We start from the raw sequence: 72,089 nt of genomic DNA, 5'->3' as shown, positions 1-72,089 counted from the left end.
TTGTAGTGTTTTAAGCTTGAAGATAATTTCCAAGATCTTTAGGCAACATAAAACCTTGGACTTCTACTAAATTGAGTTAATTAATGAATATTCATTGGATACGTACATCATGTCTAAGGAAGATAGAGTACAACATTAATTGCTAATCATAATTTTAGGTTGATATACATTTGCCCCCTATTTTTATATGCTGCAAGGAAGCTATATATTTTGGGTCTGTTAATGAGCCTGTTCATTTTTTGCCATTTTGAGACACCAAACTATAAAGGATGTGGATGGTTGTAGGGAGTCATGAGCTTTGCTAATCTGCTGTAAAATGCTGGTGTTTGGACAGATTGTCCACAGTTATCAGCCTTCTAACTTCTTCTGTGGAATAGAAGTTACTGTGATTAAAAATTATAATCAATATATGCGAATGAGATGACAGAGGGGGACAATTTTGTGTGCAAGGTAGATAGGATGTGTTTTTGCTAATGACGAACAAGAGTAGTTTTGTCCTAAACTAAAATGATTGGTGGTTGCAGAACAAGAAAGAAGAAAGAGGACGACCAAATCTAAATGGATATAAAGTCTTTTAGAAGATTTGTGGAAAGGAACTTTTATTTGTTGTGGGCAAAGCTTGCTAAGGTTTGGTGGGCTTATTTATAAGATTACAAAAAAGACTTTAGTATCAGATATTATGCTGATGCAAAACTAGAATTTGTTTTTATCTCTGTTAAAATGAGAAATTTTTCTCAGATCATTGGTCTGCTCCTAATATGAGGTTTTAAAATGTGATGCTTTACTTTCTGTGTAATCTGCCTAGATTGCAAAAATTCTGTGTTTTTTTTCTTTGAAGTGTATTTATTTATTTTGAGAGGGACAGAGCGAAGTGGGTGAGGGGTGGGGGGGCGGGGGGGGGGGGAGAGAAAATTCCAAACAGGCTCCATGCTGCTGGCATAGAGCCTAATGCGGGGCTCAAATTCATGAAACCACGAGATCGTGACCTGAACCGAAACCAAGAGTCGAAGCTTAACTGACTGAGCCACCCAGGTGCCCCAAGATTCTGTATTTTAACAGAATAAACCTTCTATGTTTCTATGTTAGTTTTTATTATGTCCTTATTGGTTCAAGAAAACAAAAGCTTCTCACATAGGAAGGAACTAAGGTTCTTTACAATCATATTACCTTCTATGCTTATTTTTATGTATTTTATTATTGCTTCAAAGTGAGAAGCAAAATGTTGTGTCACAGGCATCCATGATCCAATTCCTATCTTAGATGTGCAGATCTCCTAACAGCTTTTGCTTTTTGTCTTTCCAAAATCCAATTTTAAGTGATATCTTTTGCACCTAAACCTTTGAGATTTCCTAGAGGGTCCTTGGAAAATCACAGAGGATTCATTCTTTCACTTTGTAAAAGGAGAGGTGCTAGGTGCTAGAAATACTGTTCATTTGCTATGTCATCACTGATGAATTGCAAGCAAAGAACTGTCAAATTAGAAGAGATGCTTGGCCTTCCCTAGGTTAAATTCATATGGGTAATGTTTTTAATACAAATATTACAGAATTGTATGTCATGTGGGAAGTCCCTAGAGATTTGTGCATGCCCTTCCTGTCTACAATACACTCCAATTTATCAGAGTCCTGGTAATGCTTTCCCTTATATTAGACAGCAGTGTAGCATTCGTCATATTTTCAGTATTTTTAAAAATGTTTTATTTATTTATTTTGAGAGAGAAAGAATGAGAGTGTGAGCAGGAGAGGGACAGAAAGAGGGAGAGAGAGGATCCCAGGCAGGCCCTGTGCTCTCAGCACAGAGCCCGACATGAGGCGGCTCAGTCTCACGAACCATATCATGACCTGAGCCAAAATCAAGAGTCGGTGCTTGACCGACTGAGCCACCCAGATGCTGTTTCAGTATTTCTTTTTAAATGTTACCTTGTTGCAACTTTATTTCTTTAATTTAAATCTAGCATCTTCTAGGGCTGTAGTTTTCAAGTGGAGTTTTATTATCTATGGAGTTTTAGATCATTACCCATGGAGTTTTATTAACCCCATACCTTGATAAAACTCCATGACATATTCTTGGTATTTCTACATATATGCTTGATATCTTTGTGGTATAATATGCCTTAGAATTATAACATGGTAACTATGATGTTTTCTCTTTGTAAACATTATGTTCATCCAGTTTTATAAACTATACATAATATCCACAAATTGAAAATCATTATATTCATAGATATTTTATCTTATTTTGCATAGAAACAAACTCCATTGTCACTTGTGTTATTCTTGCATGAACACTTGTCAAATCTTGTACTTTTGAAAATTGCAAGTAAATGGTAAATATTCAGACTTTCTATTACCTGGGTAGAGATTTAATTGGCTCCTACCCCCACACCTGGAAAAATCTACATGCCAAAAGTAGACTAAATCCTATTGCCTTGACCAAATTGTCAATCTTTACCAAAATTTTTAATTATTTTAGTTTTTTTTTTTTTTAATATCTGCCTATCGTTCTCCAAACAAACTTTTCCAATTTTTCTCCCTCCCACCTGACTCAGAGTCACTCAGAGCTAAAACCTGATTGCTCAGATCCCCATCAAGACTCTAGGGGCGTCTGGGTGGCTCAGTCGGTTGAGCATCTGACTTTGGCTCAAGTCATGATCTCACAGCTTGTGAGTTCCAGCCCCACATCGGGCTCTGTGCTGACAGCTCAGAGCCTGGAACCTGCTTCAGATTCTGTGCCTCCCTCTCTCTCTGCCCCAACCCACTCGCGTTCTGTCTCTGTCTCTCTCAAAAATAAATAAACATTAAAAAAAAAAAAAAGACTCTAGGCTGCCTTGCCACTGGCCCTTTCCTCTGGGGCCTGAAGAAGCCCTGCAAGTTGAAACCTAGAAGTTTGATATAAGCCTCCAAAGGCTCACCACTGCAGCTGACCTTTCATGGGCCAGAAGTCTCCTCAGACAAGCTACGTCTGCAGCACTAAGGGAGTCCAGCAAAATGTTGGGGTCATACATTCCCTTTCACAAGATATAACCAACATGGTGGACGACATCAGCAAGAACATCCATGTCAAAGTGGAGAGCTTCAAGAAACTCAGAGTAGTTCTGAATAACCAAGAACTTCCTCCACCGACCTGTTGCAATACATTGGACTGCTTATCTTTGGAATTCATCTTCTGAATGTGAGTGTTTCCCCTTTTCATTTTAGGCATCCTCTTTTAAGATGCCTGGTTTCCAGAACCCCCAAACAACCGATCGTTGCCACCACTTCTCACCATGTCGTTCAGCTGGTTTTATAGGAATGACACTAACAAGTGTCCTCATGAGACTTTCTTAGACCCTATGTCACCTTCTCAGGAGGAGTTGAGTTGTTGAGAAATGAATGCTGTTTCTCTTGAACAAATGAGGGGAGTTGACAATGTGGGGCTATTTCTGAGCCTTTTGCTCCCAGGAAGTTGGGAAAGTTAAGAAACCCACCACCCTTTTGTGTCCCAGGAGCAGCTGACCCCAAGGACATGCTACCCTTGCATATTCCAAGAGCCATCTCCATCCTGCCTCATGGATCCTGTAAGTCTCCCAGATGTCTCTCTTCTTTCTCTGCTTCTATAAACCCTAGGCCCCCTTCCCTTTCTTTGAGTTGTTCCTCATTAATAAACATTATCCTGATTGTAATAGTCTGAATAAAATCATATCCTTAATTGTCTGCTACATTTTGCCTTTCATGCTTTTCTTTCCTGTCCTTGCTGTGGTTGAGTTCTATCAATTTCTTTACCTCTCTGAGCCTCAATTTCCTCATCTATCAAAGACTATGACTTCCACCTCTGAGAGGTGGAAGGATTAAATGAGACAAGGCATGGGAAAGAACCAAGCCAAGCCAATAGTAAGTGCTCAATAAATATCAGTCCTTTTCCTTGGAGGAAAACAATCCCAAAGCAATAGGTGACTGGAGTGAGAACTGTTTAAAGACAGGGGATCAGTCGATGTAACTATGTCTCTACAAATGGGAAAACAATTCAGAGCAGGTGCCCTGACATTGAAGTAATCAGCACAGGGCAGGAGCACCATTTCATATGGGGCAGAAAGTATAGCACTCATATATCTTAGAAGCGTCTTCCTCCCCCGTAGGAGGCAGAGACCCTGTTCCATTGGATTTGCAATGCGTGTGTGTGGTGAGGGGGGAGGGGTCTTGCATATTAATGCTGAGATCATCAGAAAAGCGATTTACCCTTACAACCCGGTGACAAGGACTAGCTCTCAAATGGTAGAGCTCCTCCCACCTGGGAGCGGCTGGGTGGCTGGGTGCCTGCATTGTGGGTTTACTGAATATTTCCAGGGAGGTCCCGGCGCCTCTGTCTGGCAGGTGCACATGCCAGGTGTGTTGCTTGTATTCACATCTCGGGCCCGGAGAACACAGTTCTAGAAGCAGGGGAAGAGTGAAGTTTCTGACAGCGCTACATGAGTTTTTCCATAATTCCCCCCGTTCTCTGTGGAGCCCTTCTCCGGTCTGCTGGCAGGGAATGACAGCTTCCAAACAGACTTCAAGATTGCTGGAAAGGAGAAACACCGAAGAAACAAAGCACAGGACTTGGAGGTCTGCACGTTAGAGAACAAAGTCACCACTTGACGATTCAACTGGGAACTCAAATTGCAGCAGTTAGCATTCACGGGATACCGGTTTTAGATCCACGAATGCAAAGTAATCAGAAAAACATTTGCTCCTAAAAAGTGATCACTGTGGTGCTTTGCATTAAACTGTAATCAGCCTGACTGTGAAATGAGCAAATTCTCAAGACCTGGAGACTTTAACCTCTGAAAAGCTGTATTTGGGGACCTTGACAAAATATGGTTCACTTACCTGCTGTCTCGTTTCACCACTCTGTGGTCCTCAGTGATGTTTATTTCTTTTCACATTTCTGATTCTTCCTTCCCCACCAGCACCTTTTAATTTAATTCTTACCCCATCAGGGTCGAATTACCCAGTAAGTACAGGCAGGCCCAGCACCTATGTCCCACAAAACTGTTCTCATGTCTTTTAAAACCAGGGGAGGGGGCGCCTGGGTGGCTCAGTCGGTTGGGTATCCGACTTTGGCTCAGGTCACGATTTCACGGTTCGTGAGTTCGAGCCCCGCATCAGGCTCTGTGCTGGCAGCTTGGAGCCTGGGGCCCGCTTCAGGTTCTGTGTGTGTGTCTCTCTCTCTGCCCCTCCCCCATTCACGCTGTCTCTTTCACTCTCAAAAATAAATGAACATAAAGAAATTTTTTTTAATAAAATAAAATCAGGGGAAAAAAGAAGTCTCAGGTCAAAGAAAATATTTCAAGATACGATATTAATGTACTCATCTTTATACCAATGCTTAGGATATAATTTAAGATGATACTTTATGGAGAAAGTGGCAGTGAAGACAAGTGTGCCTAGGGCCCACGAAAGTCACAGCGCTGCTCTGAGCAGTTGGGTTTAAAAGTGCTGCTAAGTAATTTAGAAGTGCTGCTAAATCCTTAGGGACACAGAAACTAAAGGATGACACTTGCTATGTCCTACAGTAAAGCTAGCAAGACCCAAGTCCAATTCTGCAGGCCACCAGCCTCTGGAGTGGGGACACTTGTCATTTGCAGGGAGCATCTGGCACCTGCAGGCTTCAGAGGGCATCAGCAGCCACACTCCAAGGCTTTTGGAAGCCAGCAACATGCTGGTGGCAGAGACCGTCAGAAATTCAGATTTGGCAGGTGCCTGGGTGGCTCAGTCGGTTAAGCATCTGACTTTGGCTCAGGTCATAATCTCACAGCTTGTGAGTTCGAGCCCTGCTTTGGATTCTGTGAGTTCGGAGCCCTGCTCTGTGCGGACAGCTCGGAGCCTGGAGCCTGCTTGGGATTCTGTGTCTCCCCCTCTCTCTCTCTGCCCCTCCCCTGCTCATGCTCTATCTCTCTCTCAAAAATGGACAAACATTAAAAAAATTTAGAAACTCAGATTTGGTTATTATGGAGAAACCAGAGTTATGACCACACTGACCACTGTTCACAGCAAAAATCAAGTTACGTAATCAGGCATCAGCTCTTTCTTCCTCATGTGCACGAATAAAAATTTTAATAGTACGTAAAGCAAACCCTAAATGACAGTCATATAATTACTAATGACCTTTAAGACGATCATAAAATGAGGTGAAAATAAATACCCAAACCAGCAAGCAGAGGCTATTTAGTAATCCCTTAATCCAGTATTTGAATATTAGTTCCCTATGTGGCCCCGACGGTCCAGGCCCCTGGGCACATACTAGGCTTTCTTCCCATGGTGAACAGTGCCAGGCAGCCTATGGAGAGTCTGGTTTCTCTTCCTTATCTTTTTCCCAGGGGTGGTTAACCTGACATAACAGTGGTGACCACCACCAGCTTCTGCTAGGTGTCGTATGCCTTCCATAAATTACATCCGGATAATACAAAATGCTGCCAAGTAGAGATTAACATTTCTGTTTTAAAGACCAGAAAAGGGGCACCTGGCTGGCTCAGTTGGTGGAGCGCGTGACTCTTGATCTTGGGGTTGTAGGTTCGAGCCCCACGCTGGGGGTAGAGATTACTTGAAAATAAAATCTTTTAAACGATTAAAAAATAAAGACCAGAGAAGAACTGGGTAACATGTCAAGAGCACAGAGCCGGAAGTGTTGTAGGAAACTGATTCTTCTCGGTCTGCCTGGAAAGATCTTGGGTTCCAGATACTTACTAATGGCTGCAAAGCACTGGGACATTCAGAATTGGAAGTGGAAATGAGTTTTGCAGGTAGATGAGGTGCAGGGATCGCAACCGGGGGCTCCCATGATGGCTTCTCACAGAGGAGACCTCTCAAAGCCCTCTCCAGGACAAACTGTCCTAGACCCTCTTCAACTTTCCTCCTAGGTCAGGTGCTTCCCAGCTTCAAAAGGTTGGCTCACATGGCTTGCTTGACACAAGCACCCTACCCAGGCCTCCCTTTTTAGCTTCTGGGTTCAGCTCAAACCCCCACCCCTTCCTAGACGGTCTCCCACAAAGACCCAGCCCACCCTGGCTTTCTCTTCGCTACAGCCCTGCTTTGTCTTCAGAAGTGGGGAATCTTATGCTTTGTGTCATGCAGGTAGAAAGATCAAATTCACGTCCTTGTAAATTTCAGTTCTCAGAAATCCAAGTGGGGAGGGTGAAGGAAAGTGTAGACCATGCCAGACCATCCTGTTCCCCATTTGGAACACCCTGATCTGAAATCAACCCCCCACACACACACCCCGCTCAGGGGGCAGGTGGGTACTGGGTACTTACTAGCTGACAGCCGGCACACTGAGAAACAATCCACCACTCCCAGAGGTCTTAGTTTTCCCCTTTTCTCTCTGGGCTTCAAGGGAACATGAGCCCTTTTTGGAAACAATGTTGCAGCCTGGCTGAAGAAGGTCATGCATTTGAAACATCCCCGTGGAGCCAAACTTCTCCCAGAGATTCTTCCAGCACAGTCCCAACACTGGGAAACCTGTCAGCCTCTGAATGTGGACTTGTGAAGTCAATGAAGAATCGAGTGCAAACTCATATCCTCTCTGGTTCTTTTCACGCGCGTTCTTTATCTTACCAATTAGACTGTAAATCTGGGTGGGCAGTGATGAGCGTTACTTATTTTGTGCCAGAGGCTTCCTCTCTGGCGCTCGGTGTGTATTTAGTAAGTATTTTATACAGTGGAGGAGAGGATGAACTTATCTTACATTTTCTGCAACACCAGCTCAGATCCTTGGATCTGAGGAACAGGCAAACAAAACACAGTTTCTATGAGAAAACCCATTCCTAGGCAATCTAGTTGCTCTAATCCCGAGATTAGAAGCCGGTGGAGGGTTTGCAACTCCAGCCCCCTTGAACTGTTCTCTCCCTGTGCCTGCAAGTTTCGCTGCTCTGTGGAAATCATGTTCTCTTTATTGGAGCTGAAGGCAGCTCTGAAAGGAAAAAAAAAAAAAAAAGGCTTAACAGTCCTGAGGTTTAAATTCCATCAAAAAAGAAGCATTGGGTGCTAATAACGTGAGGAAAAAAAAAAAAAAGCAGAGAACATTTTAAGAAATGTTGCTGCCTGTTCCCAACCAGGGTGTCTGTTTTCATACACATTAAGCTTGCTCCTTCCTTAAGATTGACGGATCTCCTGTTTGGACCTGCGTGGAGATTCTGCTACCTTGCACTAATTTGTGTTCCATCGAGCCCCAAATAAGCTCAGGGGATATGGTAAATTGGATTTCGGGAGACAACGGATCTTGGAACGGGCAAGACTCAAATAAATGATGTTTACTGCCCTAGAGAAGGGACGTGGCTTTAGTTCTCGCGTGTGGACTTGCTTCCTTCCGTCTGTTGAAGGGTGGCTTATCTCAGCGGGAGGGGTGAGGAGTGGGGGGGGCATACCCTTCTCCTGCCAGGGTGGGGCAGCCTGCTGAGCAGTCTCTCAAGATCACAGTGAGTTGGTGGTCTGTCTGCCGGCCCTCAGACCTCCACATCCCCTGCTCAGCTCCTCAGTTATGCCTCCTTATTTCCATAGGTCCTTGGTGTTGACAGGGTGGGTCATACCCTACTAGCCTCAGAGCCGATGGGGCTTAAGTTAAATACCCACAGAGCTGAGCAATTGGCATATCCCAAAGCTACACAAGACTGATTATTTTTTTTAAGGGAGAGAGCGCACACAAGAGTGGGCGAGAGGGGGCAGAGGAAGAAAGAGAGGGAATCTTAAGCAGGCTTCGCTTTCAGCGTGGAGCCCGACGTGGGGCTCAATCCCAAAACCCTGGGATCATGACCTGAGTGGAAATCAAAAGTGTGAAGTTCAACGGACTGAGCCACCCAGGCTCCCCAAGGACTGACTCATAAATCCTCAAGAGTCAGAGCAATGGCTGATCACCCGAAGCAGTGGGGGCGGGAGGGATGGGGCAGGGGGGAGCACTGGTAAATCATTTGAAGCATCTTGTTTAAGAGTCAGATCCCATTGCCAGCACTCCTATCGGTTTCCCTCTTCTTAACACTTGGGCATTTATCTATTTTTTTTTTTTTAATTTTTTAAATGTTTATTTTTGAAAGAGACAGAGACAGAATGCGAGCGGGTTAGGGGCAGAGAGAGAGGGAGACACAGAAGCAGAAGCAGGCTCCTGGCTCCGAGCCTCACAGAGCCCGACGCGGGGCTCGAACTCATGGACCGCGAGATCATGACCTGACCCGAAGTTGGACGCTTAATCGACCGAGCCACCCAGGCGCCCCTCGTGGCCTTTTTTTTTTTTAACAGCCATGTGGTGTTAAGGTAGAAGAATGTATCATAATTCTTTTAAAAGTTCTGTATTAACAGTTTCCAACAGGCTTCATTTACAAATGATGCTATAAGGAGTAACTGTGTATGTATCATTCAAATGCATGGTGGTATATATGTGGGATAAAGTCCTGAAAAGAGAATTGCTGTGTAAAACGATATATGCTTATAATTTTGATAGATTTTGGCAAAGTGCTAGAGATTTTCATCATTTACATTCCCACCAACTCTGTATCTACTCCTCCACGTCGTTACCAGCGTGATGTTTTTAAACATTCTGACCTTATGTCATCTAATAGGTTGAAAAAAAAAAAGAGGAAAACATTATTGTTTCAATTTTCATTTCTTTGATGAATGAGGTCAAGCAATTCATTTTCTAAATGAGTAATCTAAACTATTAATATCTACAATATTTTCTTCCTCATGCCTTTTAGACACTTTCTTGTTCTTTCTTTACCTTCTTGATTTAGATACTTTATTGTGATTCTCTCATATTTATTAACATAAGCTTTTAAAATATATTTACCCACTTATCAAAATAGTATATAAGCATAATTTTTCTTCTTGTTTATTACTATAAATGTAGCTTTTCTGAGCACTACTCATAGATTCTAACAGTATTTTAATTGTCATTATTTTTTTTTTTGATGAAATGTGATTTCGCTTTTCTTCTTTGAACTAAGAATTGTGTAAGGGAAAGGCTTTCCTGTTTTTTCTAGTTTCGCTAATTGACTTCTGGTTCTATTGCACTGTAATTAGAAAATATTGACTATACACACCTACATTTTGGAATATATTGATACTTTCTTTGGGCCTAACAAATAGTCGACTTTCAAAAATGTTTCTTGGAGGCGCCTGGGTGGCTCAGTTAAGCGTCCAGCTCTTGATTTTTGGCTCAGGTCATGATCTCATGGTTTGTGAGATTGAGCCCCACATCAGGCTCCCTCTCTCTCTACCCCTTCCCTGCTTGTGCTTTCTTTCTCTCTCTCTCTCCCTCTCTCTCTCTCTCTCAAAATAAATAAAAATTAAGAAAAATAAAAATATTTCTTGGGATCTTGGAAAAATTATAATCTCAGTTTTCACCACGTTTGTACATATGTTAGAATTCTGTATTGTATATGACTCATATAACTCTAAAATTCTGCACACACTCACATATACATGCACACTATTGTATTAGGCGGTTCTTTAGGGAAGCAGAGAAAGAGAGATGTGTTTTAAAGAATTGGCTTGTGTGATTGTAGAGGTTTGGCAAGTCTTAAATCTGCTAAGCAGAGGGCAGCCTGGAGGCCAGGGAAGAGTCACAGCCTGAGTCCAAGGGCTGCCTGCTGGCAGAATTCCTTTTTGAGGGAGGGAGGGGCCAGTTTTTGTTCTATTAAAGCCTTCAACTGATTGGATGAGGCCCGCCCACTTTATGCAGGGTAATCTGCTTTACTCAAAGTCTACTGATTTAAATGTTAATCTCTTCTGAAAAATACCTTCACAGAAATGTCCAGAATAATGTTTGACCAAACATCTGGGCACCACGACCCAGCCAACTTGACACATAAATATATACGTTATGTTATATATGACATATATAAATGTATGCTGTTCTTATACGTTTATATCTATACCTTCGTATAATACACCAATCTTCTGCATTGATATCTGCATCTTGATTATCTTTAACAAGTGAATAAATTAGAATACTTCTTCTTTCTGCTCTCTCCCTCCTTCTTCCACATCATCCTATTTCCATTCACTATAATATAACTTTTCTTAGTGTTTAACTTTCTATTTTCCACATACTTCTATATCTCTGGCTTGGTTTAGCAGCTTTAAATAACATTTTTTTACTTAGCTACAAAAGATAATGTAATCAATTCTTGCATTATCGTCTACCATTTGTCCTGACTTGGCCTTCTTAAACTTTGCTAGTTGTTTTGTGCCTGCATCATAAGGGCTCAGGACATTTCAGCCTGTTCTGGAACTCTGATGTCCACGTCTGGTTGGGACTCCGGCTAAATGTTAAGAATTCATTGCTCGTGGCTGACTTTTGGGCCACATACCTGTTTTGTTTGTTTCCATCGCTTAGACCATCTCTCAGTCTGTTCTCCATCCAGCCTGGTTTTTGTTTGTTTGTTTGTTTTGTTTTTAGTGTTTATTTACTTTTGAGAGAGAGAAAGCACGTGCACAAGCAGGGGAGGGGCAGAGAGAGAGGGGGACAGAGGACGGCACAGAGCCTGAAGTGGGGCTCAAACTTGCGAACTTTGAGATCATAACCTGAGCCGAAGTCGGATGCCTAACCGACTGAGCCACCCAGGTGCCCCATTCAGCCTCTTTAATTCTCTGTTTAGGTGAAGTTTAGGTGATTCTCTGTTCCTGTCCAGCTGCCCAAAACAGTCTTTATCTTTGAAGTCTTGTCATTTTATCAGATTATCTCTGCTGTTGGTCATGGGACAGTTTGTATTTTTAATAGGTGGAGGCAAAACTTCTTTAATTTATTTATAAATTAATATATAACTATACCTGTAATATTAATACTTAACTATACCTGTAAATAATGTTATTGTCCCATCGTTTGGATTATATTCTTTTGGGCCACAAATCACATGCATCTGTCATTTTCCCCCCCTGTGCTCCACTTTAAGTATTTATTTGCTTTGATTTCATTTTTTTTTTTAATTTTTTTTTTTTCAACGTTTTTTATTTTTGGGACAGAGAGAGACAGAGCATGAACGGGGGAGGAGCAGAGAGAGAGGGAGACACAGAATCGGAAACAGGCTCCAGGCTCCGAGCCATCAGCCCAGAGCCTGACGCGGGGCTCGAACTCACGGACCGCGAGATCGTGACCTGGCTGAAGTCGGAGGCTTAACCGACTGCGCCACCCAGGCGCCCCAATTTGCTTTGATTTCATTTTTAAACATTTCCATCGCATTTTGTTTCTGCTGTCCCTCCATCATGCTCCTCACGTCCCTGCTATGTTTTCAGCAGGGTTTTTCACATTTGTGGTGCTTTCAGTTTGGTTTTCCTTTTGTGATACTTTTGATGTTTTTTTTCTTCGCCAGATCATGTCTCATCCACTTTCATTTCCTGCCATGTCTCCTCTGGACTTTTCCATCTCTGCTCTAAAGACTTGTTTTCACAGAGGCGAATTACTGAAGTCCTTTCTGGGCCAGCTGTTTGCAGAAGATCTGTGACCAGAGGGCGCCTGTGGGGGGCTCAGTCGGTTAAGCGTCCGACTTTGGCTCAGGTCATGATCTCACGGCTCATGGGTTCGAGCCCTGCATTGGGCTCTGTGCTGACAGATCAGAGCCTGGAACCTGCTTCAGACTCTGTCTCCCTCTCTCTCTCTGACCCTCCCATATTCATGCTCTGTCTCTCTCTGTCTCAAAAATAAACATTAAAAAAAAAATTATTTTAAAAATCAGTACATTTAAGGGCACCTGGGTGGCTCAGTCAATTAAGCATCGGACTTCAACTCAGGTCATGGATCTCATGGTTTATGGGTTCGAGCCCCACATCAGGCTCTGTGCTGACAGATTGGAGCCCGGAGCCTGCTTCGGATTCTGTCTTCCTCTCTCTCTGTGTCCCTCTCCTGCTTGGGCTCTGTCTCTCTCAAAAATAAATAAACATTTTAAAAAAAGAGAAGAAGAAGATTTGTGACTGGGAGGGCCAGAGCTCTCTCCAGGCGGCAGGAATCCTCCCTCAGATAGGACTGTGTCGGTGAGATCGCTTTCCTCTGGTATTTGTTTCTCCCCAGCCAAACGAGGCTGGCACAGCAGGATATTCCCAATTTAGAGTCTCTCTCTTTTTTTCTCCTGCCATCCTGGTAGACTGCTTCTTGCAAACATGGCATGTCTCTGTGATTCCTCATTTAGCCCCACTTTCCCTACTTCTCAAGGCTTGGTACCAGAAAGAATCCGTGGAAAAATCCTTTGACCACACTGTGGTTTGCCCCTGATGGTGTGCCTGTGTTTGCAGAACTCTTTTTTGCTGGCTTTGCCGGAACTCTAAAGCCCTGTGCATCTTCTCTCGGGCCTTCACGCACCCCTGTGAGACCTTTCCTATAATCTGGGAACTCTCTGTAGATTGTGGTTTGGGTCACTGCTTCTTAATTTCATCAAAGAGGCAGAAATTCCCTCTCTCTCTCTCTCTCTCTTTTTTTTCCCTGGTTTGTTATGAAGAGAGGGGAGCACGAGCCAACCAGAAGTGTTCTTCATAGCGGACGTGTGTTTGTCCTCCAGAAGGGATGGGTCTTAGCCAGGCTCTGGGATGTCCCAATTCTCTCTGCCTTTGGTACTCACACCTGACGCGGACCCCTGTTTGAGTGTCAGGACTTATGGCTGATCTCCACAAAAGTAATATGGCAAAGGTGATAGGGTGTTATTTCCAAGATTACATTACATAATATCGTAAACCGTCATCTGGGAGCCCCTGGCTATGTTTGATGTAGCAGGAGACCTTGTGATAGAGGCCCCTTGCGTCCAGGAACTGAGGGTGGATTCTAGCCAAACACCATCTGGGAATGGAGAGTAGCTTTGGGTCCAGAGCTGGCAAGAAACTGAGGCCCTCCGTCCTGTACCCCAGAAGGACCCGAATCCTGCCAACCGCCACGTGAACTTGAAAACGGCTCTTTCCTTCATCAAGCATTGAGATGAGACCTCAGCCCTGGTAGACACCTTGCTCAAGACCTCCAGCCAATCGGGATCCAGATTTCTGACCCACAGAAACTGAGACGATAAATGTGTGTTGCTTTAGACGCTACGCGCATGGTGGCATTGTCACACATCGACAGATAACTAACACGGCATGTCAGGTCTGTGCTGGAAACACACCCTGGCCAGCAGTTCTGCAGGTTCTGGAAGAACGCCACACATCTGCCCGCACGAGGCTCGTGGCTTAGAGTTGAAGAACATTAATTTCACAATAAAATGGATGTGTGTTCAGGTACCAGGCCTACCTTGGGTTATGTGGTTATTAGGTCAGTTAGGAGCTGTGTAGCCTGAGATGAGTTGCTTCATCTATCTGAGTTTTGATTTCCCCTATTTTATTTTATTTTATTTTATTTTATTTTATTTTTAATATGAAATTTATTGTCAAATTGGTTTCCAGACAACACCCAGTGCTCATCCCAACAGGTGCCCTCCTCAATGCCCATCACCCACCCTCCCCTCCCCTCCCCTCCCTCCTACCCCCCCATCAACCCTCAGTTTATTCTGTTTTTAAAACATTTTTTAATTACATTTATTTATTTTTGAGAGACAGAGAGAGCGCAAGTGGGAGAGGGACAGAGAGAGGAGACACAGAATCCGAAGCAGGTTTCAGGCTTCAAGCTGACAGCACAGAGCCTGACTCGAGGCTCAAACTCACAAACCATGAGATCATGACCTGAGCCAAAGTCGGGCGCTCAACCGACTGAGCCACCCAGGCGCCCCTATTCTCAGTTTTTAAGAGTCTCTTATGGTTTGCCTCCTTCCTTCTCTGTAACTTTATTTTCCCTTACCCTCCCCCATGGTCCTCTGTTAAGTTTCTCAGGATCTACATAAGAGAGAAAACATATGGTATCTGTCTTTCTCTGTATGGCTTATTTCACTTAGCATCACACTCTCCAGTTCCATCCACGTTGCTACAAAGGGCCATATTTCATTCTTTCTCATTGCCAAGTAGTATTCCATTGTGTATATAAACCACAATTTCTTTTCCATTCATCAGTTGATGGACATTTAGGCTCCTTCCATAATTTGGCTACTGTTGAAAGTGCTGCTATAAACATTGGGGTACAAGTGCCTCTATGCATCAGCACTCCCGTATCCCTTGGGTAAATTCCTAGCAGTGCTATTGCTGGGTCATAGGGTGGATCTATTTTTAATTTTTTGAGGAGCCTCCACATAATTTTAAAACACAAGTGTTAAATGGACTCATATTCTACCACTGAGCAGGAGGTTTGAAAGAAATGTACAAAATTCCTGGCACAAAATAAGCACTGAGGTACTGGGTCCTGGTAGCTGCCCAGCCACCACCAAATTCCAGGGTTTGATTCTCTCCCCCCCCCCCCCCCCCCCCCCCCATCAGGGAAGCCTGCTATAGCAGAAGGAGTACTGGCCTGGGAATCAGAATTTCCGGATTTCGATCCTCTCTGTGCTACGGCTAAGCTGGGTGACCCCGGTCATTTCACCTCTCTGAGCCTAGTTCTTCAGCTGAAAGTGATACTGTTTGTCTCTGTTTATGTCGTGAGGGTCCAGGGAACGGATGTACATCAAATGCTTGTGAGCAGTAACAGGACAGACAAATGCAAGCATTAGTACTGTTAACAAAAATGTATTATAAAAACGGTAACTAAACTCTTGGAGGGAAACTTTACAATGGATACTCCTGGCATCGGTGTGCCAGCCCGGACAGAAGCTAGCCCTGAGCGCCCAGGAGGTGGCCCAGCATGAGCTCCAGAGCCAGACTGCCTGGGTTAAGATCCTCCTCTGAAGGCCGGGAAACGCCTTCCCTCTCTATGCTTCTGCCTCCTCAGCTATAAAACGGGGGTAAGAGCTACCACGTGGTTGTTCTGAGCGTCAGGGTCGTTCTGAGCGTCAAATGTGCCCATGCATTTGAGCGCTAATCTTGGAAACACCTCCCCACGGTACGTGCTCGGTGAGTATCAGCTGCAGTCATTATTCTCAGTGACTCCTTCATCATTAGGAAGCGGAAGATGGTCATTGGTCTCGTTACGGTTACATTTCCTGCACTTTCACTTTTTTGGTGGGGGGGTGAAGTTCAATCTGGGGTCCTCTTCAGCCATCTGGCACCGCCTGTTGGTCTCCTTCTGGGGAATTCTACACCTGCTCATTAAACGCGGACTGATTTTGACCAAATCAACTATCATAAGGGACATCAAAAACTACTTAAACTCAATTTGTGATTTAGTCTGCTCTCTTGAAGTCAAGGATGACTAATAAAGCATTTAAAATTGGTATGGGGAAGAAGCTACCAAGATAAATGTGCTCTGCAGCTACAAAAAATAATAAAAGTTCATTGTCTTAGGACAAAATGGCATAAATTTCCCCAAATATCTCGATTGCATGAACTCACTCCCTTTATTGGAAGTGACTGGTAAGGAGATATTCAACTTCATTGAAAACAGATTCCCTGTAGAAGATAATTTCCTCATTATCCTTAGAGGCTCTGGACTCTGCTGTTAGATTCAGAATTCAATTTTGAGTGACTTAAGGGAATAAAACCTTTATAACTTTTCTTTCTAAATTATGCAAGATCAAAGGCTGAACGCCCCCTTTAAACTAATTTATTATTATAGCATCTCACACTATATCACACATTTAGGAACTAATAGTTTTTCAACAAATTTAACTTGTTACATTAATTCTTAGAAGATTTTTCTAAAATCTCTTGTGAATTACCGTTTTATCTTTGGGTTTTCATGTAATTACCACCAGGTCGATTTACAAGTAGCATAAAATCGCAGACCGAGAAAGCTACTGGGTACCTCCTGTGATACCTCATTGAATCCCTCAGTAGCCCAGTGACTTAGGTGTGTATTTCCTTGTTTATATACGAGGAAACTGAGGCTCTGACAGGTTATCCAGTGTCATGGTGTTAGAAACATCTAAACTCAGCCCTCTTCAGGGGCGCCTGGGCAGCTCAGTCAGTTAAACGTCCGATTTCAGCTCAGGTCATGATCTCAGGGTTCATGGGTTCAAGCCCTCCATTGGGGTCTGTACTGACAGCTCAGAGCCTGGAGCCTGCTTCAGATTCTGTGTCTCCCTCTCTCTCTCTGCCCCTCCCCCACTCACACTCTGTCTCTCTCTCTCTCTCTCTCTCTCTCTCTTTCAAAAAATAAATAAACATTAAAAACATTTTTTAACTCACTTTTGTTCAAATTCCTTTTTTTTTTTTAAAGTTTATTTATTTCTGAGAGAGAGACAGAGTACGAGCAGGAGAGGGGCAGAGATGGCACGGGGTGGGGAGGGACACAGAATCCGAAACAAGTTCCAGGCTCCCAGCCGTCAGCACAGAGCCCAAAGCGTGGCTCAAACCTGCAAACCGAGAGATCATCACCTGAGCTAAAGTTGAATGCTTTACTGACTGAGCCACCCAGGCACCCCATTTTTTTTGGTAAATTTTTTTAACGTTTATTTATTTTTGAGAGCGAGAAAGTAGGAAAACGGCAGGGAGAGAGGGAGACACAGAATCCGAAGCAGGCTCCAGGCTCCGAGCTGTCAGCACAGAGCCCGGCGCGGGGCTCGAACTCACAAACCGTGAGGTCATGACCTGAGCCAAAGTCAGCCGCTTCACCGACTGAGCCACCCAGGCATCTGAGTTCTATGCAAATTCTAAGCCATCATTATTTCTACCACAGATGTCAACCCCACTATCATTAAACAGCTTTTAATGACACTCTGTCCCAGCCCACGACACAGATGAAAAACCCAAGTCTGGGGGAGGGGGGCTGGTCTGGGCTCCACTGTGAGCTGGTGGCAGGTGTGGTGCTCAGTGGCCGACAGATCTGGGTTGTCCGTTTGCCACACACCTGGGATGTGACACTTATTCAAACTCCTTGAGTTTCAGCTTTCTTACCTATAAAATGAGAACAAGCTTCCATCATAAGGATGTTCTGAGGGTTAAACGAGCTCAGGAGCAGCCGAATACTCATATGCTAGTTAGTGCCTGGCATCTGGGAAGTGATGAATTAAAGGTAATTGTTTTCATTAACACTGGTAATAATAACGTGAAATAGAACTTAGCTCGTGAGTTCCAATAGAGGACTTGTTCTAATTTGTCATCACTCTAGTCCAACATCCCAACTTTATGCCTGGTGCACTTTACCTATGGGTTTCTTCGTGCCTTTATGTAAACAGATCGGCCTTGCTTTAGGCTGCATTAACTTGCAAATAGAATGTATTTACATATGTCTCCTATGGACTCAGGCTGATGCTATTATATCCTGGCACTGGCCACTAATCTCCCGAACCTCTTGAGAAATTTGGAGTTGGGCTTTTGCTCTCTGCAGCCTCCGGGACCCCACCCTGCTGTTCCCTCTGATGGGTCAGGCCTGGCAGGTCCAGGTTCATTACCGACTCCCTGGGCTCCCTGGAAGTTGGGGGCCCTGTTAATTTGCCTGCATCTCAGCTGCCCAACCCCCACCCCCTTTCTGGCAGCCGCTGCCCCCACAGCTTTCTGATCAAATCACAGTAGCTCTTAACCGTCCACGGCTACGTGTCTTTCTTTTTCTCTGCGAGGGAAGTTCGGCCTGAGGATCACTTCGTACTCTTTATTTAACACACCTCCCATTTGTCAGTGGGTTTACATCTGCACCTCTCTTTCCTGCTGTGCCGGGGCAGATGTACCAAAGAAGCCCTTACTGTTCTCCTAATCCCTCCCATGCATGGCTGTTTGTTTCTGTTTTTTCCTATCCTTATCTCCCCGCCCCTCCCCTGTAAGCGTTTACTGACACAGCTGATTCTTACCTTCCTCCCTTCGATTTTCCTAAGTACAAATGGTTGTTTAACCCCTTGATGGTAGATGCTTTATTTACAAGGTTTTCTTCCCCCTATTTTTCTCATGTTCCTGCTCCCATTCGCCTGACGTTAGTTTTAAAAGAACTCTCTTGTTCATCCCCGAGTGTGTCTTTAAAGGGCAGAGTCGAGAGTGTAAGGAGAGTAATGCCGTGGCTGCTTCTCTTTGCATTTGATGCCTTGTATCTACATTTGTCCTCTCTCTACACCATCTACATTTATTCTAGAACTATATCATCTACATCAGTTCCGTGTCGTCTAAATCTATCCTTATTATCATCTCCATCTATTCTGTATCCTCACCAGGTTACAGTATTTATTGCTCATAAACCCTCCAGAATTTCAGAACGATGTTAATGACAGGGGACTAAGCGTCCTGCAATGCCACCTCCAGCCCCTGCGTCTCCGCCGGGAAAGTTCTACTCATTCTTCGATGTGCGTTTCCTTTCAAGTCTCGCCTCACCGTGAAATCTTCCCAGACGGTGTCTGAGAATCACAAGGGCACTTCGTATTTGACTCTCGGATTTCGGTATTGGATGAGATAGTTTTCCATTGCACTGTGTTCTCTTTTCTGTTGTGTTCTTTTCATGACTTGACTGTTTCGTACGTGCAGCTTCGCACTCCTGACATACGCTTTCAATCACTTCAAGGTAAGGCCACCAATGGTTTAGACATCCTTCACGCTCCCATCTTCAGCTGCTAGACTCTTTCCTGGGCATCAGAACGCCCCCACGGACCTGCCTTCAAAAGATTCCTGGGACTTTTCCCAGCCCAGCTGAATGAGAAACTCCAGGTGTGGGGATATGAAATCTTTTGTTTAAATGAACTCTCAGGGGCTCGAAGAGTCAACCCAAGTTTGCTAACAGCTCCATTTGCAGACTGTAAAACACCTTGAAGATTTCTCTTCTTTTCCATTCTCACTGTCCGCCCAATGAAGCAAGGTCCGTATCACCCAAAACACACATGTACACGCACACACACGCCTCCTTTTAAAAAATGTAATATTTGAACACCAAACAAATATGAACGAATACTTAGTACGTGCCAGGCACTGTGGTGCATGCAGAGGGAAACAGACCATGACGTCTGTCCTTGAGGAGTTGACAATAGAGAGGAAGACACACAGAGGCGTCCCGCACTTAGCGAGAGAACAAGGCTATGGACAAAAATGAGGCCAAAGAGCTAGCCTGCCTCAAGGCTGTGCTGGGAACACACGTGTCATGGTTTAAGTGCTGTCTCCATCCTGTCCCACGAACGGCAGGTGTGGAGTTAACTTGTCTTCAATTTCGGAGATGGGGGAGATGCATGCAAGCACTCAAGCAAGCAAACAAAGGAAAGACATCAATGCTCAGTCATTTCCCATTGGGCCATGCGTCCTCCATGAACCAGGCCCATGGACGTCACCCTCCATCCAAGAGCATACGCAAGCAGGCCGTGCTCAGTGCACGGTGCTCAGCAGACATCGGCAAGTGGCAAGTGTCACTGACTGGCTGAGGCCTCTCAGTCGGTGCCTGGCCAAAACACCACCGTCCCCATGTCTACTCAGGACCCAGGCTTGGGGCAGACACTCAAAACCTACGCTCTCTGGTCTCACGAGTCAGTTCCCCGGGGCAGCGACAGTACCGATTCAAGATGGCCCGTCCATCCATGGGGGTTGGCAATCTGTCCTGACCTCTTCAGCTTTCTCATTTCTCGAAACAGAGCCTGTCATTTCAGAACATCTAACACTTGAAAACAGCGTATTGTGGTGGTGCCATGACAACAAAAACAGGCTCTCCCCCATTTGTACCAAACAAGAGCGAGGGGTGTTTGACGAGCACATAGAAACACAGTCCGTAGTTTGGTACGGGGATCATTTAACTAAATTGGCAGGAAGAAATTTCTGCCTCTGCAGATTGCCAGAGTTGATCCCTAGCCTCTGGGAGCCTTGAAATGAGGCGAGTGCAGGAATTCGGGGCGGCTGGCTTCTCTCAGTCATCGTTTCCCCATGTGTCTGTCGCATGGACATTCTTTGCTGGTGATGTGGCGAATATTTATGCTAATGCCTTGGCCCGGGGTAATATTTTGATCAGACAGCGGCTCCTGAATCTCTGGGTCGCTTGTCTAAGTCCCCCTCGTGGCTTCTGCAGGTGGCAGTGGGAGGTTCATATTAGGCCAGCGCTTTCCAAACCTGGTTGTACATTAAAAGAGGCTGGGTGGCATGTGAAAAAATACAGATTCCAGAGACCTAGCACGACCTACTGACTCGAAAATCGTGTGCTGGAGGGGCCCAGCAACCTGGCTTTGGAACCTGCTGCCTGGCGATTTCAGCGTAGGCAGGCCTGTCGCTGAGACTGAGAACCAGAAGCTCGGCCACGCCCCACGGCCCTTCTAGCTTCGAGCCGAGGGTGGATTCGGGGTCTCCTGACCCCCTCCCTGCTCCACCCAGCAGCGCTCCACCACCACCCGCACCACACACAAGGAACTTGTCGGCCCCTTTCTTTGGTGACTCCTTCGGGCCTCGGGGAGGTCTCGGAATTTTGTGGACGTTCAGCAAACGAGCCCTTTGCTCCAGCGTTTGCGGGTGGCTCATCAACACCTATGTCAGATTGCTGGGTAACGGTGGTTCCTTCCAGGATAATATGCTGCCTCTGTAGAGCACTTAAAAAGCTCATCTTCGGGCACTTGCACTCACTTTCACACGGCGCTGGAATCGCGAGCCCTTTCTGTCCGTCTCGCCGTGTGAGTTGGAGTCCGCAGAGGGGACACAGATGGGAATGATGTTGACCTGCGAGATCTGTAGCAACAAAATCAGACAAGGGCTTAGAAGCATCTTTCTGCCCATGAATCCTCCAGTCCGGTGTTTCCTGCTGAGTAAAGCAATCTCCCAGTCATCCAGGAGAGTGAGATTTATGCCAGGTGAGAGGGAACAAACAGTCAGCTGATTTCCTGTCTGTGGACAGATGCGGGAGGGCAGAGCGGCTCAGCCCAGGGCCCCCGAGGCAGGTCTGCCCTCAAATCCTGGATCCCTCACTTACCAGACAGACTGGCTGAGAAAATCCTCTAGGGACTGATTTTCCCATCATAAAATGTGGATGAGAACAGTCCTATATCATAGGGTTACTTTAGAGGTCAAATGTAAAAATCTGTTACAGCACTCTAGTACATAGTAGGCGTTCAGAAAACGCAAGAGTAGATACATAGTAGGAGTTCAGAAAACCCAAGAGTAGAGCTAATGTGATTTCTCCATAAATATAGAATGTAATGTGGGGCGCCTGGGTGGCTCAGTCGGTTGAGCGTCCGACTTTGGCTCAGGTCATGATCTCATAGTCCACCGTCTGGGTTCGAGCCCCACGTCAGGCTCCGTGCTGACAGCTCAGAGCCTGGAGCCTGCGTCGGATTCTGTGACTCCCTCTCTCTGCCTCTCCCCTGCTCGCGCTCTGTCTTTCTCTCTTAAAAATAAATAAACATTAAAAAAATTTTTTTTTTAATTTTTAACTATAATGTAATTAGTGTTAGGCACTGCTCCCCTTCCAGTGCTCCCCTGACTGACCACATCATGTGTGTCTGTCAGTTACAGGATTTCCATCTCATGGACAGAAGTGGATCAACAGCTTCTGCCCACCTCTCTTTTCCATTCATCCTGCAGCCCACACCCTTCCCTCAGGTTACAACACCATTGCTTTGGTCCTACCTGTCTGTGGGAGCCCGCCACCTCGTGAACACGCCCCTGGCACCTTGAGTGCATTTAGGTACTTGCCAAGTCGCCGTCGGAAATCATCCGATTGGGAGCCAGGGCTCACCTTCTGCCAAAGCGGTCTTTCTTTTCATTGATTTTAGCTAGGTCTCTCTAAGTGTGGCCTCTGCTAGCATTGTTAGCTTATGGGATTGCCATGACAACGAAATGGAATGATGTTCAAACGTACTTAGTACGGTTCCCGGCATGTGGCCGTGCTCAAAACATGCTCCTGGTTTTCATTATTAGACCTTCAGAGCTGGGGGCAAGGTCTTGGTCTGTGGTTGTTCCCCAAAGGCCGCCATGCTTTGCAAACCTGCCCTCAGCTGTGAGCTCTTCTCTTTGATGGAAGCACTTTATCTTCTTTGAACTTGCCTACTTGCAACATTTTATGACCTTTACTCGTCCACACACCCGCACTCCCAAAACTTCTTTTTTTTTCATTTTTCATTACATACTTAAAAATTATACATATTTTTTGTCAAAATTCGAAGAATACAAAAATATATACATCTAAAAACGAATCTGTCCCATTTTACATTTTAGAATGTAAACTTCCGAACTTCCCTCGAGGATGTATTTGTATAACATAAAAGGTTTTTCTGTTTCCTTTCTTTTTTCTCTCTTTTCAAAGACGGGCTCACACTAGACATAGTATCCCATGACTTGTTTTTTTATTGGTTTATTTTTGGTTTTTCTTGCTCAACAAATACCATGAATATTCTTCCATGTTGTAAAAAACTCAAATGTAGACGTGCTTGCCCGGAATTTTACAGTATTGTTTCCAAATTTTTCTATTGCAGCTAATTCTGTCTGGTTTCAATACTGATAGGATTTTTATGAAAGCGCTCCACCTTAACATTAATTTTGAGCTTATTCTGGGATTCTAGGACCTGAGGGACTCATTGGGGGCAGGTGAGAGACAGACAGTGAAGTGAGTGCTGTGATGAGGAGATAATAGGGTGTGATGCTGTCAAACCTGGTTTAAAATCTGGAAACTGCAGGGAACCTGGTGACCCGGTTGGGTAAGCGTGTGACTTCAGCTCAGCTCATGATCTCACCGGTTGTGAGTTCAAGCCCCACGTCGGGCTCTGTGCTGACAGCTCGGAGCCTGGAGCCTGCTTTGGATTCTGTGCCTCCCTCTCTGCCTGCCCCTCCCCCACTTGCACCCTCTCTCTCTCTCTCTCAAAAATACATAAACATTAAAAAACATTTTTTAAAATCAGAAAACTGCGTTCATAGTCTCGGTGCACTGATTGACAGTAGATAAGAATCAACCTGTTCTAGAGATGGGAAAGATGAGGTGGGGGACAGTTTGTAAATCACTTTATGCCTGTACGGTTCTGCTTAAACCCAAATGCTCTGCCAGACTGTTTTTCCACTGAGAAACATTGTTCTTTCTCTTCGAGAATGGTGCTTTCAGGAATTATACCAAGAACAGCTGGTCAACTTCACATTGAGCAAAAAAAAAAAAAAAAAAACAAAAAACTCTTTTCATAAGTTTGTGGTGAAAAGTTACTTCATGGGCCGCTGGGTCAAAGTGTTCTCTGGGACAGCTGGTTGAGCCCTGAACAGGGAGACACTCGCAGGGAGGGAAAGACACAGGTGGACAGGTTCCTGGTCCGTTAGGAACTCTACCCGCCCACCTGCATTTACCAGTGCTGCATTGAACACCCGCTGTTGGTCAGGTGAGGGGTCCACACCCGGGATCCCGTGGCAAGCACAGATTCGAGGCAGAAACAGACAGATGCGACCCTGAAGGAGCTCCTCGATCACGGGGACAGATTACAAGGTGGAGAGCTACGGACGGTCACAGGGTTTGTCCAAAGTGCTTCTGAGACGTTAATCTGAAGAAAAGCCTCCAAGCAGGCAGGCTGACTTCTGTTTAGGGAGCACGGTGGAGGGCCTGTGAGCTAACAGGTGCACCTGGCTGGCATCGTGCAGTCCGGCACGGAATGAAGCGGAACAAACCCAGGCCACATAGGGCAGCCTCATGCTGACAAAGCGGTCATAGAGGGAGGGGCTCTCCATCTGCGATCGGCAAGCCTCTCTGCTTAGCCTAAAAGGAGTCACTGAAATGCAGGGGATGCCCCACATGGTTGCTCTAGTGCTCCCCAAGCCTGAAGACGGGAGGTGGGTAGGACAGCAGGTGTATATGTATATGTATGTATGTCTATATCTATACCCTCTATACCTAAATCTATTTGAAACCAAAGCCAACTTCTTTGGTCTATGCATAGAGAGTGGTCCCAACTCCCCTAAATTGCTCACTCACCTTGGTCAAGTCACAAATCTCTCCAGGCCTCGGAGTTGACTTTTCTGCGTAATGGGTACGTAAAATGTCTGTCCTTCTGAACAGAGTTCTGGGGGCGGGGGCAGTAAAATAAAGCCCAAGGGTGCACAAGAGTGGGGTCTTTCTTATCTCACCCTGTATCACGGTGCCTAGCACAGCACCGGGCACACAGCGACTACCAAAGGTAGATGATCTGTGTGGCTCAGTGAGGCCCCAGCAGCTCCCCAAACACTCCACACTAGCCGTGCCCATCCCGAAATATCCGTGTTAGTGCTTTCTCCTTGTCGGGGCGTCGTTCTGGATTTTGTGGGAATGGATGCCTACATCCCTGGCATGAGGTGTCGAGTGTAGAGAATATTGTCCTATTTCCATTAACAAGAATGGCCTGGCCCCTCTCTGCCTCTACATGCCTTCCTTCTCTTTCCTCCTTCTGCCTCCACCTTCACTCCTTCTTGAAGTCTATTATTCATTCTCAAAAATACCCACTGGACAGCCAAATCCTACAGAACATCTGCTCCCATAAAGAAGCGGCACCTGCCCAAATGTCTCCAGACCTCCCTTAATGGTTTTAGGATTCCCTGCTGTCTTACCCGTTCCATTTCTTTCTTTCTTTTTTAAATGTTTATTTCTTTTTTAGAGAAGGAGAGAGAGAGAGACTGAGCAGGGGAGGGGCAGAGAGAGAGGGAGACACAGAATCTGAAGCAGGCTCCAGGCTCTGAGCTGGTAACACAGAGCCCGATGTGAGGCTCAAACTCACGAGCAGCGAGATCATGACCTGAGCCAAAGTCAGACGCTTCACCAACAGAGACATCCAGGTGCCCCTACCCATTCCGTTTCTGTTCCAGAATCTCAACTGGCAGCCACATTCCATTTCTTCTGGCTCTTATTCTCCAGCATCTTTTACCTATCTCCTTTCCCAGAGAGGGGAGGCAAAGAAGAAGCCTTCAGGCCCGGCCCCAGCCTTCAAGGAGCCCATGGTCTTTAACGGTGACTTCACAGAGCATGGTGGCACGGTGGGGACCATCTGTGCAAGCCACCGTGCAGGGCCTTCACAAGCAAGCAGAGATGCTTCTGGAGGGATGATGGAGCTCCTGACTCCCTTGGCAGGGCTAGCATCGGGGTGTTCGAGGGCCCAGAGCTGGGCCCCTGCAGGGGGAGTGGGTGGGCAGAGCCTTCTCAGCCCCATGCAGAGTGTGCGTGGCTAAGGCTTGCCTCAGGGGTGAAGCACCTCACAAGGGTTGAAGCACCCCATCGTGTCTTGGGGGCAGGACCCATCCCCAGCTCCTAGTGGATGCCTTGTCTCAACCACACAGAAGTTGGGTGCTGGCCAAATCTTCCCCAAAGCAACATTCTGGAAACCCACCTGGATCTGAAGTATATCTCCCCGGGGTAGTTTTAGACAAGAAAATGGTCTCCAGGACCAAGCGTCTCTTCTTTTTCCAGCCTGCAGGCTAGAGGTATGGGACGCTCCTAGGGAGGGACCAGCTGCCCGCAGGGGAGTTTCAGGACAGTGTAAGGAGTCCTGGTAGTCACCCAGATCCTCCCCTTGTGAAGAGCACCAAGAATCAGACAGGTTTCCCCACTTGGGGCAGAGCAGAAAGTCTACATCTTGTAGGGTGAGCACAGGAGGGTAGCTGCGAGGAGGCTCCGTCTTCTTCCTGAGATTCATACAGCTCCAGGGTGAGAGAAGCTTCCCTCAGAGGGGACAAAATGAAGGATGTGCTCAAGCTAACTACTCAACACAATCAAGGGTTCAATCAGAAAAGCAGAGCCACTCTGCTGATTAGGGATGAGGAACTTACCAGAGGAATTAGTTCTTGCACACATGTGGAAAAGCATGGGGAAGTAAAGGTCTGAAAAGGAGATTCAGAAGTCGAGAGAAATGTTGTTAGTCAGTCCTCCCAGGGTGCCCGTGTGGGTGGACAAGACAGAGCTTGCAGAAGAATCTGGATGCTAGCTCGTGCAGTAGGACTGTGAGCAGGGGCTGGTGTTTCTGGAAGTCTGTCTTTTTGTGTCGAGCTTATAGCCCGATGGTAGACCTGGGTTGCTGTTGGTCAACAGGGATGGAGTTGGGAGGAAAAGCAGGATAAACCGGGCTTCATAGACACCTCCATATCAGTCTCAAGGTAACCTTTGGAGCCTCATGGCTGCTGCTGCACCCCTGCCTCACAGATGTCGTGTCCGTTCTCTTTTGACCAACTCCAGCCTGGAGCCATACAGAGATGAGGTCTGGGGAAGGTAATTCCAGCTAAGCCAAGGGGACGCAGTGTTAAACCACCACAGCCAGTGAATGTTCTCGGCACTCGGCTATTCACTGGGTGCGAGGGCAGAGTTCCAAGAGGTCCTGGCATATTAAAACATGTGAAGGCCCAGACTCGGGCAACATGACCTCACCTTTTGGGAGATCTGTAAATGGCTCGGCATGATCGGGCCATAAGAGCGCAAGATGGCGAGCGATGGGAGATGGCTGAGTGGTGGCTGGGGCCACTTTATTCTGTGGTGTTTATCACAGTAGGAAGTTTGGGCTTTATCTTATCAGAAGGAAGGAAAAGTAAGATAAAAACAGAGAGGGAAACAAACCATAAGAGACTCTTAAATACAGGGAACAGGGGCACCTGGGTGGCACAGTCCATTGAGCATCTGACTTCAGCGGACAGGTCATGATCTCACTGTTAGTGAGCTCGAGCCCCACATCAGGTTGCTGTTGTCAGCCTGTCAGTGCAGAGTCCACTTCGGATCTTCTATACCCCTCTCTCTGCTCCTACCCCCCCTTGCACTCTCTCAAAAATAAACATTAAATAAATAAATAAATAAATAAATAAAACCTGAGGGTTGCTGGAGGGGAGGGGAGCTGGGTAGGGAGGATGGGCTATATGGACAAAGGGCATTAAGGAGGGCACTTGTTGGGATGAGGACTGGGTGTTATTCGTAAGTGATGAATCACTGGGTTCTACTCCTGAAACCGATACTACGCTGCATGTGAACTAACTTGAATTTAAATTAAAAAAAAAAAAAAAAAAAAGAGTTGCAAGCAGGGGAAGGAAAATGAGCACATTTGCATTTGAGGAAGATCATTCCGGTTGTGGTGTGGTGATAGCGGTTGAGAGGGGGCAAACCCGGTGGCTGCTGTGGGGGCTCAGAGCTGGGAGAGGCATCTACCTCTACATGAACTTACATCTAAGGGATGGAGAGGCAGACCAAAGGAAGAGGTACCAAGGAGAAGGTACCAAAGGAAGGAGAAATGTTGAGCCCCGGACCTCGACTGGACACGGGAATGTGAGACAGAGGGGGACAGAGGAGACGCTAAGATATTTTACTGGGACCACTGGGTCGATGTGAGTGCTGTTCATTAAGATAAGGGAACCTGGGAGGCGTTTGGATAAGAAGAGAACGAGTTCTATCTGGGGCATGTTGATTCAGAGACACCTGCTGGATACATGGGTCCGGAGGTCAGGGAGGAGCAAGTTCTGAAGATCCAGATGGTGGGGCATTAGCACATTCCAGGGTTCTTAACTTTGTGCACTCATGGATCCCTGAGAGAACGTGATGAAGGCTATTTTCATCAGAAAAATGCACATGTTGGGATGCCTGGGTAGCTCGGTTGGTTGAGCATCCGACTTTGGCTCAGGTCACGATCTCCCAGTTCATGCGTTTGAGCCCCGCGTTGGGCTCTGTGCTGACAGCTCAGAGCCTGGAACCTGCTTGGGATTCTGCGTCTCCCTCTCTCTCTACCCCTCTGCCCGCTCATGCTCTGTTTCTCTCTCTCTCTCAAAAATAAATAAATAAACATTTTAAAAAACTAAATAAAGAAGAAAAATGCATATATGTACAAACATCTGCATATATTTTCAGGGGATACACAGATCACGTGGAGTCTGGCTGCAGAACCCCCAGGGACCAAAGTGTGTGCCTGGCGTCTGGATGGAGCATGACAAGGAGATGAGCATAAGACCTTTGGGAGAGTAAGGAAGGAGGAGCTCCGGGGGAGGAGCTAAGCCATCTGCCCAGGAATGTGGAGGTAAAAGTCAAAGTGATGCGATTCAAGGAGAACATGGTAGTGTCATGAAACCATAGAAAAGGCAAGTGAGAGAAAGGCTGCAGATAGCCATTCCGTTTAGCAAGAGGGAGAAATTTAAATGTGGAAGAGGAGGGGCCACTGGACCCCAAATAGGCATGTACAGGAAATGGGGGCTAAGTGGAAGTAGAGGGGATCCAGAGCCCAAGGGGAGGACTCAGACAACGGGGCGGGAAAGAAGGAGGCGTACGTGTAGGAGATCTACTGGGGGGAGGAGGAGAGGGGAGCAGGCGCTGGGCAGAATTCGAGGTGCTGTTCTCCGGGTCTTTGCCTCTGTACCCAGGGAGACGCTGGAGGCCAGCTGGTGGGAGGACCCGCTGGCTATAACTGTGAATTCAGGCTTCCCGGAGGCCAGGACCAAAGTGGACTGGGGTAAATTATACGGTTCTGTCCGTCCAAAATAAATGTTTATTTCAACATTTTATTTATTTCAGGTGTATCTTCAACACAGAGGGCACTTCAGCCCAATCTGACTCGTGGGAGCAGCTCAGCCCAGTCGGCACCTCAGCCCAGTCGGCACCTCATGCTGGACTCTATGTAAAAGGGGGATCCAGCTAAGCCCCCCCAGTAGCAGGCAGAGCCCTGAACTGGTCTCCTGCCCTTGTCTCCATTGCCATGCCTCTCCCAGCTCCAGAACACCAGCCGTTACTTTCCACCACTCTCCCCTCTCACTTCAGGTTGGATGCTGAACTCCGAACGTCTCAGGAATGACACTGACTTTACAAATCGGCAGCCCCCTCGCCCCTGCTCCCCACCCTCCGCCACCACATAATCTCAGGGAACACGCCTGAGGGTGTGACCCGGCCCTGAGACCTTCCACCAGGCATCACGGGTCCTGTCCTGGGCAACATCCTGTGTAACCAGTTAGGAAAAATTTGATTCGGCCTTGGAGCAAATGAAAAAGTAACTACAGTTCACACTTGTTATGTCGTGAGAAGACCTGAAAAAAAATTATCTTGTTGACATAAGGAAGTAAGAATTTTAAGTGCTGTGTTGGTGAATATATAGATATTTTCTTATCCAAGCGTAATTGACATACAATGTCCTATCAGTGCTGGGTGTATATCACAGCATTTAATATTTTTATTCATTACGAAATGATCCCCATGCTAAGACTAGTCACCATCTGTCGCCATACAACCTTGCTACAATATTATTGACTATACTCCCTATGCTGCACATTACATCCCCCTAACTTATTTATTTTATAACCGGAAGTTTGTACCTCTTCATATCTTTCACCTGTTTTTCCAGCCCCAAGCCCCCGCCCTGATCCGGTAACCAACAGCCTGTTTCCTGGATCTATGAGTCTGTGTCTGTTTTGTTTTGTTCGTTGGAGATACGGAGATATAGAGTGATATCTTAGTGATATAGAGAAGGGCAGGTTGGAGAATGTTTACTCTCTCATGAGGAGGGGCGGGGAGCACAGTGAACAAAAAAGCTGACTCTTGCCCAAAGCCAATGGGGTAAAGGTCTTAGTTTCAGTGATGTCATCGTGATTGTAACTCCTGTCTTTAACTTTTACTGATACGCAGTAGGAGATTCTCCATAATATTTAACCATGGAGTTCTGTTTTAATGTTTCTTATTATGAAACACAAATTACACAAGAATAAAGAACATTTCCTACCTGAAGCGTTTGAAAGGAAATTGCTAATCTGTTGCCCCATCACATCCAATTACTCTAGTATTTCCCACAAATGAGCATACTCTATAAAACCTTAATTCAATCATCAAAATAAGGAAATTAACATTAATACATTACCATCTAGCCCTCAGATTCCCTGTTGCTCAATAATGTCATTTGCAGTGAAAGGGTCCAGTACAGAATCACACACTGCATTTGATCGTCATGTTTTTTAGTCGTCTTCTGTCTAGAATAGATCTTTAGCCTTTTTTTGACTCTCAGATCCTGGAATTTTTGAAGGAACGAGCCAATAGTTTTGTGGCACGACCTTCAGTTTAGGTTTGATGATTCTTCACACCTACGTTCAGGTTATATGCATCTTTGGAAGGAATATCACAGAAGGGATGCTGAGCTCTTCATATTGTGTCTCCTCATCGGGTGTCACACAATTTGTTTTTAATTTTTTTTATGTTCATGTATTTCTGAGAGAGAGAGAGAGAGAGAGTAAGAGCACGAGCGGAGGAGGGGCAGAGAGAGAAGGACACACAGAATCCGAAGCAGGCTCCAGGCTCCGAGCCGTCAGCACAGAGCCCCATGCAGGGCTCAAACCCACAAACTGTGAGATCATGACCTGAGGTGAAGTCAGATGCTCAACCAACTGAGCCACCCAGGTGCCCCTGGTGTCACACAATGTTTACTTGTTCTATTGCTGATGAGTTACTTCGATCATTGATCAAGGCAGTGTCTGCCAGACTTCTCCACAGACAAATTCTCCTCTCCCCCTTTTTCACTTATAAAGCATTCAGTAAGGAGAAATTATAAAACCATATAGATTTCTCATTTCTCATCAACCACTCAATGTATCAGATTATTTATTTATATCTGTATGTGCTCATGGAAGTCTATGGTATTCAATCAGTTACAATCCCTCATTACCCTTATTTATTTTGATGTTCAAATTGTCCTCAATTTGACTGGTGCGAATCCCTTCGAGCAGGTTTCTGTATCCTTTTGTCATGTTTTCATTGTTCTGGTTGTTTTGGTTGAGAACGCTATTTAGAAGTCAAGTTCTGGGTACCAGGTGTATTCATTGCAAACGGGGTGTCACTGATCCCAGGTCCTTTCTGAGGACAGATTGAGGGGATATATGTATGCTAATATACACATTTATACACATATTTACTTTCAGATTTATTTCTAGAATTATCTCTGTATTATTAAATATGGGAAATATTTAATATTTATTTTTATATTTATATAAATTATTCATTAATAATAATACATAATTTAATAACAGTTTATACAATATAATAGATTTAATATAAAGTTTAATATGAATATTATTTAACATTTAAATAATGTAAGTGTTATTTAATATTGAATTCATTATTAAAATACTTGAGTTCATATGAATAACTCTAATTCCCATCAAACAGTATTGAATTGGTTCCAGTGTTCCTCCTTCCAATACCTGTAACTCCCTCCTTCAACAGTGAACACCTGGTTCTCATGACCTTTAATATAGCTACTCATTTCATCAACTGCCCTTCTCACATCAGTTTTCCGACCCTGCTGCCTCCCTTTCCCGTAAGGATGCCCTCTGCACTCCAGCTGAGTTCTGAAACCCTGTCTTTGGACATCCTCCTCACCCTTTTGGGGCTATGACACCCCACGTTAGGCCAGCTCCCTACATGGATAGTGACCTCATCTTGCCTTTGCTCACTCCTTATGCCGGGCTGCCCCCAAGCGTAGATGCTTTCCTTACTTGTTTTGGGTTCTGACACCCCATACCGGATGCCCGTCTTCTGGGATGCCCTTCTTACCCTGTCCAGGCTCTGATTCCTCATGCTGGCCACCCCCCCCCCCATCACATGGGCACCCTGGCCTCCTCACCCATCGGACCCTGGACTTCAACATTAGGCTGCTTCCTTGCCCTTCATACAGATGGCTTCCCAACCTATGTGGGCTCTGAACCCCTAAACCAGGTACCTGGACACTTTTCTCAGTGTGTTTAAACTTTTACACCAGACCACCTCCTGACAGGCTACATACACCCAGCCTCCTCCAGGCATGGGAGCCCTTCTCACCATACTCAGGCCCTGCCATTCCACGGGATGCCGCCCTTCTGCACGGACGGCCTCTTCATTCTTCTTGGGTTCCAATACTTCATGGCAGGCTATCCCCATGCCTGAGTGTCCTTCTCATCCTGCCTGGGCTCCCACACCCCATGCTGGTATACTTCCCTGTGTGGACACCCTGCTTGAGATCTGACATCCCACTCTGGATCACTGAAGTCTACCCTTTAGGCCCCTCTGGCCCAGATGCCTACCTTGTTCTGCAAGAGCATTAGTACTGAATTGCTAATGCTCTTGATGAGGAAAAGCAACTACTAAGCTTTATCTACAAAGTTGTTCTTGAACCACAGGGACATAACTTTAGCAATGAAGTTGGTTACAGAGTCTTAGAAAACACGTTTGTTAAAAGCAATAGTATTTATTCACTTAATCACTTCATTGGTTATAGAATGAGGTGGCCTGATGACTGAAATTGCTTCTTAGAGCTGTGTATGAACTCATTAGCTCTGTTTTAATTCATAACCCATCACTATGAATATATCTTGTAAGGTCTCTTGAGAACCAGAAACCCCTGTCTCCACGTTCCTTGCAGCCCGGATGCATATCCAGCGGATTCATATCTCAAAACTATCTAGAGCCCCATTCTGCATAGTCCAACCAGAGTTGATGATTGTTCTACCATTAAAAATTAAAACAAAAATCTCACTTAGGATTTTTACTTTTATAACTGTCCTCATACTGTCCTAGAGTTTGGGGAATGTGACTTAGGGACCCAGGAAAGGTATCTCCACACAAATTTCAGGCTTTTTTAAATTTTGTTTTTCACATTGGGATTCTAGGGAAGATTCCCTTTGAGGAGAGGGTTCTATGCTGCATACCCCCGCCCCCCACATCCTTCACACACACACACACACACACACACACACACACACTCACTGCTCTAACTGAAGCCATCTTTCCCAGTTTATTTTTTTAAGTTTATTTATTTATTTTGAGAGAGAGAAAGAGTGCAAGCAGGGAAGAGGCAGAGAGAAGGAGAGAGACAAAAATCCCAACAACACTCTGCACTGTCAGTGCAGAGCCTTACATGGGGCTTGAACTCACGAACCGTGAGATCCTGACCCGAGCCAAAGTCAAGAGTCAGATGTTTAACCGACCGAGCTACCCTGGCGCCCTCATTTTCCCCAGTTTAAATGTGTAGCTGATATGTGGGGTTATTTTTTAAGCTTTAGCAGACATGTTTCAAGCTTTAATTTGAATGTGTTTCAGATATTCTTCTGCAGAGCAGAATTTCTCTTAAGCGAATGGTAGTGTATATACGTTAGCTATTGCTACACACATGGTGTGTAACTAACTGCCTTCAAATTTCTAGAACAACAGTCATTTATTCTCATTGATCTTCACGTTGGCTGATCTCAGCTGCACTTGGCTGGGTGGCTGTGTCACATCTGGTCGGTCTAATTCACGGTGGGGATCTGCTGAGCCAACTTCACTCTGTCATGTGTCATCTTCCTGGGACCAGCAGGCTGGTCTGGGGCCAGTCTGAGCAGGTCCTCCTCCTAACTTGGGATAGGAAACCTTAGCTTGCACGTGCTTTTCGGTTTCTGCTAGCCTCGTGTCTGGTCGAGAGGGCACTGACGAGTGCAGTGGGTACACAGAGGGGTAAAGAATGGAGCCCCTGGGGTCCCTGGGTAGCTCAGTCGGTTAAGCGTCCAACTTTCTCAGGTCATGATCTCACAGTTCGGGAGTTCGAGCCCTGTGTCGGGCTCTGTGTGGACAGCTCGGAGCCTGGAGCCTGCTTCGGATTCTGTGCCTCCCTCTCTCTGCCCCTCCCCTACTCATGCTCTGTCTTTCTCTCTCTCTCGAAATAAATAAACATTAAAAAAAAAAAAAAAGAATGGAGCCACTCATTCAATCCACCACAGAGTGCCTCAAAAAGGACAGGAATAGGAAAGGGTTTTGCCAGAGTTTAACAATTTTTCTAGGATGTTGGCTGCTTAATTTGTCCTTTAGCTTCTCGTTTGTGTGAACTAGTAAGAGCTCCCTTGGTAGTGGGGCTCTCTTCTTCCTGGGGGGCCTCTCTCTCTTCAGGGGCAGCAGAGTTCATCAGACTGGCACTGGGTAGGTACTTGAATGAATGAATGAATGAATGAGTGAATGAATGAATGATACCATGACTTCAATATTACTCGGCCTTCCTTTTGAGTTTGGGTACTGAGGCTGTTACTGTAAAATATCTCCAGAGGTTGGGGCGCCTGGGAGGCTCAGTCCGTTAAGTGCCCAACTTTTGCTTCTGGCTCAGGTCATGATCTCATGGCTCGTGAGTTCAAGCCCCGTGTCCGGCTCTGTGCTGATGGTGCGGAGCCTGCCTAGGAGTCTCTCTCTCCCTCTCTCCCTGCCCCTCCCCTGCCCGCTTTCTCTTTTTCTCAAAATAAAGTTTTTAAAAAAATATCTCTCCAGAGACTCCAATTAGGAGCCAACCATGCTATAGGATCTCCATTTTCATTTTCAGTCCCTACATTCTAGGTATCCTTGGGAACTGCCAAATAATGATTCTTTTTTTTTTTTTTTTAATGTTTATTCATTTTTGAGAGACAGAGTGTGAGTGGGGGAGGGGCAGAGAGAGGGGGAGACACTGAGTCTGAAGCAGGTTCCAGGCTCTGAGCTGTCAGCACAGAGCCCGATGTGGGGCTCGAATCCACAGACCATGAGATCATGACCTGGGCTGAAATCAGATACTCATCCGACTGAACCACCCAGGCACCCCTGCCAAATAATGACTCTTAAATGTTCTACAACAACTGATACTTCTTCCAAATTTTGAGTTTACAAATTGTGTGTGTGTGTGTGTGTGTGTGTGTGTATGGGACAATTTATATCACCATTTAAAAAAATTTTTTAATGTTTATTTATTTCTGAGAGAGACAGAGACAGAATGCAAGTGAGTTAGGGGCAGAGAGAGAGGGAGACACAGAATCCGAAGCAAGCTCCAGGCTCCGAGCTGCCAGCACAGAGCCCAACACGGGGCTTGAACCCACGAACCGTGAGATCATGACCTGAGCCGAAGTCGAACGCTCAACCGACTGAGCCACCCAGGCGCCCCTTATCACCATTTTAAATCACCTGTTATTCATCAAGAACATGTTACTAATATTTTAAGTTAATTTTGATGGGAGGAGATAGGACCATTCTGGTGTATTTGTGGCATCACTCATTAGAAGACTGGCTGCCATTTATAAGCTACATGTTATCCATTCCCTAGCTTCACTCTCCAACACAACCATACAAAGGAGGCATTATTTAATATTCTCACTGAATAGTAGAGGAAACAGAGGTTTAGAAAAGTGAAGTAAATTACTCAAGGTCAGATAGGGGAAAAGGATTGATCTGGGCTGTAGGTCGAGCCAGCCTCTCGGGCAGCACTGTTTCCAATACATCGTGTCGCCTTGATTTCTTAATTAGGCTGGTCTCATGGGTACCCCCGACCCCACCACCCTCCTACCATCTCGTCCTGGAGAAAACGATTATGCTCGTGGAATGCAATGCATTTTCTGCTGAGTCGTCTGATAAAGGCAACAACCAGAGACAGGTTTATAATTTGCCTCCACTAAGCAAATGGTTCTTATGGCGATTTCTCCTTCATCTTTACCAGGAGCAGGGGAGAGGAAAAGAGCTTATGCTCCAGAATAAAACATGTCGGTCAGATACAAGAAAAGACTTCCTCTCAGGTTGATTGAAAACGTCACGGGATCGCTGGAAAGTTGGCAAATATTTTCCTTCAGAAGAGTCATTTCAAACCTCCTTTCTCTTTCTCGCCTTCGTCTTCTTCCTCTTTCCACGGAGTCTTTGTTTCCAAATAAAATCTCCGCCCATCCATTGACTGTGTGCCTGACACTGTGTTAGGGGTGAACAGAAGACACACATACCGTCCTCCCATTATACTGGGAGCTGCTGTGCTGGTTGAAAGGGTGGGATTCTCAGAGCCTTTCCCCACCTGGCCTTCTCTGTGGAGCCACAGCATGCTGCAAAACCCCAAGAAAATCCCTGCCCTGGAGCCTTTTAGAAGGGACAGAGATGGGACACCTGGGGGGCTCAGTCGGTTAAGCGTCCGACTCTTGGTTTCGGCTCAACTCATGATCTCGTGGTTGGTGAGTTCGAGCCTGGGTGGGGCTTCACTCTAACAGCACAGAGCCTGCTTGGGACTCTCTCCCTCTCTCTCTGCCCCTCCCCTGATCGCTCTTTGTCTCTCTCTCTCTCTCTCTGTCTCAAAATAAATAAATAAACATTGTAAAAAGATAAAAGGGACAGAGATACCTGCGCCAATCGCCACTCCCTCCCCAGCATCTTCTGTTAGGGAAGTCAGGAAAGAAACGGTTTGTCTGCCTTTTACACAAATGTTTGTGCTGGGGATGGCTCGGAACAGAAGCATGAGGCGGGCTGTTTTCTTACAGCCCTTCTCCTCCACCTGGATCTCTCCCGCCTCCATCAGTCTGCCTTACCAGCCCATCTTCGGGGCAGCCGCGAGAGTTGTCTTCATAAAACTTTCAGTGGCTCCCTGTTGACCTCTTAATAAAAGTTCAATCTATTAAACAGGCAGTCAGGGGCCTCCCGAGCTACTCTAACCATTGCCGGTTTTCTGGCCTCATTTTCTATCACATCTGTCCGTGTATCCTGCAGTCCCCTTCACTGACTACCTGCTTGATCCCCCAACCTTGCTGGATGCTCACTCCTCCCCTTGGTTAGGCCCAGAATGCCTGTTCCCTCCTCCACTAATCAAGATCCATGCCAGCTTCCAGGCACAGCTCATTTGCAGCCTCTCCCCGAGGTCTGCCCTTATCGCTCTGCCAGAATTAATTGCTTCCTCCTCTGTGCTCCCACGGCCCTTTCTTGTGCTTCCCCTTAGCACATTTTTCTGTTCTGCCTCACCCAAACATGATATGTTTACACGCCTCTTTCCTGCAAACCCTTCAGATACTCCGAATCGAGGTCACGGGTCCGTGTCCGTTCATCATTGTATTTTTCCGGTGCTTTATTCATCAAAGGGCCTCCACAAAATATCTCACATTATTGGATTAAATTCTCATACTAGAGTTCTGTGAGGTCAGGTGCGGCTGCTCGGCAAGGTGCTAATCACTTAATGTTTAATTTTATCTGTAAGAGGCACCAGAGCACTCGGTGTAAAACAGACCTGGGGTGAAATCCCTTATCACTTACTTCGTGAGCTGCAGTGCATCACTTAAGTACCTTGATCCTCAATTTTCTCATCTGAGAATGGGGATCAAAACACCTCGGCAAGACGTCATGAAGATTTTTAATTTTATTTATTAAAAAAATTTTTTTTTAATGTTTATTTTTGACAGAGAAAGAGAGACAGCACAAGCAGGGGAGGGGGAGAGAGAGAGGGAGACACAGAATCTGAAGCAGGCTCCAGGCTCCGAGCCGTCAGCACACAGCCCAAGGTGGGGCTCAAGCCCGTGAACCACGAGATCATGACCTGAGCTGAAGTCAGACGCTTAACCCACTGAGCCACCCACGCACCCACATCTTGAAGATTTTTAAGCGGCCACTGTGTGCCTAGCCCAATGCCTGTCACGTCTTACTGAGCGACGCATCTTAGCCACCACTAATGTGTTTCTTCTGGCAGAATCCTAGCCTGTGTTACTGAATTCCTGCTAGGTACCAGGTGCTTGTCTACACACTTTGCCTGCATTTGCTCATTTAACCTCCATAACTCCCCCCCGCCCCCGCCCCCACCACGATGGGGTGCCATTGTTCCCATCCCCTGCAATAGGTTAAAAACCCGGGAGGCTGGTAGTTACCTCGACGTCAGGCAGCTAATGAGGAGTACAGCTGGAGGAGAAGCCAGTCATCAGACACTAGAGGCCATGGTCTGAACTAGCGATGCCATTCGGTGGATTTGAGAAGCTAAAGAAAAGTTCTCGTTTCAATGGAACAGGAACATTGGATGGCAATGTCATTCCTAACCAGCATCCTGGAGGGAATCTGTCATTGGGCTTGCCACCCATAAAACTGGCGGGCACTCTCCGGCAGAATGATTTCTTCTGGTTGTACAGAGAGGAGCGTCGGGAGTCCAATCACGGCACTAACCAGTCCGTTAGATTCCCTGCAGGGCCTGTACTTACAAGGAGAGTTCCTGTCCCTCCGATTGCTAAATAACGTCCCGCATTTTTTTTTTCAGTTATAATATTTCAAGGCAAAGTTGGCTTCTCAGTCTCCTCAAAACCTCTCCCCAGAAGAGGGGGGCAGAGTCAAATCAGCCCTGATTGCACGGTACCTTCAGCATGTATAGATTGCAATAATCAGCCCTAAAATTTCATTTAGTTCCCTGGGAGTTAGTGTGGGATCTCTTGCAAAATGAATAAAAAGGACGCTTCTTATACCATTCATCTCTTTTATTTGCCAGCATAATAATCCCCATGGTTTGTTATCTGACTCACACTGGGGCTGGTTTGATTTGAATTATGCATATTCTCCTGTGTTGCTATGATTTAGCCAAACATGGTTTTGTGTTGTATTTTAGTTTAAATAAATCCATTCCCTGGGGACCAAAACAAGAAAAACTCCAAGCCTCTCTCCTCTCTGAAACCTTGGAGTTTGCATATTTCACACTTTTTTTTTCCTTCTTATTTAGTTCTTTGTTTCTTCTCAAGCCAGAAACTTTAGTGACTTTTGTGCTTGGGTTACTGGTTTTTTACAGGGCTAAATCCAGAAGCTTTTATCCTTCTTCCCTCCTTCCCTCCCCTCCTCCCTTCCTTCCTTCCTTCCTTCCCTTCACAGCTTTATTGAGAACTAATTTGCATACCATAAAATTCACCTGTTTTATATGCACGATTCAATGATTTTAAGTAAATTTTCAGGGCTGTGCAGCTCTCGCCCCAATCTCAGCTTACAACGTTTCCATCACCCCAAAAAAGAACTGTGTATCTGTGTGCGGCCCCTTTCCAACCCCCTCCCAACCTTGGCCAAATATTAACCTACCTTTTATGTCTATGTGCTTGACGTTTTTGGAAATTTCATACAAATGGAATCATATCATCTGTGGCTTATTGTGTCTGGATTCTTTCACTTAGCCTAACGCTTTTAAGGCCCATCCACATTGTAGCCTTTATCAGTACTCTGTTCCTTTTTATTGTCAAAGAATATTCCATCACGTGGACATATTGAGTCTGGTTTATCCATTCACCAGTTGATGGACATTTGGTTTGGTCCCTCTTTTTGGCTATTATGGATAACGCTGCTATGAGCATTCACGTAAAAGTTGTTGCATAGACATAGATTTTTATTTCTCTTGGGTAGATTCCTGTGAGTAAGATTATTGGGTCCTGTGGTAAATTTGTGTTTAACATTTTTAAGAGACTGCCAAAGCATTTTACAAGATTTTATAAATTTTACATTCCTACTAGCAATGTATGAGGGTTCCAGCTAATCCATATCCCTGTCAACGGCTGATATTCTCTCATACATTGGTGAGATGACTTTGGTGAGAAAATGGTGGGGAAAATGGTATCTTGATGTAGTTTTAATTGCATCAGTTATGAGCCAAATTGGGCCTCTTTTCATGTTTAAGGACCACTTGTGAACTTTAAACGTGAACTTCAGGGCACTTCCTTTGCCCATGTTCTATCTAGGTTTGGGCCTTTCTTTTCCCCTATTGACTTAAAATTATCCACTTAAAATAATGAAAGCGTATTTTCTTTATTATAAACACGGTCTACGCTCATTTAAAACAAAGATAGAAAAAGCGACACTTCAAATTAATCAGGCAAGTTGACTGAACTTGTTCTATCCTTTCCAGAAAGTCCACCAAAGTGATTATGAAGTGATTTTTTTTTTTTTAAGGAATTAATCTGGAAGGACCAAAAGAGCAGAAATCAATAAGTTTTCACGGAGAGCAGATGGCGGGGAACTCACTGCCCAAGCAGAATAGAGAAAGTCACACTCCAGCACCTGCAGAGAGGAAGTCTGAGGAAAGGGAGACCCCTTCACCTAATAGATACCCCCACAGAGACTGAACGCAATACAGGCTAAGCTTCCGGAGTGCCTGGGAGGAGATTAATGACTGGGAGGCGTTTTGCAGAGAGGTTAGACCTCCCCCCAAGTTCCCTTACCACGCTGTCCAGCCAGGTGACTACACATGTCCACGCAATCTGCCCCTCCCCCCAGGAAGTGAAGATCCTAAAGGGGGCGGGGGTGGAGGCTGAAAAGGGAGAGAGTGAGTCTACGTATGAGCAATGGAGCTATGGGATCCTGAGCACGACTTCCTCTTCCTCCCCAGCACATGCTGAGCCCTGCCTACTTCTCCTCTGCTCCCTGTTCCGAAGCAGGAAACTGAGGAATTCTTCCGGGAAAAGTCTTCCGCCTACTGACATCTGCGAGTCCCCCAGTGAAAAGCCTCCCTCACCCCTTGGTCACCTTACTCAGAAGCTCAACAGTTGACAATCACCTTCACCCCCAAATTAAACATGAACGGAAAATAAAAGATCATCAGATATTTGAGGAACGCTTTAAACATAAAAGAGGGGGCAGGAAACAGCAAAGAAACAAACCAGAAACTTTTTTGAAAACTATTCTGTAAAGAAATAGCTCTCCAGGGAACAGAAAGATTTCAACAAACAAAACCACAGAATATTTTCATGAAGATAAGATACTGTAATCACAAGCCAAACACAGGATGCTGTGATAAAAGAACAGAAAAGCAGTAAGAGCTTCTAGAAATTAAGAATATTGGAATTAAAAAAAGGAAAATCAGTAGAAGGGCCCTTGGAAATATTCCAGAAAGTTTTATAAAATAGGAAGGAAATGGGCAATAGCAGGGGGAAAAAATAAACTTACAGGATCGACCCAAAATGTTTCTTATCCTCATAAGATTTCCAGAGGAGAGAACAGAAAAAAAATGGAAGGAAATTATCTGACCCAACAAGTACAGATATTTCTCAAAATTGAAAGGCAAGTGTCTCCAGTTTGAATGGGCTCATTAAGTGCCAACATGATAAACGGGGGGAAAGGACATATAATTTTGAAATTTTAGAGCATTAGACAAAGAGAGGCCTCTAAAGAGAGGAAAAATATAGGTCCCAAAGTCAAGGATGACACTGAATTTCTCCATTGTAATGCTGGATTCTGGACAATCCCTTCAGCAACTTTCTACTTAGAATTCTATGTCTGTTCAAACTATTCATCAAAGATGATGGTACAAGACATTTTTAGATGTATAACGACAAAATACTTACCCCAATGGATCCTTTAAGAACCTACTTGAAGATGTTTTACAGCAAAAGAAGTGAGCGAAACAAGAAACAGGGGTGATGCTTGGCCTCCCAGGAAACTGCCTTCACATCATCCAAATAATATAATCTCCCTCTACTTAGATCATCATTTTCATACCATAATTTAGGGACAATGGGGGGAAAGGAATTTACCTAGGAATGTTTGGAGGACTGTAAGGAGTTAAGCCTAATTAATACTAGGAAAGGAAATGAGCAGATGCTGTCTAAACTACATAAACCAAGCCATAGGAATAATATAAGCATACTATTTTTTAAGAAACAACAACATTATTTAGAAGAAACAGGATGAGAGTTCAAAGTGACCGGTCTGGACAGTGGGACTCACAGGGTAGTTGGTGGGTATGGGTGGGGGGTAAGGGACACCACTTTGATAAACATGAAATCAGCAATTTAACAAGAAGGACACATTTGAGGGCCAAATATAAACTGCTACCACAGCAGAAAACAACAGTAAAACAAAGAAAGTAGGTGGGAGAAAAACCACGAATTGTCACAAGGTGCAGAGACAAGTAGGGTCCGTATTCAGTGCCGTTATTCATTTATTCAGTCATTTCTCTAGGAGCAGGTTTTTGCTTTTGACTTTGACTGAGCTATGTTCATCCGACTGGCTCTTCTGCTTTTTCTCATCTGTTCTCATGGCATGCACATTTTCCCACGTTATTATGTCACATTCACATTGAGACGTACTTCAAAAAGGGCTGCATGATAGCCCAACTGGGTGGCTTTCCTATGATTTACTTTTGACATTGTCATTTTGGTGTTCTGTCTGCCCCAAAGCTCCAATATTCTCAAGAACAGCCTCCCCAGAGACTCTCAAGCCTGCAACCACCCTTCCTCTGCTCCAACCGTGAGTTTCAGGTGGAGCCTTCCAATCAGCACGCCAGCCAGAGGGCTACGGCCAGGAGAAGGAGGCCTAAGCCTGGGCAATCAGACTTTCCCGGAGTATCCTCTGTCTGGAGCCAGACTCAAGAACTTCATGTGAACATGTAAGCCTGAGCAGGGATGTGAGCCCAGAGTCCCGGGACAGCCAGTCTGAAAGCATAAAGCATGGGGAAGCAGACATAAGAGAAGGGTCAGGCAAGGGAACCAAACTAGGGCAAGAGGGAAGAGAGAGAGAGAGAGAGAGAGAGAGAGAGAAGAAAGAAACCAACATCACAGCATGCAAACCTATGACTCCGGCTATCCTTAAGGTCACTCTTATTCTAACCTTTTCCATAACTGGTTATATTAGTTGATAAATACTTCCTTTACACATTTTCTATGTGAAATAGGTTGAATGGCTTTTTTTTTTCTTTCTTTCTTTCTTTTTTTTTTTTTTTTGAGAGAGAGAGGGCACAAGGGAGCAAAGGGCAGAGAGAGAGAAAGGGAGAGAGTGAGAGAGAATCCTATGAAAAAGAGAGACAGAGAGGAACAGAAAGAGAGAGAGAAGTGGGGCTCACCTGAAGCTGGGCTCATGTTTTATCCGAATCAAGCTCATGTTCACCCATAGTAGGGCTCTAGCTCACCCAAAACAGGGCTCAAACTCATGAATTGTGAGATTATGACCTGAGCCAAAGTCAGATACTTAACAGACTGAGCCACCCAGGCACCCCATATTTTTAAATGAATGAGCCTTGGGTCACCTGGGTGGCTCCGTTGGTCAAGCATCCGACTCTTGATTTCAGCTCCGGTCATGATCTCACAGTTGGTGAGTTTGAGCCCCGAGTGGGGCTCTGTCCTGATAGCAGGGAGCCTGCTTGGGATTCTCTCTCTCTCCCTCTCTCTCTGTCCCTCCTCTGCTCACGATCTCTCTCTCTTTCTCAAAATAAATAAATAAACTTTAAAAAAAATGAATGAGCCTTCACCAGTGTGACTTCCGGAGTGGAATATAATACATAAGTTGTTTTTAGCAGATGCATAATAAACACCTCTTCCACTGAATTAAATGAACTCTCCTAGAGGCCGAATGGTACAGTGAAGAGAACACAGGCTTTAGAAACTGGCTGATCTGTGTTTGAATCACAGATCTGTCAGAGCTCTGGCAAATGATTTCCTATGTCAGAGCCTCGGTCTGTCCTCCTCCTTCACCCCCCGCAGCATCATAATCTCTAGCCTTCGTTAAGTTCTTTCTCTGCGGTTCACACACGCTAGGTGCTTTGCACGTGTTATCTCTTGGATAAAATAATCCCAAGGCACAGGTCTTATTGTTATATTGTTATGGTCTGCGAAATGAGGATTTGATGAGATAACCAATAGAGGGCATTAATTATTAATAAAATGGCACTCCTCTCCCACTTTTTCCTTCCTGACTTCATGCCACCTCTTAACCACTTTGCCAGAATTCAGAGTTATGGCCCCTTCTCTTTCGGACGGGTTAACGTGTTTGCTTTTTGCCATAACTTGCTAGCCTTTGTCCTCTTGCCTGTTAGCTTGTCGGTTACTCAGTGTGAAATGCGCTCAGTAATGACACAACACAGAAGTACAACTCAGCATATCGAAAGGTGCACTATGCTCTTGCCTGGGAAGACTGAACATCCTAAAGAGGTCAGTTCTCCTCAATTTGTAAATTTAATTTAATCCAAATAAAAGCAGTAACAAATACCTCCCCCCTTCTCCTTCTCTGGAACTGGGCAAATTGAATCTAAAGTTCATATGAGCCTGGGCGGCTCAGTGGGTTAAACGCCCGACTCTTGGTTTTGGCTCAGGTCATGACACGGTTTGTGAGTTCGAGCCGTACATCGGGCTCTGCACTGACATTGCGGAGCCTGCTTGGGATTCCCTCTCTCTCTCCCTCTCTCTTTGCCCCTCCTCTGCCCATGCTGTCTCTCTCTCTCTCTCAAAATAATAAATAAACTTAAAAAAATACTTTAATAAAATAAAATAATAAATTTCATATAGGAAAATAAACTAGCAAGGATAGACAGAAAAAAATCTGAAAACAGAGTGATGAAAAGGGGTTAGCCCGTGTCAATAATAACATATCTTCTACAAGCTCAATAATAAAAACAGAGTGATAATGATACCTAAATAGGCAAATAGATCACAACACAAACTAGAAAGCTTGGAAATAGACCTGATTAAGAAAAGAATTTAGTAAAGGGCCGCCTGGGTGGCTCAGTTGGTTAAGCATCCCAGTTTGGCTCAGGTCATGATCTCACGGTTTATGGGTTTGAGCCCCGCGTTGGGCTCTGTGCTGAGAGCTCAGAGCTTGGAGCCTGCTTCCGATTCTGTGTCTCCCTCTCTCTCTCTACCCCTCCCCCACTCATGCTCTGTCTCTCTCTCTCTCTCTCTCTCTCTCAAATATAAATAAACATTAAAATTTTTTTAAAAAAGAAAAGATTTAGTGGAGTAAGGGGTGACTGTGGAATCAACATTCAGATTCTGACTGCACACTCTGTTGGCAAGACAGATGGGGAGGCCAAACAGTACAAACCCCCGTTCCGTGAACGGAAATTTGCTAATATTTGTCAAAGTTACGAAATGCCTTACTCCACTTCGGGGAATGTAACCTATACATTTCAGTGCATGCAGACAAAACGACGGGTACTCAAGAGGGACTTGTTGCAGTATGTTTATAAGAAGAAGAAATCTGAGTGTTCATAACGAGAGCAGTGGATAAATAACCTATGATAAAACCACACAGTAAAGTACTATTCAGCTTTAAGAGAAAAAAAAAAAAGAAGAAAGTTTCTCTATTTATATGCAAAGAAGAAAATGACAACCTCAAGTGTGGAATGCTGTGTATTATACACTGCCCTTTGTGTAGGAAAGGGGGGTAGAAAGGATGCATATGCTTGCATTGGCTTGTACCTGCATAAGGACATGCTGAAAAACTCTGTAAGTCACTAAGAAAAGCCAACTATGGGGGAAGGGAGAATCTGCTGGAAGGGAAGAGACCTGAGAGCAATGCTTGCCTGAATATCCTTTATTACATCGGTTTGGTTTTTGAATCATGAGTTTATATTACCCATTTAAATAATTAAAAAAAAAAAAAACAGTAAGGGTTAGGGGCTCCTGGGTGGCTCGGTTGGTTGAGCGTTGGACTTCGGCTCAGGTCATGATCTCGCGGTTAGTGGGTTCGAGCCCCGTGTCGGGTTCTGTGCTGACAGCTCAGAGCCTGGAGCCTGTTAATACATTTACATTTAAATTTTGTTGATATTAGCTACTGCTTTAAGCTACTGCTTAAAAAATAGTTGTTTGGGGGCGCCTGGCTGGCTCAGTCAGTTAAGCATAGGACTTTGGCTCAGGTCATGATCTCACAGGTGGTGGGGTTCGAGCCCCGCGTCGGGTTCTGTGCTGACAGCTCAGCACAGAAGCGTCGGAATGCTTCCGATTCTGTGTCTCCCGCTCTCTCTGTCCCTCCCCTCCTCATGGTCTGTCTTTCTCTGTCTCTCAAAAAATGAATAAAAACGTTAAAAAAAATTTTTTTTAATAAAAAACAACTATGGGTTACAAAAAAAAAAAAAAAAAAATCAAGCAGGGAGTCCTTACTGCGTGTAAGACACTGAGCTAAACTTCGTAAAGACATCATCTCCTTTAATCCTCACAAGAGCCCTGTGAGGCTTGATTTTAACCTCCATTTGGTAGCTGAGAAAAAGAGTGACTTCAATTCCGTGAGCAGTTTGTTCATCATGTCTATCAGTCCGTGTCCCTCCTTTCTTTCATGTCCTGGCTCCACACTAACTTCCCGCAAGTGCGTGTGGATTGCTCCCACCCAACTTCAACTACCAGTTGGGATGTCTTTAACAAGCAAAGACCTAGTTCCACCATACTCTTTTTTTTTTTTTAAGTTTATTTATTTATTTCAAGAGAGAGAGCAAACAGGGGAGGGGCAGAGAGAGAGAGAGAGAGAGAGAATCCCAAGCAGGCTCCGCACTGTCAGCACAGAGCCCGATGCGAGGCTCCAACCCACAAACTATGAGCTCATGACCTGAGCCGATATCAAGACTTGGACACTTAACTGACTGATTCACCCAGATGCCTTCACACCATATTCTTTCCACGTACCAACATCCTTTTGCCTGTACCTGCCCTGTCTCTCAGACTAGACTGTCAAAAGCGAATTATATGCCATAGTTTCCTCCTCTCCTCTGGTGCTACCCGGCACACTGAACCACCACTCAATAAATCACAGGATATGAAACAGTAACTTTTACTTGTGTAGTTTCATGGAGTGTATACAGTCTCTAATTCAGTTGCGTCTCCCTAACACCCTGCCCGGGAGGATTTATTGTCCTTATTTTACAGAAAAGGAAACCGAGGCCCAGAGCGTTTCGGAAAGGTCAACTAAGAGTCATATCTAGGACTTCTGGCTCCAAGATAAGTTCTCCTTTCATAACATCGCAGCTACCTTAAGCTAGCCTTCCAGAAAATATCTGGGTGAACCATATTTATTGCAGAAAAATGTCTGTGTCAACTATTCTAAGAATGAGGAACAGAAATAGCCCAAGGATCACGAAACTGGCCCTTTGTCATTCATTCCACGTCTCGCTAACTGATTGTAGAACTTCGTGTCTGGGTCTTGAAGCGGCTTCACGTTCTTTACAGTCTTTCTCAAAACCGGCTCTGCCTCCACGATCAATCAAAGATGGCCGCTGGAGAAGAAATGTACTTAGCATCTGAGAACTAGATGATCTCGAGTAACTCGCTGCTCAAAACGTGGCCCTCAGACCAGCATCTTCAACCTCTTTTGGAGGCTTGATAGGAACACAGAATCTCTGAAGGGGTACATATACTCCAGTGTTTATAGCAGCATTATCAACAATAGTTGATGGGAGAGAGCCCAAATGGCCTTGGACTGATGAATGAATAAAGATGATGTGATATATATGTATGTGTGTATATATATATATATATATATATAATGAAATATTGTCCAGCCACCAAAAAGAATGAAATCTTGCCATTTGCAATGACATGGATGGAGCTAGAGTGTATTATGCTAAGCAAAATAACTCAATCAGAGAAAGATGAAAGCCATATGAGTTCACTCATATGTGGAATTTAAGAAACAAAACAGATGGACATATGGGAAGGTGGTGGTGGAATAAAGGAGGAGAGAAGAGAGGGAAACAAACCACAAGAGACACGTAATGATAGAGAACAAACTGTGGTTTGAGAGAAGGAGGCCGGTGGGGCATGGGCTAGATGGGGAATGGGTGCTAAGGAGGACACTTGTGATGAGCACTGGGTGTTGTGTCTGTAAGTGATGGATCACAGAATAATTCTACTCCTGAAACCAATATTGCACTGGATGTTAACTAACTAAAATTTAAATTAAAAAAAAAGAAGAAGAAAGAAGCAGCACAGAATCTGTCTCATCTCAGACCTACAGCATCAGAACCTGAGCTTTTACATGCCCGGCTGATTCCTAGGAGTATGAATGAGAGGTTCTGCTCTAAGATTCTGTTCAGTGACAATGCTTCGTGATTTCATGGCTTATCACCCTTCCATCTCAGAGAACCACCCATCTCCTGCCTTCAGATCTATTAGTTGTAGAGAGCATCTATTAAACTTCTCTAGGGACATTTGGGTGGCTCAGTCGGTTAAGCATCCGACTCTTGATTTCAGCTTAGGTCATGACCTCACAGTTTGTGAGCTCGAGCTCCGCATTGGGCTCTGTGCTGACAGCGTGGAGCCTGCTTGGGATTCTCTCTCTCCCCTGCCTCTCTGCACCTCCCTCCCTTGTGCTCTCTCTCTCTCAAAATAAATAATTTAAAAAAAAAGAAAGGAAGCAAATTTTCTCTAAGGTATCTTCTAGGATTTTGAGGTTGAATGAGAGATTGGTTCATTTGAAAAGACCCTTCTGAGACCCGATTCACATAAGTGAGAAATGAGAAAAATGAAGGGAGTCTAAACTGTCCCATCTGGCTGTCACTTCATGTCTTGTTGCTGGAGAATTGTTCTCTGCTTTGTGTTGACAGTGTAGAGGTGCGATGCTTCTGCCCCGGGAGTTCCCAGCACCACAGCAGAATGGAATCTTAGACTGCTCTCCTGGGTGCGCCGGGGTCTAGCCAGCCTGGCTCACACTCCGGGGTGGCGGGGTGGAGGGGGGTGAAGGAACTACCTTTGCCTGACATGCTATCTCTGTGATCTCCACTTGTGTGCTGCCTGTTTCCGTATTCCAAAGGCTACGGCTGTGTCCACCAACTTCATCCCTTGCGCACTTTGCTGACATTTAAAACAAAAGTTCTTTATGTTTGCTTGTTGGTTTTAATTTATGGCAGGGGAGAAAGATGTTTCCAACCACAAGCCTGGGACCAAATTCTGGGGATTATTCACCAGTGGGGAGCACTAGAAACAGTGGTAATTGAACAGAAATAACAACTCTCTTTGGTTTCTTAGAAACCTCTCATGCGTATTTTCTTTCTTTCGATGTTTGTGTATTATTTTTCCGTTTTTATTTTAAATGTGTGTGATACTGTTTGGTTATAAAAGAAGAGTGTTTTTATTTTGAGAACTCTGGAAAATCCAGTGAATGATGGGGGGAGTAACAAGAAAACAACACGTCCAGTTGCTAAGCGTCTTGTTCGTTTTCTTTCCACTCTCATTGCTGTAAGGGGCATCTTTTCTTGTTTGTTTCTCTCTGCAACTTACGGAGGGGAAGCTTGTTGTAAGATCTCTTCTTTCATTAGCACAAGGACAGTGATTGAGCTGCGGTCAAGGAGGACAGCAGGATGAGTCAGCGGAATGACACCCAAGGGCCACAAACACACAGGAAGCTGGACCTCTCCAAGTCACCGGCCTCTGGCTCTCGGCCGTCAGGCAAAGATGCACCCATCCCCATGTGCTCACATCACAGCCTCCACAGCTGTGAGGCCCAGCTGGTGGCACTCTCCATGACGCTGTCCTGGCTGGAAAGCTGTCACCCCCACATGGCTGAAGGTGCCCTTGCTGTGAGGGGCATGTTTCTTGTTCCCGCCAGAGATAGGACACCCATGTTCTCCACTCTCTGGATGACATACAGGCCTGTGGGAAGGCGTCGGAATTCAGAGCCAGGCAGCCGTGGGTTCTGATTCCAGCCCAGTCCCTTGGTGGTTTTACGATCACCAGCAGGGGTAAGTTCCCGGAGTCTTCGTCGTCTTTCTTTTTTTTTTTTTTTTTTAATTTTTTTTTCAACGTTTTTTATTTATTTTTGGGGCAGAGAGAGACAGAGCATGAGCGGGGGAGGGGCAGAGAGAGAGGGAGACACAGAATCGGAAGCAGGCTCCAGGCTCCGAGCCGTCAGCCCAGAGCCCGACGCGGGGCTCGAACTCACGGACCGCGAGATCGTGACCTGAGCTGAAGTCGGAAGCGGACGCTTAACCGACTGCGCCACCCAGGCGCCCCCGGAGTCTTCGTTTTCTTAACGGTGAGATGCGGCAACTAAAACCTGCCCGCGGGGTCCTCGTAAGGATTAGAGATCACGGATGTTCAACGCTGGCAGCTTAACAAGCTCTCGGTCAAGAACAGCCACGACAGTCACGGTCTGTCCCTTCCGGCATCTCGTTTGCAAGCTTATGTTAAACAAGCTTTTATTTATTATTATTATTATTATTATTATTTTTATTGACAGAGAGAGGGAGCAAGGGAGCAAAGGCAGAAAGAGCAAGTGAGAGAGAGAGAAGCGGGGCTCACCTGAAGCAGGGCTCAAGCTCACCCAAAGCAGGTGAGATCATGACCCGAACCGAAGTCAGATGCTTAACCGACTAAGCCACCCAGGCCCCCCCTAAACAAACTTTTAATATCGGTTTCACACCCCATTTTTCCACATCTGTGTCTTATAAGCAAATTCCTTCTGGAATTATGGAATCCCAGAACGATCATCAGCACTGTCCTAAGATTTCAAATTCTCTGCCTCCCGCCCCCACCACTCTCTCCATATATTTTCTTGCTAGTGGTAAAAAGATACAAGGGAAAAGTCAAGCCTAGCCTCTGTCCTTCGGGAGCCTTTAATCTCATTGGGGAGACAAGACTTAGACACAAGATACAATTAGAGAATAATAATAATAATAAAAAAAAAAAGAGCGAGAACGCTCAAATGTGCTGAGTATAATGTTCTATGCTTCTGTCTGCTTCTGAATTCCATTCTTGCTTTATTAAACAATATCACCATGCTGCTGACTCATGTTCAGTTTCTAGACCCCTAAGACTATAATATTTCTCTGCTGTATGCACACGTACTCTACTGAGTATAATATTTCTGCAGCATATTGTATTTGGGCAGTTTTCCCCAGGCGTTCTCCATGGCACTTGTCCCCATCCAAGTTCACTGTTGACGTCTGATAAAGCCTCTATGCTATCAACCTTGTAACATGATGCATTAGCTTCCGAACAGATACCTTGGAGTAAAGCTCTTCAAACAGCCATCTTAGCCTGCAGTGTCTGATACTTCGACATTCTCTCTCTGTACTTGGAATTCAAATGCTCAGAGTGCTGCGAAGGGGAAAGAGGGACGGGCAGATACTAAACACCATGTCCCTCACCAGACAGATGACCTTGGACTTCTCGTTTCCCGTCTCAGGGTGTTGGTTTCCTCATAAGGAGAAGGAGGCTACGTGGGAGCTTCTGTGACAGACAGACATGCTGTGACTGCACATACGGATGCTAGTTTGGACGGGAGTGATGTCACCAACAGCCAGCTGTGTCGCCGAAGAGTGAGATGGAGCCCGGCACTGCTTTCTCTCCCATTGTCTTTCTGCTCAAGGACAGGTCTGTCTGTGAGACTGTAGCTTTTCCCTGAGAATGGTGGCGGGACAATTCGGAGTCTTTCTCGCTTTATGATGGGTCTGTAACACCGACCCGCTAGATTAGTGAGATCAGCCACAAGCCTACACAGATGCTTAGTGGGAGCAAATGTTGATTTCTTGGGTTTGCCAGGTGCCGGCTATATAAAGTGAGAGCTCCCTGAGGCTGTGCCCTGTGGACGATATTGTAGCGTCCAAAGCAAAAGCAAAAGCAGCATGGTTGTAGCGCCTACCTTCAAGAAGTTCGCATGTGGCGTAAGTGACGGGAGGAGAAAGGGTAAGTCAATACACAGAACAGTGACATAGGAGCAATGCGTGACTACGTTCACCCGGGCGTGTACGTGAGCACCACGTAGGATGTTAGAAAAGGAGAAGTTATAAGATCATCTCACAATCCACACTTTGCAGGGGCGCCTGGGTGGCTCAGTGGGTTGAGCAACCCACTTCGGCTCGGTCACGATCTCACGGTTTGTGAACTGGAGCCGTGTGTTGGGTTCTGTGCTGACAGCTCGGAGCCTGCTTCACGTTCTGTGTCTCCCTTTCCCTCTACCCCTTCCCTGCTCATGCTCTGTCTCTCTCACTCTCAAAAATAAATAAACATTAAAAAAAAATTTTTAAAAACAACAAAATTCACACTTTGCAGAAAATGGAAATGAGGCTTTGAGGACGAATGGCCTTCTCAGGGGGCAAGTCATGGAGCTGGTTAGTAGCAGGTGTCCTGCTGATCGATTCAAGGTCATTTCCACCCCAATATTCTTCCTCTGCTGGAATTATTTGATCTGGGTTGGTTAGTGAAGGCTACATGGGCTGGCTATATTTGAAAATTATCCTCAAGCGTGAAAGGTGTGGGTTTGGCTGCGAGGCACATATTTGGGGTTTGCACACGTAGATTTGTGGCAAGAAGAGGATGTACAGAAAGTATTGGTTACTACCTCTGGGTCTTGAACTTAACAGGCATTCAGTAATAGTTATTAAATTTGGGGGGATTTGCTAAACATGCAAACAAAAAAATAAAACTCCCCTTATCCTTCTCAATTAATATTTCCTGATTGAGGTGGGAGTGACTGAGTCATATTCATGAGTAGGTTTGCCTAATTATAGACAGCACCAGCTGGTGAGTGTGTTGATAGAGCCAGATAGAAAGCCTCACATATAAATACCGGGTGTGTTGGAAGGACCAGATATTAAGGTAACAGTGGCTGCCTCGGTCAACCCGGGTGTCTCAGCAAATTCCCAACCATGTAACAGAGTTTAAAAAGTGGGAAATATTAATAATACAAGCTACTTGCACCCAGGAACTGAATGGGCTATTTTACCTGCATCCTTGTTTTCCTCGTTGACATCTATTAATAGTGCTAAAATAAAATACACTATGTCGTCATTAAGCAATCACGAGCAGACTTCCACTCCTGATGGATAAAAGGCTACAGCCAGTAAGGAAATTTGAATTCATTGCTAGTCGCAAACAGCATTCATTGCTGTTTCTGTACAGAAACAGTCTGGGCTTTCCAAAGGTATATTACTTATATATACACAATACTTCACCCCTTCGTTGACTCATCATTTAATCATGAATTTTGAGGACTTCATAATTATGTATTATCTGATAGTTCTCAAAGGCTTTTACATTATCTGATTAGGGCCTTACCACAACCTTCTGAGCAGGGTAAGTGTACTTTGTCCTGTTTCACAGAAGCGATGGGGAAGAAGTGCACTTGGGAGCCCCGTTTTAACCTTGGGTCATTCACGGTCACTTTGTGGATGTAGAAGAATGAATGGTTTCGGTGCTAGGCCAGGAGAGATTAACTTGCCCAAGGCCGCACAACTGTTAACGGGCAGATCCAGATGCAACCCAAGACTTTTGACTCCAGCCGGTTATTCGTCCCCTACACGGGGGGCTCTCAAACACAGCTGAGCCCCAGCATCGCCGGGAGGGCGTCTTCAAACCTAGAGTGCTGGCCCGATCCCAGAGGGCTTGACACAGACATCTGGGGAAGGTAGGCCCAAACTTTGCATTTCAGTAATATTTCAGGAAATGCGGACGCTGAGAACTACTTCCTGTTCGAAGTGTGGTCCCAGCAGACATCACCCAGGAGCCCCTGAGACACGCAGCATCTTGGCTCCCATCTCAGACCTGCAGAATGAGAATCTGCGTTTTCACATGACCTCCGGGTCTCAAGTTCAAGTGTGGGGAGTGCCACTCTCCACCCCAGCTGCCAGTTTGCAGGGCACTGGACTAGGGGTTGAAGGGACAGGAGAGAACCACCATAGTTTTTAAATCGGGCACTTTCTATGTGGCAGTGTCTCCTCTAAGAACTGGGCATATTATCTCACTTAATCCTCACATGAGCCCTGAAAGGGAGATACTAATACTGTTTCCATTATAAAGTCGAGGAAATTCCATGACACAGAGAGGTGGGTAGCCTGCCTCAGACCACTCATCCAAGAAACGATGGGTCCAGGCTTTGAAGCTGGACAGTTCATTCTCATTTACTCTGCTGCACAAGGTGGGTCACCACTCAGACAGAAGGGGAGACAAGAGGGAAAGCCACTCAAATATAAAGCAAGAGAGAAGCTATGGCTAGAACAGATTGCCTGGGTCAAAGGCGCCTATTTGTGTACTGCATTGAAAGTCAGGAGAGCTGGCTTCGCCTGGGCCTCCGTAGAGATTTCTGATGATGTAGCCTTGGTGAGTCCTACTTCTTAGCATCTTTGCTTGTGAAATTGAAATAATATTAATAACAACAGATAAAAAGAAGTCGGACCCTTCTGGCTGTGAGACTGTGGAGGGAGTGTACCGAGAATTGAAAAAGAAGCCAGTTTGTCGAAATGGACTGCACTGCGTTTGACAAAACAAACGTACCAAATTGAACCCACGATGTTCATCCCGGGGTACCTAAGCTTCTGCTCTTTCAACTCTGATCTGTTCAGACCCGTGGGTTCCCGGGGAAGACCACAGACACAGACACACTGATCTCACAGTGAGTCTGAGCAGACACATGTGTTCCAAGGACAGGGCTGTGGATCGATCCAGCAACTTTCTAGTTTATTCCTGCCAAGCCCTCCCTATGACTAACTTGAGCTCCCAAGACCTTAGAAAGGACCTCTTTCCTGACTCCTCTCTTTGGAGACGCCTATGGGCCCCCAGGATATATATGTTTCCCTTGCCGTGGCGAATAATAATCCGCTTGGCTCACGACAAGGGTGTTCCCAGTGGTCTTTGCCTGATGGGTTCCAACACAATTACATTTTCCTACCTACCTCACAGACTTGTCCTGAATGTCGAATAAAATAAAGTATGGAGGACTCCATACACTTGCGAGCTTCTAAATTTATTATCGCTATTATTTATGTGTTGTTCCATTCCCCCACCCCCACCAGGACAGTGATGCCCCAAGGTAAGAGAAGAGACCAGGTCTTATTTTCTTTGTGTTCATGGTATCTAGAACGGTTCTTAATGCATAAGAGACTCAATTGTTGGTTGAATGAGAAAACAAATAAATGGGCAAATGAAAAAGAAATCATGCTGTAGTTCTTCTTTCCTGGGCTCCAGCCCCGTGAGTCATCCAGACTCCCCCAAACAAGGTCAAAGGTTTGTGAGTGCTTGAAAGTGATGGTTACCCCCCGGGCAGACTGTCACTAGCACTTGGTAACAGTTGGCACATAACGTTGTTTGCCTCTTAAAAGTTTCCCTACTCGCAAGCTGCCTGGAATTGTGAGTGGGAATATCAGTCCCCTTGCCCACAACATTGATCTTGGAACAGTAACCATGTGGCCACATAGCAGTACATTTTCTAGCCGGTAGAGCTGGCGTGTATCAGCATCTGAGCTGAGTGCCTCTTGCAATCACGCCCGTGTTTAACAGCTCAATGTACTTGCCTATTACAGTGCCTTTGTTACAGACCTGCACCAAGCAGAAATCATGGTGCGTGGAACACTGCGACTCCATCAAGCATCCTAAAAATCCTCAGCACGGCGAGCTCTTGCTAGGCTGAGAATCCCTGAGGATAATTCTGATCAAGCAGAAGCCGTCGAAGATTCTTCAAACTCAGAAAGCACAGAGGTTGTCCCCGGCTATACATACTCCTTTCTCTCCTGCCCCATCTTCCCCTGTGTCTCCAAGCCCACTTCTGGTTGTCACGACCTCTGACAGAGGCCCCAGAGGAACAGGCACATTCACCCTGGTGTTGCAGGGAAGGAAGCGGACACCGTCTACAGGATGAGCAGAACAGTTATTCCAGGAAGCGCTGGTCATACAAATGGAGTTCAGGCCAGTGGTTTCTGAGACTGTGTTCTCTGCGAAGGCAAGGCCTACCCTACAGGGTACTTCCCAAGAGAAACAACGGGAGCAATGTGTTTCCTTCCCAATGCCCTCTTCCTGGGGCAGGCGGGAGTACAGAGAGAACTGTATTGGCTTCCCTTCTTGCGTCCAGCCCCCAGAGGGGCATTGCTCCTGAAACAAAAATGAAGTGCATCCTTCAGTGGGTCCCAGGGCCAGTACAGAGCTCTCCTCCACAGGTCAAAAAGGATGGGGCTTGTCCTCAGCAGGCCCTGCTGCTTGCTGGGCTCCAGCCAGGATTTAATGGCTCCTGTGCAATTCCCAGTTTCTCCTCCCTGCCTAGAACCTGCGGCAGCCTGGACAGGGGACAGGGTAAGATGTTTTTCTGAGCAGTCCTTCTCACCCCTTGGCATTGGTGTCTAATTGGAACCTCAAGTCTGAACAGTTCCATACATAGCCCACATCTCCCATTTCTTTCCATGCATCTCACCCTGTATTTTCCATGTGCCCCTGCCCCTCTTCTCCATTAGAATATAAGCATCTCCTCTCTGCCCTTCCCCTACTGTAAAGGTAAGCATGATGCTTGATTCGCGACAAGTGCAGGAAAGATACATATATATTTTTTAAGTTTATCTATGTATTTTGAGAGAGAGAGAGAGAGAGAGAGCACAAGCAGGGGAGGGGCAGAGAGAGAGAGAGGAAGAGAGAGAATCCCAAGCAGGCTTCACGCTGTCAGCACAGAGCCTGATGCAAGGCTTGAACTCACAAACTGCGAGATCATGACCTGAACTGGAATCAAGAGTCGGACACTCCTCCAACTGAGCCACTCACGTGCCCTGAAAGAGACACATATTTAAAGAAACACATATGTGGCCAAAGATTGGGGATTGTGGCAGTTCCAACAGGTCGAAGATTCTTTTTTCTTCTGAAGGTAACTTTAATGAGCGTGGGCTGACTCTTGCTTCTTGAAGGTAAAGGTGAAGAGGAAGGTCATTGCATCCGGCTGGCTGATGCACTGTTGGAGACTTTCCAACCAGCCGAGGGCCAAGGCTCAGGCTTCTTCTGCAACACAAGGTGTCCCTCCTCAGTCAACTTCCAGAGGCCGGACAGAGGCCCCAGTCCACATGCTCTCCAACACTTTCTCAAAGCTGCCTCGGAAACGGAGATGGTGAGGACCGCTACCCTTCCAGCCTTCCAGAGCTATCCTGAAAAAGGGGGCATGTTGTCTAGTGAAACCTATTAGAAACAACACAGGGACAGAGGTCAAGGCCAAGAAGAATGTTGATCCTTTCCCCTGGAGGGTGCCCTCTCCTTTGGTGGGTGGGGACTCAGGCAGGATCCATCGTATTCTGGGAGGGGCAGGTGGGTCCCTGACCTTTAGCTTTCTTCTTCCAGTGTTTTAATTCTCGTTGGGGATGATGTTCCAAGCTGCTGCCTCCCTCCTCAACTGGGTTCTGCCCCAAAGTCACTGGAGCCCATGCTGCGAAGAAATTTGAAAGGATGGAAGTTGATGTCTGGGGGACTGTTTTGAAGAACTCACAGTCAACTGTGAGTGTTATCATTGTTAATTATAAGTTCAAACTCGAAGTGATATTATCGCTACTCATTAGAGTTAGCTGCCTCTTTTTGCAGGGAAGGTGGAGGATGAAAGCCATACATTTTGTAAATTGATTACTAATGTTCAAAGGGCTCGAATATAAGATAACACAGCACGTTCTCACTAGATGGAGCATAATTTAAATTTTCTTTGATTCAGAAAACACTTCAGCGTCTTGCAGTCAATCTGCTAACACTACAAGAAATCCTGAGTTTTGCATGGCTAATTGAGCTTTGGATACACTCTCCTTCACCGGATCTTTAATAGTATTAAATTAACATATATTTAATTATTGATTAAACGATGTTTGTTGAGGACTTATGGTGGGCAGGGTTCTGTGACATGTGACAACAATAAATAGAAGTCAAGACGGAGAAAACGAAACTCTACGAGACAGAATGAAGGGCGGTTCAGTTGAAGGGAGCCTCAATCAGAAGGCCTGGGGATGAAAGGCACAAGTGTGCTCCGGGAATAGTGATAGAAATAATAATTATTATTACAATAAGAAGCACACCGTCTGTTGAGCATCTACCACTTGTCAGGCCTTGTGCTAAGTGTTCCATTAGGGAACCATGGAACCTTCACAGTAACTTTGTCAGGAAACTACTGTTTTGCTTTGCGGCTGAGGAAACTGAGGCACGAGGTGATGAACTGACCTGCTGCCTCAGTAAACGGTGGAGCTGAGATTTGTGCCCAGGCTGTGTGACTCCACAGCCTGTGCTCTTGGGAGGTCTGATGGGCAAAGGTCAGGTGGCAGAGGGTCTGTGTGCTGGGTCAGGAAGGAGTAGAGGAATGTACCTGAACGAAGAAGCATGTATAAAAATGTCCCCGAGTTCATTATTAAGATTAGTATGCGTCCCTCCCCTCAGCTGGGCTCTGGGGCCTAGAATTACCTATCTTTTCCCCTCTGCCATCTCCCATCCTTCTAGAAATAGTGTACTGGGAAGAAGGGGTTCAGCTCTCTGTTTTGCTGCTAGCCAACTGTCTGACCTGGGACAAGCTACCCAGCCTCAGTTTCCTCAACTCTAAAATAGGAATAATAATTCCCGGGGTTCTTGCCAGGATCAAGTTAGATATCCTTTGCAAAACAGAACAACATTGGAACTCATTAATAGTAGCTAGTAAGAGTGGCTCCAAATAATGTCTTTCACGAAGCATTGTCCATGCCGATCATCTTGAATAATTGAAGTTATAAGTGAATGTGGATTTACTCTTCTTTCTCCCCATCTCCTCAAGGCCAGCCACATTGTCTCTACTACCTTCATAGTCGCAACATCAACTCCTGCTGGATGCTGAATGACTCTAGCTGGGGTCCCTTCCCACTAGAATGGGTCTCGAGGGTCACCAGCCTCATCAGCCCCTGCAATGTCAGCCTGGTGGGTGACCAGACCAAGGAAAAGGGTCACTTGTTGACAGGCGAGTGAAGTGTGCAGAAGTACGGGGAACTAATGTAAAACTCATGGACCACTGAAGGGCCCATGCATGGTAGGAATTGCCCATGACCAATCGTCAATTCGAGGGAGCACCAAACGGGAAGACCCCGAGGATGCCCCATTTGGCCCAAGACTGGCTATAATGGCATTCTTCTCGGCACCTCCCCATTGCTCCCAGCTTCCTCTACGATGGCACCAATGCCATTTATGAGTTCTGTTCAATGGGCTTCATTCACATCACTCTGCATATTTCCTCTCCCCTGCCCGAAAATAGGAGGTTTTTAGATTAAAAAAAAAAAAAAAATCCTCTATTCTGAGCCAAGCATTATGCTGGATCGTTTACAGAAATTATCTCTAATTTTCATCAAAACTCCAAAAACAGTCTTATTATTATTATTACCACGTACTGCTGAGGAAACTGTTGTCCAAATGATACGGCCGGGTACGCGATGGAGTACTTACGATGGGCCATGGCTTTGTAGCTGGAAGCCTTTGTTCTGGCCCCTCAGTGTTGTCGCTACGAATTGGGAAGATCTCTTCTAACTTTCCACACCGCGCAGTGACAAGACAGAGAATGTGACAGCATTTTGTCAGCCATTTACAGTACAAATGTTTACCGGACATCTAACACACGCTAGCCAGTGGTAATCGGACATTGGGTATTATTTCTATTAATTCCTGTAAACCTAATGGTGCATAGCCCCCACACCCTGTGCCCCCTCTTCTGAGCGTGTACTTCTGACGGAAGGGTTTTGCTTACCCCGTGGTTCCTGGGAAATTCTGCTCTGACTCAGTGTATTATTATCAGACAAAGCTCTCACTTCCCTGCTCATCATTTTCTCATCCAGCAACCGAGGATGAAGATAACATGTCTGAGAAAGCTCTGGGAGAGACGTGCTACCCGGATTCGAAGCATTATTCAGGAAAAAAAAAAATACATCCAACACAGATGTGAGGGAAGTGTCGGTTTTTAGCTGTTTTTAACGGGTGCACCGATGGGCAGGAACCACCAAGGGGGACGCATTCCATGCAGACGTTTTGAACCCCCTGAGATGCAGAGACAGGAGGAGACCTCACTGGACTGTGGGGAAGGGTGCTCGCTACGGTTGCAGACACTGAAAGCATGACGTCCCAGTAACAATCGGTCCCCCCGGTCTCGCAGGGCTGTCTGGCGGGGGGAAAGGTTGGCATTCACCAAAGCCAGGAAGAAACGGATCTGATGGGATTTCCTGAGGGTCCTCTGTCTGTCCAGATGGCAGATGGGCACGTGCGGAGTGTGACCCCGCAGATCAGATCCTCTGGCCAGAACGTCGTCTTGGCCCCACCTGCCAGGCAATGCTGTTAGAAGGAGAGAAGCCAGTGTTCCCCTCCCGGTCCGTAATGTGACTTTTCTCAAACACATAAGCATGGCTGTTTTTACATGACCTGGAGCACCGAGAGCTCTCAGGACTTGAAATCTCGTTATTACCGACAGCCCTGGCTACATGCCAGACTATAGACCTTAAGTCTGCTCTCACAGCCTTACACCTCAGTGAGAAAGGAAGGGGCCCCCAGAATATAAGGAACATTGTTCTCATTTTGTGGTGCTCCCACTGAGAAGTGGGGAGCATCAAAAGTCCTGGGAAGAATTGGTAGGGGAGGTAGGTAAGAGAGAGGGTGCCATGGGGACAGAGATTATCTTTGTCACACAACTTATTGTTCAGACTAGGACACTTTTGAGTACGGAGGAGAAAGAAGACAATATTCATAACCACGCTAGCACCACAGGAATCCTCCAGGATTGACCCAGCCCAACCAAGATATGTGGCCATCGTATCAAATATCCAAGTAGAAATGTTGAATAAGCCGTGGGCTGCTATTTAGGGGAGAGGTCTGGACCAAAGTTAAACACTTGGGGGTTCTCAGCTTATCTATAAAACTTAAAACCACGTGATTGAGTGAGATCACTAAGAGAAGACCAAGGAGCAGAGTTGGAGGCATCAACGGAGGACAGGGACACTCCCAGTTTGAGAGGTCAAGGAAACGAGGAGGAACCAGCAAAGCCATCACAGACAAACCTACATGTGTGAACACAGAGACCAAGGGGCAGGATTAGGTCATGAGGGTTTCTTCAGAAACAGAAATTTTTTTCTTAATGCTTAGATTAAAATTTTTTTTGAGAGAGAGAGAGAGTGCAAGTGAGCAAGGGGCAGAGAGAGAGAGAATTTCACAAGGGGCAGAGAGAGAGAAAGGGAGAGAGAAGGAGAGAGAGAGAGAGAGAAGCAGGGCTCACCCAAAGCAGGGCTGGTGTTTTTAACCGAAGCAGGGCTCATGCTCACCCAAAGCGGGGCTCGAGTTCACCCGATATGGGACTTAAACTCACAAACCGTGAGATCATGACCTGAGCCGAAGCCAGATGTTTAATGACTGAGCCACCCTGGCACCCTAGATTAATTTTTTTTTGGATTACCATCAAAATATAAATGCAAAATTTTAAACTTCTTGTAGAAGCACCTACATTCTCAAGAATATTCTTGGGTTTGAGAGACGGTGTCACATTAATCAGGGGTAGAACCCAAGGCACAGATGGCGACTGGTGGTCCCCAGGCAATCGATGGTTGCCTGAGGACATCAAGATTCCCATGTGATGTTGTTGGATCCTGAAAATAATCCCTCAGTTAGGCAGGGGAAATGGTCACATTCTATTTTATAGATGTGGGAACTGAAACATTGAGTGAACTTCCTGGTCTCACTTCTTTATGTGCAGGTGTCTGCGTCCCGAAAATCAATTTTTATATCTATCTGTTTTCTTTTTCTTCTTCACACTAGCCTTGTACCATACTTCCTTTAAAAAGAAATTACTGCAGGATTTTCAAGACTCTACTTCTGCCCCCATCCCTTTTCTTTTTAAATTTCTTTGTTCCTACCCCGTGTAAGACTAAACTAAAGCTCTCACCCCCATGACCCTCCAGACTCAAGAAGCTGGGATATCCCCTCCCATCTGAGCTTGGAAGGATTCTCTTCTAGGATCTTTTTTACGTGACCAGTTTTCCGTGGAAGCAATAGTTCCCCAAACTGAGCCCATTTTAGAGGGATGGGTCCTTTTGCTAATGAAGAAGAGAAGATTCAAAATGGAAAGGTGGTTGGGTCTCTTACTACCCAGAGGAGTGCTGCATCTTGGTGGAGGATGCTCTGGGTTGAGAGACAAGAGGCCTGGGTTCTCTGGGTTTGTGCCAACCAAGTTCTGGAGAGCGTCCATTTCCCAATGCTCTGATCTGAAACTCAGGGCAAGCTCCATCTTGCTGTGGAGTCCTAGGGAGTCTTCGGGAAATAATTAAACATTGAAAGGGTATGAGATTTGGATTCAAATGATTTGGAACTGGGAGGAGCCAAGACGGCGGAAGAGCATGGAAGCTTTTTGTGCATCATGTATCCATGAAATACAGCCAGAACAACACTAAACCATCCTACACACCTACCAATGATTTGGAACTGAGATTTTCGTTTGCCTATTTACTAGCTGTGTATCCTTAGATAAGTGACACAATCCCTTTCGACCTCAGTTTGTTTACCTATAAAAATGGGCATTACAAATAAAACTTCACAGCACTGTGGGGGGAAAACGTGGGAGCAGTGCGAAAGGCACCTAATAATGAAACATTATACTAAGGGTTAGTTGTTTTTAATGTTGTTACCAAATTTAATATTTCAAGCAAACATTAGTAGATTAGTTGTGGCCAGAGGTCTAGAAGCAGCTGGAAAAACATAAAGGAGCGGAGTCCCGGGACTTTTTCTATTCTGTCATCATGGAAATGATAACCTAATAGAAGGATTCTTAAAGTCAGTAATTTCAATTTCCACCTCTGCTGATAAATACAGGGATTTGCTTAGATTTTCTGAGTTCAGGAGAAGCTCACACTACTCATCAGTTCTACTGACTCCTTTACCCTAAGCCTGAATCTGTTGACTTATTGTTTGCTTAGATGGTACCCTTCTTTGGAGAACTCCATTTATTCACCTATTGATTCAATAAAGGTGTATGGAGTTTCTGTCGTGTGCTATCCAGTGTGGGGCACACAAAACCTCATCAGACTTGGACACTCCCCTCAAGGACCTTATGGTCAAGTGGCAAAGACAACTAACGTAGATCATTATGGCACAAGGAAGCAAGCGCTAAAACAATGGTACCCATGACACGAGCATGGGGGGTGGGGGGTGGGGGGTGGGGAATGCTCTGCTATTTTGGCTACAGGACTTCAGAAAACTTTCACTGAGAAGATGAAATGGGACCTTACAGCTGGCAGATCAAGGGACAGCATTTTAGGCCCAGGAGGGTAGCTTGAAACAAGACATCAGAGGTCAGAAGTTCAGGGAAATTGAAAGCATATCAGTATTTCTGGAGTACTGCTTATGTTTGTGCGTGTGTGCTTTGGTGGGTGGGGGGAGAGAGAGAGAACAGGGGAAGGAGAAAAGGCTGATTGGCGATATCCTTATTAAATAAATGGATAGCAGAGACAAAACATCTTTCCCCTTCCACACCTTGGCTTTTCCTGAGACTGACAATTCATCTGTTTTTGCAAACTTCATTCTAGTGCTGCTGGCTATATGCCAAGCACTGTGCTGAATGCTAAGGATAAAAACAAGAATAAGACATTGGAGATAACAAGGACATCCAAAATCTTGACCTCGAGTGCAAAGTTCTACCCTTTCGGCTAATCTGCTCAGTGTTAACCTCCTACCCCATTAAGATCACCGGTCCATTGGCCCTACCAGTTTTTCCACTGGTCTTATCTTCATGTGTTTATGCCCTCTTCACCTGAATTCCATATTCTAGTGCTGCTGCCACTCTTTTATAAAACCTAAACTTCTCTCCCCATCCCCTCTGGCAATCAGCGTGCAAAGTTCCACCCTGGTTAAAACCAATGGTCCATCTTCTCTATGCCCACACCAGAGAGGCTGAGCATTATCAAAAGGAGAGAAAGAAGGGAGGGGTGGAAGGAAGGAAGTAAAGAAGGAAGGGAGGGAGGGAGGAAGGAAGGAGAGAGAAAAGAAAATACACATACAACTCTGTTTGCTCAACCTCTTCCAATTTATGACCGTAAATCTCAAAGGAAAACCCTGCATCGGCCAGACAATCCAACTATGTTTTCCTAAATGGAGAAATTCAGCTTCCTGCTCTCTGAGATTACTATTTTATACCTTCCTTTTTCCCCTCCAATCTCTGCCACCATCCCCCAGCTGATGATCTTGCTTCAAAGATCTCTTTGGGGGAAAAAACGAGGTCATTCTCATACAGACGATTTCTTCCAAACCACTGCGACTGCAGCCTCGCGTACCCTGCCTCCCTGCCCGTCACCACGGAGGAAACGGCTGCTCTACCTCTCCTGTGCTTTGTTCCCGTCGCTTCTTATCTTCTCCAGAGCTTTGAGAGAAAAGAGGACAGAGAATGATTTAAGTTTCCCAGTTTCAGAGTGGATCGATGTATTATTTTTCCAATATGTTTTTCCCCCCCTTGGAAGAAACCCAAGTGACTTTGGATAAGTGACTGAGCCTCTGAATCTCAGCTTTCTTATCTGTATACTGGGCATAACAACCTGCCTGCCTACTTCACAGGATTGTTGTGGGGGGTCAATGTGTTGGTGGAATTGGAAACACTCTGCAAACGTCGGAGTGACGGGATACGAAAGAGAAAAACTAGGGGCCGTGTTTTCTGATGTAAGACAGTTAAGTTGTATACGTAGTCATCTCAGATGACGCAAAATAAGAAATTTGAATGGCGGGACTTTTTTTTTTTTTAAGTTTGTTTGTTTTGAGATAGAAAAAGCAGGCTCAGCACAGAGCCTGACACAGGGCTCGATCCCACAACCCTGGGATCATGACCTGAGCCGAAATCAAGAGTCAGAGGCTTAACCAATTGAGCCACTTAGGCACCCCTGAAAAGACTATTTAAAGAGGTGGGGCCGGGGTTAAAGTGACAGACAAGATCCGTTGAGGCACGCAGAGATTAGTCACAGTGGGAGGCAGCTATGTCCACAAGGACTCCAGGGATAAGGGAAGGAGATGGTGTCCCTGGGACTGGAGAGGCAGCCAGGGGGCAGGACAGCCCAGAGGAGCCGCAGCCCTGGGAGCAGGCAGCTCCTGCAAGGACACTAATGCTGAAGCAGGGAGAGCAGGAGAACACAGCTCCTCTCTGTCCTTCCACCCTCCCATCCCCTGCTGCTGACTGTTGGTCAAATCCAGCAGAAGCCAGAGAGAAGGCAGCCTGGGGGAGGCGGTGCAGAGTCAATCTCTGGGAGGCAGAGCAAGGTGGAGAAGAGTAGGGGATGCACCTGAGCGGAGGCAGCCAATACAGAAGCCTTTCCTTGACAAGGGAAGTGCTGCTTTTCAGTAAACACACTCCCTTGGTGAAATCTCACATTACAAAAGATGTAAGGCCAGAGGATTCAAACTTCCCCCTTGCCTTTGCATTCAGAGTGCATTTTCCCCTGCAGAGTGGGTGGCTCAGAGGTGAGCTTGCAGCCCAGGAGGCCCCTGAGCTCAGCCTGCAAGGTAGAGGTTGAGATCAGTGATTTAGTTCATGGACCAGAAGCTCGGAGAAGGAAATATGACCTCTCGACTTCCTACTTCTCTATTGCTCATCTGAAAGCCGTTCCTTTCCCTTTCTTTTTTCCTCTTCTTTTCTGTTTTCTTTTCTTCTTTTCAAAGAGCGCTTAGCTGTTGACTAATTGTTAGCATAGAGCATGCATTTGATGCTCTCCTTGGAGATTCTCATCTTCGCTTGGTAACAGTCAATCAGCATGCTTCCCTCTCAACAATATTAGCATCTAAGATGGTGAGATAAACAAGCTCATTAAAAAGCAAGTTGTTACATGAAGCAAACACCTTAGACTAATAAAGCTTGGCCTCCTCTGTGGTACACCCAGGGAAACAGTATTAGCAGCCTTCATAGCAGTCTGCATTTAAGAGAAAAGCCCAGAAGGCAGCCAGTTGGTCTTGTAGAATTACTCAGGCAGCCTCATCCATGTATGACACTGTGGGGAAATGCTGGGCCAGTGAGCTCCGAGGTACATTGTTTAAACAGCATACCGATAGGAGGAGCTTTTCACTCATTTAGGGGGACTTTTTCATTCATTTAATAAACATCTATGGGGTACTATGACATGTACCATGCTGGCTACTGGACACATAAAGATGAATAAGATACTATCCCAACCATGAAGGGCTCACATTCTTCTGAGTAACACACGGTGACAGTGAACAGACCCAGGATCTAAGGAGTTAAGTGCAGTGATAGAGACATTCCCAGAATGTGGCTCACAAAGAAAGTGTAATTAGCCCAGTTAGGGCTGGGATACAAGGTGAGGACAACTCTTTTGGGGCTGTGGTTTTTTAATTTATTTCAAGGAACAGTTAATACAACATCACACATGAAGTTATGTCTAAGAACTTGATGGCCTTGTCTTTCCTTCCACTTGGACACGAACTGAACTCCTAGGCACAGTATTTCACTAGACACTGTGTAACTTGATGCAACTTGGAAGGTGGTTCCCACCTCCAGGCCTAGATCCATCCCTGGAGTAGGTGGAAAGCCTCAGCATGCACGTGGCGTCCATGTTAATGCTGGCCTGGAATGTCATGGCACTGAATGTCCAGCTAGAAAAGTTAGGAGTCCAGGGAGAGCAGGACACTGGGGACTCTCTTGGTCTGAAGACAAGGGTGGGTTGAAACGCTTAAGATGAGATGTGTAGGTTTCTATCTAACCTGGATTGATTGAGGACACATTTTGGAGGTGCAAGGTCTTCCTGGGCTTTTCAGGGGATGGTAGGACCCATCTGGTCTTGGAGAAAAGTCTCAGAGTAGCTCGTCCATATCTGAACAGCAGGCTGTGGGAAGGGGAGATCTAACCTTTCTTGAGAAGATACAACATGCTCTACAACTCTGATTGGTATTTAGCTTATTTAACGTTCCCGTATCCCTATGAAAGTAGGTGTTTTGTTTTGTTCTTTTAAATCCCCATCTTAGAAAGGAATTTGAGGTTCCAGTGAGCATACAGAACTGGAGATAAGACATGAGAGGTTTTGAGCCAAGATCTAATCTATTTCCTTGCCCCATATCTCACAGATTCTGAGCCGGGTCTGGGCAACATCTTGGCTCAGCATTTGCCTCTAAGGTGGCTGTGTTCCCATGATGTCCTTGGAGTATCATTTGATTGGTTGGTAAAGAATGACAGTGAGCCAGCATATTATTGAGCTGGCCTGCCCCTGTCTGTGTGTGGGTTCTCAGGGGACTGTTGAGACAGACCCATCAGGTCCTGGAATACCATAGGAATCTAGTTAAGGAAAGAGCCACAAATCTGCAAGTCTCAGAGTCAATGTAGAAGGAAAGGTTGTGAAACAACCACATTTCTGTGTGATATTTTTGCTAAATGTATTAACCTCTGAAGAAAGGAAAGATTTTGGCTAACTTTTCTAGAAAACATTCTTTTGCACTTGTACCTTCCTAAACTGGGGTTTTGTTCTATTGATCTCTATTGAGGTCATGAGATTAGATGTTTTGCAGGAGGCACTGGATCTTTTTTAAAAAAATTGTTGGATCTTTTGTGAGGGGCATTGTGTCTGCTCTTCTGTATCCATAGTGTTTTTTAACTGTGATCCCCTCCTGTCAACTGTTGGTCAATCCAGCAGATTACTTGGCGGCTGGCAGATGCCCAGTAAGTATTTGCTCAGTTAATGAACCCCAGAAACATTAACTAGAAAAAGCTATGAGTTCACAAATGGTTTAGGGCTGGAAAACTAAGATCAGTGGAATCTAATGTAAGCTATCACTGATGGAAACAGATATATGGCATTGCCAAAGACCCCTCGTGTCTTCCCCTAGTACCCTCTCTACCTTCAATGCACCCCAAAAGGAGGCAGGAAGGCAAACACAGAAAAAGATTCTGATAAAAGACGGGAAGTATATCTCTGTTTCCTTAGACCTTCAAGAATGTTTTCATCGGTATTTTGTAATTTTTAGCACACAGATTCCATATGTGTTTTGTTCAATTTATACCTAAGAATTACATTGTTTTTGGAGTGACTGTAAATGGTATTGTGTTTTTATTTCAGTTTCTACATGTCTGTTGTTATTACATAGAAATACTATTGATTTTGGTATGTTGATCTTGTATTCTGTGATCTTGTTGAACTCGTTTATTAACTCCAGCAGTGTTTTTGTATATCCCCTGGGACTTTCTATGTATATAATCCTGTGACCTGTAAATAGAGAAGTTTATTTCTTTCTTTTCAATCTGTAGGCTTTTCTAGGAATCTTAAGAACCAGACATGTTTTTCTTGTTTCTGATCTTAGGGAGAAAGCACTCAGCCTTTCATCATTATATACAATATTAGTTTTAGGTGTGTTTTGTAGATTTCATTTATCAAGTTCAGTCAGTTTCCTTCCATCCCTAGTTTACAGAGAGTTTTTATTATAAATAGGCAATAAATTTTGTCAAATGCTTCCTCTGCATCTACTGATTTTTCTCCCTTAGTCTATTAATGTGGTGGACCACATTGCTTGATTTTTTGAATGGAGAAACAGTTTTGCATTCCTGGGGTAAATTCCCCTTGGTCATGATATATTATCCTTCATATATCACTGGAGTTGATTTGATACTATTTGGTTGAAGATTTTGTGTGTGTGTGCCAGGTCATGTAATCTATAGTTTATTTTCTTAAATACTTTTGTCTGTTTTTCATTTTTTATTTTTTGATTTTTAGCTCTATGCGGAACTTGAACTCACAACCCAGAGATCGAGACCTGAGCTGAGACCAAGAGTTGGACACTTAACCAACTGAGCCACCCAGGAGCCATGTGTCTGGTTTTGATGTCCGTATAATGTTGGCCTCATAATATGAATTGAAAGGGTTTTCACTTCTTCACATTTTTAAAGAAGATTATATGGAAATAGTAATAATATCTCCCCTGAATGTTTGGTAGAATTCACTGAGTTAGCCACCTGAGTCTGGAGTTTCTTCACTGGAAAGGTTTAACTACAAATTCAATTTCTTTAATAGGAAGAGAATTATTCAGATTATTTTAAGTGAGTTTTCATCTTTCAAATAATTGCTTCATTTCAGCTAAGGTTTCAAAATTATGGGTATAAAGGTGTCATAATCTTCCCTTATTATCCTTTTGGTGTGCATGGGATCTGTAGTGATGTCCTCCCTTTTGCTCCTGATAATTTGTGTTTTCTTTTTATTTTTTTCACTTGGTCAGCATGGATAGAAGTTCATCAATTTAATTGATCTTTTTAAAGAACTAGTGTGGCTTCATTGATACTTTCTGTTGGTTTTCTCATTTCAATTCGATTGATTTCTGTTTTTGCCTCTATTATTTCCCTCCTTTTGCTTTCTTTGGGTTCAATTTGCTCTTTTTTTTTTTCCCTGCTTTCTTAAAGTGTAAGCTTATATAATTTAAGACTTTTCTTCTTTTTAAAATTTTTCTTTAATGTTTATTCATTTTTGAGAGACAGAGTATTAGTGGGGGAAGGACAGAGAGAGAGGGAGACACAGAATCTGAAGCAGGATCCAGGCTCTGAGCTGTCAGCACAGAGCCCGACGCGGCGTTCAAACCCATGGACCACGAGATCATGACCTGAGCTGAAGTAGGACGCTTAACCGACTGAGCCACCCAGGCGCCTTCTTTTCTATTTAACTATTTAATGCTTTAAATTTCCCTGTAAGCACTGCCTTAGAGGCAACCCACACATTTTGATGTGTCATTTTCTCCTACAGCTTTTGCTGTTTATCCTTGCTGCCCAGTCCCACAACGGGGGCCACCCCCAGCTCAGAGCTGAAAGACAAAAGAGGACAGATACCCTCAAACCTCCCCCCTCACTGGTCATTCTTCACCTTTTTGACCTCCCAACCCAATCTGCATGCTAATGTGAACTTGTCAAAAGACCTCAAGCAGTTGGGTGTTCGAACTGTGTTTAGAGTTTTTCATTGCAGTCAGTGGACTGTGGATCCGTGGAGGGCTAACTCCACCTTCACCTTGGCCAGCATTTGAAATTCTATCTGACTCTGAGCTTCCATCAGAAGACACCTAGTCCCAAGCTGTGTGTTGGAAGATACTCATCCATATGGGACTAAATCCATGCTCTAACTCCCCCCGCCGCCACCACCGCCACCTGAGGGAAGGGGCTGGGAGTGACATATGGAAGATGTCCTCTGTTCCCAAAGGAAAGCAGAGGCCTCTCGTGCTTTCAAAAGGAATAGAAGTCCCCAGGCTGCTTTCGGACTGAGAGAATGAAGGAGAGCTGGTCTCTGCCCTGGAGAGATCACAGCTGAGAAGCTCTGGCCAGTGAGTAAATGCTGTCCACCGTGGACACCTCAGTCCAAATGAGATCGCTCTGTTTTCCATTCTTTCGCTCTTCCTCTCCTCTCCTTCTCTCTCCTTATTCCTCGGGAGCACTAAGCGCTTAGACAGTGGTCTCCAAAGTTTAATTGTATATCTCTATAATTAAAAGTAATTTTGAGCACGCACGCACACGGATTATATCATTATAGCAAAACCATCTAAAATGCTTCCTATGTGTGCTAGGCACTTTCCTAAGCCTAGATGAGTAGATAGATTACTGTGAGTGTACCAAATGAAAATGAATAAAACTCACTTTTGTGTTTATTTGTTTCAGACAAAAAGCACGTGGTTGTGCAAATTCTAATAATTTCCTCTCACACCCCTGTGAGGTATCTTGCACACGGTGGGTTGTATGCACCACCCCCTTTCGGGACCCCTGATTTAATCTACCCATTTGGAACCAAAAGATGATCAGCCTTGTGTTGTTCATCGAGTACCTGCTGGGCGTCAGTTACCTCTGTACCACAGATAAGAAACTAAGATTCAGAAAGAGGTCTCGAGACGTCTAGTAAATTACTGGTGCCTTTGTGGTCACACTGATAGTAAATAGGACATTTGGGGCTTCATCCTCCAGCCATCCAATTCTCTTTTACGCAGATTCCCCAGGAATGGTATTTTCTTCAGCCAACTGGGGTCCTCTTAACGTAGAAGTAGGAGGTGGTGGGAGCACAGGGGACAGGGGATTGCAGATATTCTGGTGGTCGTTCTCAGAGGAGGGACAAGCTCCAGACCCCCCCGAGAGGGTCACGAAGCTCAACTCAAAGGAGGGACTCATCTTCTCCCTCCCGCTCCCTAGAGCCAGCGTTTCCACCTTCCTTCCCATTGTGGCCCCAGAGGGACAAGTGTCTTCTCCCATCACTCACTGCCTCTCCTTTTCCCCCTTGCCTCCCTGCCAACACCTATCAGCCTTCACCAGCCTCCTCAGTTCCAAGCTGTTCCTTGAAAATTCACTAATGAAATTCCTGTTTCTTTTGTAATTGTATTTTAACATGGTTCATGCTCTGATACCAACCTTAAATCAAACTCTTTGCAGAAAGACTATCACAGGGTGACAAGCTCCTTTCTGCATGCCTCATTACTGAAACATTTATTCAGGGCTTCCTGGATGATATGAATGGCTGCCTTTGAACACTGCAATGACTTAATACAGTACAACCAAAGGGTTTTAATTTCCTCTCCTGGGCTCCCCACTTTGGTTCCCTGCCTGAGGTGGGCCCTCTTTTTGGATGCACCGTTGTGGTGGGGGTTGGTGGCTCTTCACTTAGAGCCTGGAGAGGGCCTACGCTGGCCTCAGAGCCTGGGGCACCGATCATAGAAGCAGCCTTCGGTCCCGGGCCTCGGTGCTTTGTCCAGATTCTGGCCAATTGGATTTCTCATCGTGGGAGTTGCTATCTCCAAAGGCACCTAAATAGAAAATGTGAAAGAAAGCTCTCAGAAAGGGGAAAGTGTGATGGCGGCTTCAATCTTCTCGGAGGCCCTGGCAAGGGACCCACATCCAGGATACTTTATGAAGTTTCGCTCAGTGATTAAGAAATACGGTGGACTCATCAGAGACCCCAGACATGAAAACAGGGCCATGAAGGTGAAGCCACAGGAATGACCTGAAGATGGCACAAGAAGTATGAAATTCGGGACAGAGATTTTTGTGTGGGTTTTGCAAGTGTGAAAAATATCACTCAGAAGATGGGTATAATGGGATGCTAAAGGGGATTTTTCTTTTTGTTCCAGAATTAGCAACTGGGACTCAAAGAACACAATGTGGAAGATCGTCCACATCATCACATGTGGAAGAAGGGTCCACACATCCTAACAAGAGTCAGAAGCAACTAGAGCCAG

Source organism: Panthera uncia, chromosome F1 (genome assembly GCF_023721935.1).
Source record: "Panthera uncia isolate 11264 chromosome F1, Puncia_PCG_1.0, whole genome shotgun sequence".
Taxonomy (NCBI): domain Eukaryota; kingdom Metazoa; phylum Chordata; class Mammalia; order Carnivora; family Felidae; genus Panthera; species Panthera uncia.
The sequence above is the reverse complement of the archived record's forward strand: the minus strand, read 5'-3'. Positions refer to the sequence as shown.